Source organism: Oxyura jamaicensis, chromosome 1 (genome assembly GCF_011077185.1).
Source record: "Oxyura jamaicensis isolate SHBP4307 breed ruddy duck chromosome 1, BPBGC_Ojam_1.0, whole genome shotgun sequence".
Lineage (NCBI taxonomy): Eukaryota > Metazoa > Chordata > Aves > Anseriformes > Anatidae > Oxyura > Oxyura jamaicensis.
This window is the reverse complement of record NC_048893.1, coordinates 88077876-88148386: the sequence shown is the minus strand read 5'-3', so window position 1 is coordinate 88148386 and position 70511 is coordinate 88077876. Positions and strand designations below refer to the sequence as shown.

The 70511-nt window shown below is 40.4% G+C and overlaps 5 protein-coding genes across 10 annotated transcripts in view; 1 reads left to right on the top strand and 4 right to left on the bottom strand.

Moving 5' to 3' along the window:
* TMEM45A (transmembrane protein 45A) overlaps positions 1-7039 on the bottom strand; it is a 23913-nt gene extending 16874 nt beyond the window's left edge. For 2 of the 4 annotated variants that reach the window (XM_035314972.1, XM_035314975.1), the window contains exon 1: positions 2301-2434. The gene's annotated coding sequence lies outside the window, so the exon portion shown is untranslated. Of the gene's footprint in view, positions 1-2300; positions 2435-2546; positions 3106-6966 lie in introns of those variants that run through there. The other 2 variants (XM_035314974.1, XM_035314973.1) reach the window with 2 other exon arrangements.
* An 8031-nt stretch (positions 7040-15070) lies between these two features.
* Positions 15071-25868, bottom strand: LNP1 (leukemia NUP98 fusion partner 1). The gene is made up of 3 exons (XM_035315430.1): positions 25562-25868; positions 18841-19086; positions 15071-16747 (listed from the first exon to the last, which is right to left on the bottom strand). The coding sequence occupies exons 1-3, from the start codon at positions 25709-25711 to the stop codon at positions 16544-16546; spliced, it is 600 nt and encodes a 199-aa protein (XP_035171321.1). The 5' UTR covers positions 25712-25868; the 3' UTR covers positions 15071-16543.
* A 1606-nt stretch (positions 25869-27474) lies between these two features.
* TOMM70 (translocase of outer mitochondrial membrane 70) lies at positions 27475-55128 on the top strand. Its single transcript, XM_035332207.1, has 13 exons — positions 27475-27566; positions 28994-29525; positions 38627-38800; positions 40093-40219; positions 42857-42966; positions 44778-44926; positions 45869-46076; positions 46668-46802; positions 47955-48062; positions 48743-48859; positions 50300-50397; positions 50737-50859; positions 51334-55128. The coding sequence occupies exons 1-13, from the start codon at positions 27475-27477 to the stop codon at positions 51485-51487; spliced, it is 2127 nt and encodes a 708-aa protein (XP_035188098.1). The 3' UTR covers positions 51488-55128.
* Positions 55129-57025: 1897 nt separating this feature from the next.
* NIT2 (nitrilase family member 2) lies at positions 57026-66625 on the bottom strand. Of its 2 annotated transcripts, none has more exons than XM_035314970.1 (10): positions 66524-66625; positions 64888-65006; positions 63461-63581; positions 63251-63339; positions 61567-61660; positions 60540-60614; positions 59991-60069; positions 59259-59357; positions 58204-58259; positions 57026-57832 (listed from the first exon to the last, which is right to left on the bottom strand). In XM_035314970.1, the coding sequence occupies exons 1-10, from the start codon at positions 66549-66551 to the stop codon at positions 57744-57746; spliced, it is 849 nt and encodes a 282-aa protein (XP_035170861.1). In that variant the 5' UTR covers positions 66552-66625; the 3' UTR covers positions 57026-57743. The 2 variants fall into 2 exon arrangements, with proteins under 2 accessions (XP_035170861.1, XP_035170860.1); XM_035314969.1 differs by lacking the exon at positions 66524-66625 and adding an exon at positions 65106-65233.
* Positions 66626-68980: 2355 nt separating this feature from the next.
* Positions 68981-70511, bottom strand: part of TBC1D23 (TBC1 domain family member 23) — a 33350-nt gene continuing 31819 nt past the window's right edge. For both annotated transcript variants that reach the window (XM_035314960.1, XM_035314961.1), the window contains one exon: positions 68981-70511. This exon is cut by the window's right edge and continues 219 nt beyond it. The gene's annotated coding sequence lies outside the window, so the exon portion shown is untranslated.

Below are 70511 nucleotides of genomic sequence, written 5' to 3'. Positions count from 1 at the left end.
TGTCAATGCACAGTTCCTCCCAGCACAGCAGACTCGAGCCACCACCAAGGAGAATTACTCCCTGGGTACCCTTCATAAAACAGTTTTGCAGGATACAGTCTCTCCTTGCAGTTCCAGGTGTGTTTATCTACATGCTCTCTGCTTCCTGCTAGACATGCTAGAAAAATATCAGGACATGTGCTATCCTGTCTGTCTGTGGAGTACAGTCAGTGAGCATGAACCCCCAGGGTTTTAGATGGAAAAGACAAATAAAGTGAATCCAAGCACATGTTTAAATCTCATGGATTCGGGTGCTGTAACCAGTGATATTTGAGTGCTGGGGCTTGCCAGTGTTGTGTTCTGATAAGAAGGGAAAAAAAAAAAAAAAAAAAAAAAAGAAGAAGAAGATAAAAAGCTCTCTTGTAGGTATTTTCCATAAAGAGCTGAAGGTGGGATTTGGACCTAGAGCTTTGCCTTGACAGACGTGCCTTTGCACCTGGAAGTTTTCTCTGCAAGCCATGTCTGTCAAGACCGGGGTGCTTGATGTACTGCTCATCACAATGGCAACTAAATGTACCGTCTCTACTAGTTGAAATAGGCTTTCAACAGCAGAAAGATGTAAGGGAAAGAGAAACACTAATGAATAAATGAGAGTGCTGGCAAGGCAGTCAGTAACATTGATAATAGCTATGAGAAATAGCTGTCCAAGTTAGCCCAGCTAGAAAAATCAACATGCCTCAGAGAAACAGGTGAAGTTCCTCTTTATGGGATCACCTTGCACTTTCTGGATGGGAATCAGCCTGGGCCAATGCAACAGCACCAGAAAACGGAGTGTCCTCCATAACGCAAGGCTGCAGCAGCTGCAGCCCTTGCTGCCCCGCAGCCGACAGCGGTAATGGCATGAGTGGGGATAGTGCTGTGGAGCAGGAGCTTTGTGATTCAATCAGACCAGCAGCTCTTCTAAAACCACTGGCATTACAGATGCTACACTCTGTATCTTAGAAATGGCTCCAGTGCAAGGTCACGCGGAGAAAGGGTTTTAGGAATTTTGCTCAGATAGTATTAAAATACTACAGCAGACCCTGGCTTAGTCATAATTTGATGAAAAGGGACTTCGGGCTCCTTTTTAAGATCTGGAGCAAAAAGTGGTGTGAGCACTCGAGTTCTGGCTCACACCACAGAGTAAGTGCCACAGGAGCGCCACTGTATCATGACACTCACTTTAAAAACTCATTTTTTTTCAAAAATGAGGTTTAATTACATATAATCCCTGGTTTTAGGAACTTGCCTGTCTCATCCTGAGGAAGAGAAATCAAAATGACCACTACTGCCCACCCCAAGTGAGTGTGAGTGTGTTTGATCACATCCAAGAAGCGGAGCAAGAGCCAATTGACAGGAGCTGTGACACTGAGAAGACTTGATTCATTTCTGTCTTAAGCCTGAAAAACAAAAGACCTGTTTTTGTGCTGCCAGTCTGGCCATTTGCAGCACTGGGTAAGTTGATATTTACAGGCAGATTCAGTGTGCAAGAATAAACAGAGAGCAGTTTGCCTAGACACAGGCATAATTATTCAAGCCGCTCCTCGAGATTCATTTGACTTTTCTGCTCGAGCGGTTATTCCTACCCACACTCTCCACAACTGAGAGAAATCTGTTTGTGTTACCCAGCTCCATTTGCAAAGAGAAAAATACAGGAAAAGTCTAAATAAGTGGTAAAAAGAAAAAGCTTCTGAGTGAACTTTGGAAAGGTAACAGCAGAATTAATGATGCATTTTCATACCGAGTATATACTGAGTACGTTCCTTTTACAAATGACAAAGTATTTACGGTGACTCATGGAACATTGCATGCTGTAATTTACAGAGGTCTACAAAAAGCACTATAAAGTAAGGCAAACAAATTCATAAACACAGGAGAAATCACAAGTCCTAAGCATGTAAGTGCACAGTAATCCTCAAATCATTCATTTTAAAAAGGAAAAAAGCATAAATACTTTGTTTTTAAGTACCTCCACGTTTCAGTACCTAAGATCTCAAAGTTCAGAAAGCAGTTTCTCAGAAAGACAATGAAAAATGCTTGATCCCATGTCAAACATTAAGTGCTATTAGGAGAGCAGAAGATGATTTATAGCTGGAAAACTGAAGCACAACGGAACATATGCAGAGGCTGTAAAAGTTTTTCCAAGCATTACTCTGGTTTGAAACAGAATAGAGAGATGGCGATAACCTGATTTTAGAGCTTCTCTCATTCCCCAAGTAGCCACGACTGCATTTAACTTCTGTTGATTTTCCCTGGAAATGCAACTTTGGATGCACACCTACCTCTGTCTGAAACATCCAAAGAGGAGGGGGGGGAAGAGCCGTGAGAGACACTCCAGCGCCTGCCTCGCACCGCCAACACATAACCCCACACTGCACAGAGATCCGCGACCACTGCTGCCCCCTCCCCGTGCTGGGGCTGCGGGGCGACCCGGAGAGTCCCGGCTTCGTTCCCAAATCCTCCCCGGGCCCCAGAAGCCCCCTCCCTCCAAGCCCCAGCCCCCTGCCCGGAGTCCCACCGCCCCTTACCTGAGCTGCCCCGCTGCCGCCCCCGGCCCGGGCCGGCCCCGAGGCCCCGGGACCCTGGCCCAGAGACCCCCGGTGGCCCCGCGGGGGCCGGCCGGGCTCCTCCCGGTAGGGCCGGGCCGGGCCGGGGCCCTCCTCTCACCGCTGCGTGCAACAGAGGCTACCCCCCTGCTTTTAATTTTTTTTTTTATTTTTAAATTTCTTTTTCCCCGAAGATCATGGTTTTTCTCCAGGAAAATGAGTACCCGGCGCTGCAGTTCCTGTAATTACCCAGGAATGCATGGCAGAGCCCGGAATCCAAAAGAAGAAGGTCCAAAAATAAAATTGAAAGGGTGAAGCCACCCTTTTTATGTGCAAACGTCTTGCCGGAGTAAACGGTGTCATTAACATTGCTGGCTCAGTCGCAGCACGATGAAAAGCATCTTACACTGCACCGCATCTGTTGCATTACCCGGCAGAGAACACAAACTCACTCCTCAAATCTTACAAACCCTTCTTCAAGGTGTTTGCCTACAAGCTGCAACGAACAGGTCTTACAGCTCTGTTTAAACTACACTGGCAGCTTCTCTGACCCCTTCCACCCATGCTGGCACTGAGCTCTCAGTTTGCCCATTACCAATCTCCTCTGCAGCACCTGGAAGAACCAAGCTGAGGTGCCCACGTCCCTGCCAGCTAGCCACCACTGGGACTAAATCCTGAGAAACACCCAAGTCCCCTAAGATCTCTGCCTTGCAGGACCTGAAAGCTTTTTGCTTGAAGAAATTAGTGGATGAAATTAACTCTGTGTAAAGATTAAAACAGGTTAAGAGTGCATTCCTGTTCAATGCTTTTCATCTTGGGTTATCTTCTCAACCAGCTCTGCCCATGTCCATCTCTTTAATATCTATTTGCACTTTTACTCTCAGATAAATAGTACTACACCAAATACCCTTCAGCATCTGGCAAGCAGATGCCTTTGCAGGTTGGGTGATGTCATGGGTATAGAGGAAAAAAAAAATATTTTCTAGAAGGACCACCTCTCTACCCAAAAAGTGCTTCAAAATCCGGCTTCTGTGGCAGCTGCTCCACTTTCTTGGTCTGAGCAACTTTATTTTTTTTAGACAGCAGAATGCATCTCAGATAATGGCATTAATTTCTATCTAATGGGTATCCTGTTGCAAAAGAGTTTTCAGTTAGACTAAGCTAAATCAGCAAATGAAACAAATAATTGTAATTACCTCATCTCTTTATCAGTGGTTTGATGTGTTTGCCTTGGCAGTGGAGCAAAAATCACTTCCTGGGATTCCTCACTTCCATCTGTACTTAAAATGACATAAAAGTGATTCTAAGTAATGATTAGTGTCTCCAATGTCAAAATCTCCAATTAGTATACTGGAAACCCTGCATTTTCAGGAAACCCTGATTCTGTGCATCTGCAAGGACAACTGCAATGTGCATTAAGGTAATCACAGAGCAGTAAGTAAGTAGAATATTCCATAGTACCACTAAGGACTACAGCAAAAACAAAGTATCTTTTGCAATTTTTTTTAGCAAATACCAACCAACAAGAGTCCAAAAGGTTAGGAAATTGATTTGCCATACCTCTTCCAAACATATGATGTGTGCCTGGCACAAAGGCAGGCAATTGCACCCTGCTCTACCTGGAAAAATAGAGTATCTGCCTGTCTCTGAAAGGGCTATGTGTGTGTCCCGAACTCTAGCTGGTAAAATGAGACAAGTGGCAACATTTGCCATGATTATTCTGAGAACCAACACAAACAAGGGCAAATTTCCCAAAGAAAATTTAAATATGTAACAATGAAGTAAAATAAGTGAAAAAGACTACTTCAGATTATAGTCTGTTTTCCTGCCTGTTCAGGATTGCTTTCTACAATGCAATTGTATAAAACAATCAAAATTATTAACAGTTTCATTTTACTAGCCTGTAACTAATAGCCTATTGGGTCAATTCCACCTTTCTTCTTTCTCAACATGTCCATAGGCAAAAGGACAACCTTCGCACGCTTAACAATGTAATGAAAGTTAGGCCTCTGCTAGGAGCGATTCTGGATCATCACTCAATACATGAATTTGAAGGTTTTGATGTGAGCATTGCTTTTTCTCTATGGAAAAACAAAACAACAACAACAACAACAAAAACATACACACACAACCCAAAAAAAAAAAAAAAAAAAAAAAAAAAAACTACGCAGACATGCCATGTATCTATCCTTTCCAACACTGTAAAACTTATTAACTCAGTAAGAACAAGCTATCCAATAACTACAAACAAAAACTATGGCTTCTAAAATAGAAAAGCCAGATTTTTTGACCAATACAACCCAGATGCATCCTGTATGTCTGCCCATCTGACAAACTCATTATTTCCACATGCTCTTGTGTTCTTCTGCTTTTCCCTGGAAAATTCCTTCATAATTGTGATTCCCTCCTTTCTTGCTAGAGTCATAGGAAACAGCATCCACAAAAATCATTACTTTAAATAAATACCTATTGGGCTTGAGTCCCTAAGATGCTTGGCAATGTAGGCTTTTTGTGGCCATTTGGTTGATTGGTTGCTGCTGATATTGAGCACCCCACTTGAAGAAAGTTACAAACATTTCTTCAAGGCTAAGCCTAATTGTTGTGGGAAGAATTTGCAATTAGTGCTTGAACCACTTTCCAAGGGGGTTACCTCAATGAAACATTACAAGGTCAAATGTCTGTGGCTCTGAGCCCTACATTGCATTTGATGCAGTGCCCAGTTCTTGCTCAAAGCACAGCACCTTCAGCAAGTGGTGGAAGCCGGCCTCACTGCTCTGGCCGCCGCAGGCCGTGTCTTTGGCTTTTTCTTTGGCCTTTGCTCTTTTACTGGCCAGTTGCCTTCATGCCAGACTGCCTCTGGGGGAGGCAGCCTTGCCCTGGCATGGCTACAGAGCACAATCGTGGCCCTGCGTGTCCTGTGTGGCCCGTGCACCTCCTAGGCCTGCTCCAGTCTTACCAAGCACACTCATGAGGCTTTTCTGTGTAAAGACCACCCTGCAAGCTTCAAGTCCAAGATTTGCTCTTTGTAGGAATCTCTGTAACAGCATATCTAATTTATAGCTGTGAAAACATGGCACACAAGTGGAGCTGACACAGATAGAATAATCAGTCTCAAGACAGAGTGCCCAGAAAGTTAAATGAGTAATTCTGACCTTGAAAAGTTTGTGCAACAGTTGAATAAAGAGCAAATACATACATTGGCTATTCCTTAGGAAAAGCAAACATTGACATTCTGTTCTCATTACAACTTGTAGCAAGCAAAATAAATGAAAACTGAATTCCAATGCAAAGACCATTTCATAACAGCCCGATTTTTGGAGGCCCATTAGGGATATTTATCCTATACGGATTTAGAAGATACAGGTTTAAAGGTGTGAAGGTTAAAAAGGCTTCTACGCGTAATTCTGCCATCAGTAAAATACGCAGTTACATTATACACAGCATTTTTTAAAACATTGATTTTAATAGTTATTAATTACACGGATGCTGTTGCTTGAAGTGCTTTTTTAAAAACATGTTGCCTGTAAGACTTTTCTAAGAAACATCAGAGAAGAGAACTTTTTCCAAATTTGTATGCTCTCTGGGCATTAACCAGCAATTTGCCAAGCTCACTCCTAGCATATATAAATGTATGCTCCCTTATGGAAGTCTCATGCAGAAGAACATGCAAAAATTATTGCTGAGGAAAAAAAAAAAAAAAAAAAAAAAAAAAAAGAGGAAATTTTATCATATCCCTACGTGCATTAACAGAAGAGCTGTAATTACTGCAGGTGCAATACCTGAAACAATCTATAATTCATAGGTGACTGGCAATGTTTCAGACTGATTATAGACCTTTGAACTAATCTAGCAATTTGGCATGTGGAAGCTGGGGCAATAAAGCCAGAAATACCAAGCATGTTAACAGAAATAATGTTTTCTCCATTTCCATATATTGAAGATTCAGAACAGAGAAATCCGGGAAAAGTAGAAGCACAAAAAATAAAATAAGTCACAGGATACTGATAATATAGGTGCTTGAAATGAATATTTGCCTTGACGCTTTGAGCTATGCAAGTGAGAAAGAGCTCAAACATGTATACCCACTATGATCCCTATCTGCATTTTGCAGACAAAAAATCTTTGCTTTTTCTCTTGTCACATATCTACTGAAGGAGAGAAAAGATGATTTCTAAGTCTGCCAATGCCAACAGAGAATTTTGAAAATCAGCTCTAAGAAGTATATTTCTGATAGGAAATGTAACTGAGCTACAATCCTAGTAAGCACAGAATTTGTGCAGGGAACTATCATGGCAATTCCAGTGTCAAAGCTGCAAACATTTTTACTACCCTTCAGCTTGCAAAGCAAGTTAATTAGAAAGTAAGAGATTACACATACTGGTGAAAAATGACGTGCACTAACCTTGCATTTTTTGGTGGAGGATTGTCAGCAAAAGATTAGTAAAACATCCATGACTGTGTAACACCTAGATACTGTCAGATAGAGGAGATCTCATCTCTTGTACTCACGCGGGGTCAAATACCAGGCAAAGCCAAAGTTTATCAGTTGTTGCAGAAGTTGGGATGTGGAAATACAAGGCAGAGGATGGTGGGAAAACACAAGACAGCCTGTTCAGCTAAGTAAAGAAACTACAACTATAGAGAATTAGAAACTCCCTGCCTCTGTCAGGTTTCTTTGCCATTTCTGAATGAGCTACTTGCATGTCTGCATTTGGCTGATTGTTTCTGATTTTGGGGCACCTGGTCAGAGACATCTAGGTTACAAAGGTATAGAAGTGACAAGTCTTCAGAACAGCAAATGAAGACTACTGAAACAGTTATTTAGAATGCAAAGTATTCTGAAAAACTGACAGAGCCAACAACTTATTCAGAAAGATATAGAGAACCATAGTAAAAGGTTCTTGGTTTCCCAGAAACCTTTAATGCATATTGTGATGATAATCATGCTTACAAAGTACTGTGATGCTGAAGTAAAGCCATCTCAGAAAACCTAATGAAGAAGCTGGTGGTTCTGAATGCTGCACATTCTTCGGGTTGTATGGTGGTAAATCGGGCTTGTAGTATCACATGGAAATGCAGTCAAGGAAATGCAGAGACCAGCTCCATTCCCAGACACTGTCCTTCGTTTACACTAAATGAGGCGCTAGTCCTGTGGGAAAAATGGTATGCAGTCAAATGATTAAATCATGTCACATAATACACATTGCATGTGAGAAGAAGGGAGGGGGTTGGACTAAACTTTCAGAGACAGCTGTAATCTGGATTTTTCCAGTTTTTGAGAGTTTGACTTTGTGAACTTAATGGTTTTCCTTTGACATTTTTATGATGCAATTCCATCTTCCTCATTGTTTTGCTAATTTCTGTTCTCTCTGTCTCTCTGACTCATTTGCTCTATTTTGCACGTACGTTGGGTGAGTCAGGATGGAGGGCTAGCCAGGAGAGGATATCTGGGTGAACAACCCTCTGGATGGAGACACTAGGCAGAGACAAGGTGAGAAAACTGGCCAATTGTACAGTGATATGAAAAGCACCAGCTGTATCTCAGGCTAAGGAGAGAGAGGGGAAAATGATTTTACAGGGGAAGGGGGAAAAGTGAGAGGAGTATGGTAGCAGGAGGTTTGTGTGGAGGGAGGACAGTCTGGGAGGTCAGAAAGCCTCTACCACCTCCTATGACCCAGTCCCCTGGCTTGCTGGCAGGGCTACAGGCAGCTGTCCCCTTGCTGCTGTTAGAAAGCAGCACAGAGCTGCTGAGGCACCTGGCTGCATCCCACATGGCACCCAACAGAACAGCTCTGGTGCCAGAAAGCTGCCCATGCACAAGCTTCATCTCAAGCACACAAAGGAGCAAAAGCTCTCATGATGAAGGAACCCATCCATGTATCACAAAAGTCTCTGTGTCAAGGTGTGTTTTTCCCTGAAGACAAGTCTTTTCCCTCAGTGACTGTCCTCCCCAACAAGCTCCTTGCTCTTCCTTACACCTGGAAATGGGACCCTTCAGTCTCCTGCCTGGATGCCACACATCAAAGCTTTGCCCTCCCAAAACATCATTTTTTAGCTGAGATCCTTGTCGATTAACCCAAAACTCTTCTCAAATACCAGATCCCTCCCAGAGACAGCTCTGGGCTCTCTCCACCACACACCTCCCCAGGGATGTCCTAATCACATGGCCCTGTTTAAAACACCAGCCCCAGCTCCTCGCTGCTGGCCCCAGCGGCCCGGCTTTCCCACGAGCTAAGAAGTGGCTGTGGCTTCCCTTTGCTGTAGTCCACATGTACTGTTAGCACTTGTGAGGGTGCAGGCCCACCTCTATAGGCCTGGCTCCCACCCACCATGCTCCCCGCCAGGTTTCCACAGCATCAAAACATCCGTCTGTCTGTGTGTTAGTGTATATTGGCACAGATGCATTATAAGCACAGGCATGCTTGAATCTGCATTTGAACTCCCAGAGCAATGTCAGATCACCTGACTACAGCAGCTAAACATATTTTCAGGAAAAGAGGGCGGTAGGGAATCAGGGCAGTGACAGCAAGAAGGCTGTTTGGAGTGAGGAACTTGAGGGAGTGTAGTGAAACTTGGGGAGAGCTTGAAGGAGAAAAATTTGTGGTGAGGCAGGGGCATTGGAGAACAGAAACCTACCCTACAGCACATTTTTCAAGAGACATGAAGGGGTACAAATCTCCACTGGTCAGTATGTGTCTTTATATACATATATAGAGAGGATATATGTATGCCACACACACATGTATATATAGACAGCATGTGTCAGAATATATGTACATACATGCACACACATATTTATACAGGCACATGAAAATGAAATCACCAAGTAATTTGGAAAGCTGGTGATTGGTGTAAATGAAAAATGATGATTTCTGATAATGGTTCTCCTGCTGAAGTTCCCAGACAGAATATCCTCTTCCAATTGAAAAAGAAATACAAATGTATCTTCCATCAGCTTTTTTTTTTTTTTTTTTGGCATTCCTGTGACTTACTTCTTTCTATTTTTTAAGAGATTAAATTGTTTTACCTCCTTTTTCTGAGCAAATATATTTCTTTATCTGACAAAAAATAGGTACCAATCCTACCAACATGTAAGTTTATGCTGCATTTTTCAGCCATGAGTAATCTCTCTGTGATTAGGCATATTCATATGTATACGGCAAATCAAGTTCAGTATGGCTTTATGTACCCAGATTTCTCTGGAACAGAGAGAATAGTAAGAGACTGAGGATTGTAACTCACATTATCTGTACAAACCAACTGAGCAGCTTATGACTCCCTCTGTTCCCCAGTTGCTGATTTCTGTCTATGTGCTGTATGTACCCTCAGAGCAAGGCTCACCAACAGGAACGTGTCCCTGCACTTCATCTGTTGCAGGGCACAGCCCAGCAAAGTGTTGTGGACTGAACTGGACCAGCTGAAATGCAGGCAATGTGCTATTCTTTGCTATAGACCATTGCAGAGCAGAAGTTACGTTTGATGAATGGATTTGGAATGTATTTCAAAAATCTCTTATTTTCAGCTATGTTGTATATGAAAAGTGTTGTAATGTTTATTTTTTTCCTGGGTGGAGGAATGGAGATTTCTTACTAGTTCAGGCTATGTAAATCTGAGTTTGAAAAGTCAATCTGCACGTCTGACTAATAAAGAAGTCGTGAAAGTATTCACGGAAACCTGCACAGATGTGCTAAATATTACTTACATGTTCTGGAAGGAAAACGCTCCTTAAAAAAAAATGTTAGGAGCAAAGGTTTCAATTAGTCTTTTTAAGTTTACATTTGCAGAATAGAATGTGCTGTTCATAAGAAAAACAAAACAAAACAAAACAAAACAAAAAACATACCAACAAACTACTGTTTTTTGTCAGCGAGAGTCTTCTGGCATCACACACAATTATTCTGTTAGAATAAAGGCCTACCTGGCAGTGCCCTAAGGAAAGAGCTTTCCAATAATGAGGATTAGGGAAGACCTTCCCCAAAACTTTCGTGTATTTAACAATGAAAATATGGGCAGCAAGACCTGCTGGGAGCAGCAGGTGACATGGACATATTAGCCTAGAGGAGCAGCTCACCAGGTTTAAGCAAGTACCTGAGCAGGGTTTCAGAGAAGTGAGGGGCAGACAACCCATCTTGGTTTATTGGTGTGGGATGGGAGTTGCTGAAGCCCAGGGCTGCCACACAGGTGGAGAGCAGCTCAGCTGAGTGTACAGGAGAATCAGCTCTCTGGGCAAGAGACGGGAGCTATCCCTATTATTGATTGCCTGTTGACCCCAAGGAAAGAAGGAGCCACAGGGATTTCTGTCCCTCTGCAGGGGCTGCTGATCATCCCTTCCCTCTGGCCTGGATTTCTGGTGGGCATGTTGGTGGGGGCACCCAGGGTGATACCAACAGCTCCCTGAAAGGTGAAGGTAATGAACATGGGCTGTATCCTGGAAAAGGAGGGCAGATTAAGAGGACAGTTTGGGAAATGCCTACAGAGAGGAGCTGCCAACTAGTGACTGAGATTCACATGGTCTCAGGAACCAGACCAAGATCTTCTTCTGACCATGGGGTAGGTACTGCAATTCCTAATACCAAACTGAACTCTGCCATGGGTTTCACTATGTATGGATTTTCTTCAGGTGAACAGAAGTCATATGTCAACAATAAGGGGCAAAATTTGACCATACAGTCCTGTTTTGACCATACGGTCCTGTGTTCTTGGTTATGTGGTTGTTTTTTCTTTCCTTGTTGTTTTTTGTGTTTTTGTTTGTTTGTTTGTTTGTTTGTGGGGTTTTTGTTGTTTGTTTGTTTTTGTTTGTTTGTTTTCTTTTCTTGTTGTCTCCCGCTGGGGCACTGTAATTTATTTTAACCTCAAACTCATGCTTGGTGTGAACTACAGCACATCTCACATCTTCTCAATTGGTATTGATGGGCTCCCTCTACTGGAAAATGGCTATGCATGTTATCCAGACATTTAATGATGGTAAGTGAAATAATTTTTAAATACTGCTTTCTTATTTATTTTTTTTTTAGCAAATAGGTAATTTTATTTATAATTTTACATAGAATTGTAAATATATTTTAACCACTTCCCTAAACCCTGACATGTTTCTTTAAGATGCACAGGCAGGAAGTATTAGGAGTTGTTTTTTATCTTCAAAGTTGGTCTCTGAAGTGTGTAAAAAGCCACAACACTTAGGGTAACCATGTAATGGATTACTTCAACAAGTAAAATTTTTATTTTTTGTTATGTTCTTGGAATCAAACCTTGAATTCTTCCCCTCTGTAGTCCTGAATGAGCTTCTCTTAGCTCTTCCATCATGGATGACAGGAGTCTATGACTGACTCTACACAAGCACCTGGACATGACGTGTTGGAAGGGTTGGTTTCCTTAGCAGCCCCTTTCTTTAACACTGTTAAAAGCAAATGGAAAAGAGTGAAAGCAAACAGGATTTTGAAGTGGCAATGTTATTTCCCTGGAATTTTGTATATACTTCCTTAAGAAATTAAGATTCTCAAAACATTTACTGAATCAATGATACTAAGGAAACAAGGATAATATTATTAGATTAAATCCTGTTATGATAAGAATATATTCAGCACGATGCAGATACTGCCCCCCCCCCCCTCCCCCTCCCCAACACAAGTGGTACACAGCTCTTTCTCTTTTAGCTCATTTGGTACCAGATCAGCTAATATTGAGATTAAGGTTCTGTGTTTCAAAGTATAACTATCAAGGGCAGCAATTATACCACATAATTTATCTCTATGGAAAGGAGTGAGCCAAATTGACTGAACACTCTTTCATTGATTAGCCAGGAATTAGAAGAACTCTGATCCTTTTCTGCAGTTCCCACTCTCTAAACCATAGACATGCAAACACCCAGATGCTCACAGCTCCTTTGGACTACTGGTGTCACTCTTTTCTGCTAATCCAGCCATAAATTCATTTCAAAAGAATGAAATATTGTCTGGAGCAGCTCCAATGTGGCCCATAACCTTTACCTTTGGTCTTTCCACCAGTGCAAACTTCCCTAAAAAATATTAATGATTGTACTTCTGTACTTCTGATCCTTCTGCCTTCCATATAGCTTTTGATAATGTGGGATTACTGCAGCAGCTCCAGCAAACACAAACCTCTTTCAGTCACCAGGATTCAAGGTTTAGCCAGGGTGTGGAGAATTTCATATATAAAATCCTTCTTCTATTTTCTACATGGGAAGTTACAGGAAAAAAAAAAAAAAAAAAAAAAAAAAAAAGGCCCTGGGATTTTGTCACAATGCCTCTTTGTTGAAATCTGTGCCTGCAGTGAAGTTCTGTGCTGCTGTCAGTCCTCAGGTCATCATGGCAAATAACACATGGATCCACATCTCCCTCCTTTAAGTGAAGAGAAATTTTCATCAGTCTTAAATGACCTCAAATCAGAATTACTTTTGGTTAGGTAATCAAATTGTCAGGAGCAACCTTAGTGCAAATGGAAAATCTCTCATCTCCAGCTGTGGGTAGGCTGAACTTGGCACAACAGAGAAGAAGCCCATGAATTGTTTCTTTTTGTTTTGTTTTGTTTTTGTTTTGTTTTGTTTTGTTTTTCACCTCAGATTCTGGGCTAACTTCTAATTGCCATTGCTATTGCACAGGTGAAAAAAGCCCAAGGTTAGTTTGTTGTCTACATACCCCCAAGGAGGTTTAATTCTCAATGCAAAGGAGTGCCCTAATTTTTCCTCTCTCCCAGGTATGAATTAGAGCTAGTTGTAGGTAGGCTAACCTAAAATCACTAGCTGCCCTTTGACAGCCAAAACTCTCAGTGTTAAGGAAAAAAAAAAAAAAAAAGGAAGATTTTGGTGAGCAGACCCAAGCACACCTAGCTTGTGAGACACTTTTAACAGGTATTTTGTGCTTATAGGAAGAGCAGATTATCAGCTTAGATCCATTGCACAAAGGTCCAGGAAGAACTGTTTTCCAAAGTGCCTAAACCTTACCAATCACCCCATAAAATGGGAGATAGTTGAAGGGAAGCCCTGGGCAGTGGTGTCCGTGAATCTCACTCAAGCTTTGGAGAAAAAAAATAACTCCTTTTTGATACTTTTGGAATCAGGAATACGACTAATTCACTAAGGCTGTAGATTCTGCATCAGGACTCTATGGGCTCTCTGATGAAAATATATTTATGACTGTTTTACAAATTTGGGTATGTTTTCTTTATACAGCAAAACTATTCAGAGCAGAAATTGCATGAGCTAAAGCATTGTAACAAGCATGTAAGACAGACAATAAGCATCAAATGTGACATAATGCAAGTCTTTGATGCTCCCTGTATGCCTTCTTTTGGCTATTTTCTGTCTGGTCTCAGAGACATGACACAGCTGGGAGAAGTTACCTTTATCTGAAGTACAGTAGAGACAGGACTAGGATTCAGGGGGATCCTACTAATAAGAGGAATGTCATCTGTCCATCTAAAAAAACAGAGTAAATGAAAAATAACCCCCTACAAACAATGCTTTCTGTTATGAGAAAATATATTCTAACAATTGTTTACACATAATTATCTAAAGCTCTGGCACAGCAACTGCAGGCAGGGCCTTGTCTATGAAGTCAGTCTGATTTCAGTATTCACTTCTCTCTAATCTGAAGGAGTAGGCTTTGGCTGCAATATCCTTCTGGACATAGTTCAAGACCTGCTTTTTTTCAATGATGGCTGTAAAAATTCAAGGTCCCATGATTATGACTCATTTCTTTGTGAATAGTTTTGTTCAGCAAGTTTGATTATATCTGTGTGTAATTTTAATTATTTACGTGTGCATTTACGAATGCATTCAGAGCTGGGGATTTTGCTTTGAAAATTCCCACCTAGAAGATCAAGTAACCACGCTGGAATTTCTCTTCTTACCTCTCTTAGAAAATACTGTGGTATAACTGGATCTTGCTCTAGAGATGCTTGTACATACCCAAGGCCTGAGTTCCCACAGGAGTACTCACTAGTTAGCCTGAAGTGGTGGGAAGGATCCACAAAGGCATGCACGTGTTTTATCAGAGAGTGGTCTCCTGCCCCTGAGTCACAGCAAGTTTAAAATGTGCTTCATGGGCCTCTGGACCATGTCAGCTTTTGACAGCCAGCCCACAAAGGAAGTGAGCAGTCTACTTCTGCTGCCTGCTAGTTCCCCTCTGTTTTAAAACTATTTCAGGTTTTCAGTGTTAACTGACCATTTTGGAGAAGACATTTTTAGGTCCTTTTTCTCTGCTGCCTGCTAACTGATCTCCTTCGCATCCAAGGTTAGTGTTTTATTCCACCTTGCAGACATCTCACTCTTGGAAAGAGCAGAAAAACCATGTGAGAATGGAAACCCTCCAGAGTCTTTCTGAATACTTGTACATCCCGATTCCACTTTCTGTTCAAATAGAAATATCATCCATGCCATCCCAGTCAGAGTCCTCTCTGGATGATTACTTTCCTTCCCAAATGGAAGTTTTGTCTGATGGGGGAACTTTGTCAAAATCCAATCTAGACTGGGAAGGAGGGGAACTATGCACAGTAACAACATATTTCAGTCAGATTTATTAGTTTATAATAAATGTAGCCAGGTAAGAAACAGTTTACAAGCATCAGAAAGAGTTCAGTCACTTTCTTATATGTCCCCAAAGCCCCAATTTAAACAAAAACAACCCCCAAATGAAGATAAGTGCTACAACATTTTGAGGTTGCCCTAAGCTTTTAAAAGGTTGAACATTCAAAATTAAGACTCTAAAGTAAAATAAAAAGAACATTGTTAATTACAATAAAATCACAAGTAGAACACCCATCAGACTTTCACTCTTGCTCACAAATTCATCAGTCTTCACTCTTTATCATCAAACTGGGCCTCCATACTGGGCCTGGGGAAATTATTCACAAATTATTCCCAAAGAGGGCAGGGTTTATCTCTGCAGGGAAGACTCATATGTTGAAAGACTGTGTGTGTGTTTGTGTTTATGAGCATGTGAAGGTGGTTTTCCTCTGCATAGAAATAAATCTTGCTTACAGTTGGTGAGTTTTAAAAATTGTAAGCCAGAGGGAAAGCAGTTTTTCCAAGCCCTGATTACCACAGGCAGAGGTGATTCCCATTTCTTTGGTTTGGCCCTCGTTCTTGAACAGAGAAAAATTGGAAGGGGTTTAAATCCCTCACCCTGAATCTGTGGCAAGTATCAGCAACACCTTGAGGAGATTATATAGAAGTGCAAGAGGCTGAACATCTTTTTACTGGAGGGCTTCAAGCAAGGGTCATATTTTGATGAGGCAAAACTAGAGATGTAACAAAAGAGCTTGATAGCTTTGAGTCAGGGCTACAAAATTGTAAATGGAGAGGGGAAAGGATACAAAAAAGGCAAATGATGAAGTTAAGGTTGGCAGAAAGAACTAGTTTTGTGACTGAGGAATTGGGACTGTGAACATGGTAGAGGGGATTGGGGTGTCAGAGAAACAAGAGTTGTATTGCACAGTGACAGTGAGAGAAAGCAGAGAAAAGTGAGGCATTGGGAAGGTTTGGAAGAGAGTGTGAGGGCTTCTCTTCTACTACTTCCAAAAATTTGCATTTAGGAGATTGTCAAAGAAAAAAGATACCTGTTTCCAGGCCAAATCTAAGTGAATGTCAAGACCAAGAAGTAGGTGGCAGTTTATGTGTATGTTTTCTTCCCCAAACCTACTAATAAGCCCTTTTTCATTTGGAAAAGAAACATAAGGCTTAGAAACACTTTACACAGCTCTGTAATATGGTGTGCTTCACTACTCCAGATGCACACCCCTTCTGACAGGGGTTACATTCCTAGTGGAAAAAGTAAAGACAGGGAGGTAGCAATGTGGTATCGGTAATGGTAGTAATGCAGTTGAATTTTAGTTTTATTTTACAGGTCGGGGTTTACTCTAGCTAAGAGGCATCTTCTAGTCACACACACAAACAAAACAATAACAACAACAACAAAAAAGAATACTCCCTCTGCTCATCAGGGATTGTGTTAAAATTAATTCTAGCTGCCTGTGCATAAATATCCTTTCTCAATGTTTGCTTGTGATGCAAACTGTTCATTGTGCTTTGCAGGAACATCTTCTGAACATTCATCTTCTTTCTGTTCTCTCCCTGGCTCTGATTTCTCTCCCATTCTCTTGTGAGACTTGCTCTTTCTCAAATGCAATCTCTCTCTTTCTCTTCTCTCCTTCATGCCTTCAGGTTGCTACAAGGCAGGAGAAAAATGGCAGGGAATTAAAAGTGACTCCTGCACAATCAAAAAAAAACCTTGTAGTAATTATATTTCAATAATAATACATAATAAAGTATTCCATTCACCTACCTCAGTCAGATGAGCTTTAACATGATGGACTCAAATTCAAGTGAAAACCCTACTATCAGCAAGGAGCAACATGCTTTTGATGATACTGTATGAGTGGTAAAAGGATAGCTTGCCTGGTGGGCTTGCAGGGTAGAGGAGACAAGAGGGAAAAAGGGAAGGGCTCTGAGATTTCAGCGCAAACTCCATGTTTCTATTCTTTCATATGATCCGTCTTTATGTGTCTGAAAGTTGTTCAGTGCTGGCTGCAAAAGCCTTACTGAAAAGTGTTGAACAATCTTCAAAGCCACATTTATTTATTTATTTAGAGAAAACTAATAGGCAAGGAAGGAGATGAAGTGGAACTATCTTTCCCCCACTTTTTTTTTCCTTTTAGCTTGTATAGTCTTGTAAAGGATGGTTTGAATTATACCCATAAGGCTCCAAAAAAAAAAAACAACAAAACAAAAACAAAAACAAAAACAAAAAAACATGGAACGCCATGTTTAAGACCACTCCCAAATTCCCTTTAAGATCTCTAACACCTATCAGTCAGTTCTTCAAGTTTCTGAAGTCCTTTACATCCCATGGGCTTCAGTGGTAGCTGAAGAAATGATCAAAATTTGGTCTAATTGAAAGGTAGATCAAAATATAGCCCAGTGCACCTCATTGTGGATTAGAGAAGGGTACCAGAATTCACTTTTTTAAATTGGACCAAATTCATATTTAGTGCATTATATTCACAAGACCTATTGCACAATTATTACCACTCACAAGCTTTCTAGTGGTAGGCACTTTTGAGAAATGATAAATAAACCATAAACCTCTGGTGAGGGCTGGCAAATTAGGCAATGTGAAATTCCAAATGAAATAAATTCTGAGTGGTTCCTAAAAGGGAAAATGAAGACTACAGAATGCACTTAAAATCTTAAAAATTGCATAACAGAATTGTCATCAGCATGATTCTTCATATTCTTAGAGGACTGGGCACGCAAGGACTGTAATTGTGAGACTGATCATGTAATGATGCTACTTATAGAAAAGAGATTTTTTCTCTCTTTTATTGCTGCTGCATGGAAGACATGCAAAAAGAGCTGTGAATTACTTCTCCATATGAAATTGTGAGTGCCAACAAATTGAAAAAAAGGATACTTCTCTTTGTTGTTGTTTGTTGCTAAAGAGAAGTGTTATTCAAGCACAGCTTTTCAACAGGGTGACGGAATTTGACAGTGTTCTTCTGATACTTAAAAGGGAGTTAGTGCTCAATACCCTTCCTTCCATTGTATGATACACCAGGCAGTATGTATCATAATAATAAATGTGTTAAATTGTCATAGATGGAAGTTCATTAATGGTTACTTCTTCAACACAAACCACATAGAAAATGCTCATGCCTCAGGACAGAATGGCAGGGAGAAGAGAAGGGTGAAATAGGAAGAGAATCCATGCTGGTGGCATGCCCTTGCATTGGAAAGACAGCAATTCTGCTGTTAGAGGTGTGCAGTGACACTGAAGAAAGCAGAAGGGTAGAGTCCCAGGGAGGAAAGAGAAACCCCTCAAACACTGTCATGTCTGGCAGTCTTACAGATAACACTGCATATGGTCAAACCAGGCCACCAGCAGAGAGAAAGAGATCTGGCTATCAGAAAAAGTGAAGCAAACCTGTTTTTATATTGTCACATTTTGTTGGCACAGCTGTAGAAACCTCTGAAAATGTTACCACAGAGAGCACAGTGTCTCATTTTGGACATACATGCTTTGAAATAAGTCTAGATGACAACACTACATCCAAAATGCTTATACTAATGACATTACCACTTTAACCTTGCTTCAACTTCAGTAAGGACCACATCATTTAAGGTATTCTAATTCAAATTTATTTCTGCTTCTCCCCCAGAAAAGCCACAAGAATTATATTAAGGATATAGCTGGTCTGCTTTTTGTTTTTATTTTTGTTTTTGTTTTCTGAAGTCATCTCAAAGCTGTTTGTCTTTACCTACCAAAGAAACTGAACGTTTGCTTTTGAAATGCAATTGCTTCTCAAAGGACTCCGCAAATTCCTGGATGGAGTTTGATCTTTTCTCTGTGCATGAACTCTCTGCTGAAGGTGTCCTGCTTGCCTTCTTGTGGCAGTGGCATTTGCAATCCTGGTCTTCTTCAAATTCTTTGGAGCCCTTGAGATGGCCTGAGGATGAGCCTTTGGTAGAGGCATGAAGTCGTGTTGTATGGAGGGAGGAAAGCCTGGCCTGCAAAACAAGAGGTCTTGCTGAGTATTGCATATAAAAGCAGAACACACAGGGCAGATTATCTCTGCTATAGAGTGGCAACGTTGCTGAAGGAAGGACCTTTCCCAGACTCTTCTGTTTTTCTTTATACATGCAGGAGATTCACACTGCCAACAGGTTGCTTCCCAGAGGCAGCAGCAGAATTTGTTTTTGTTACCATATTTGAGTATCTAAGCCTTGGTATCCGAATAAGCATTTCAAATGCAAAGTGTGCTGGGTCCTCTTAGTGCCCACTGACACCAAAAGGAACAGAGACACTTCAGAACCTTGAAAACCCATGCCTCCCCTCTGAGGACAGGTTCTAGGCAGGGCTGTCAAACAGCAAAGACACGGCCTTTTGTGGCTGGATGAGACAGACGCTGGGTTTGACCCACAGGTGCACCAGGACTTAATTTGATGTTTGAGGTCATGTGAGTGTGAAAGAGGTCATTCCTAGCCCAATCTTGTCATATTTGCAGCATGGCCTACATGCAAACAAGATGCTCTAGTGTTCAGCTCTGAATTTTCTGCTGGGTTCTTGAGCACATTCATCCTGATCTGATGAGGGAGAATTTTAGGGCACCAAGGAACACATTCCTGCTAGTGAAACAGTGGGAAACAGGCTTCCCCAATGACATTTGTAGGGCTAAAGTGGGGAGGGAGCGGAGAATTTTTTAGTTTCTGTGTGGTTCAATTTTCACAGGCCTGGCTTATAGATAATAACAATTGTTCTGTATGAGCTGTGTTTAAGCGAATGTGTGTAAAGGAGATTAAAATGATGTAGAATGGCTGCAGCTACATGTTCAGACCCAAAATCTCCTAATTCTCCAAAATGACTTTTGCTAGTAGAGACTGAGTGGGTTCTGTGTCCTGCATGTATGAATCTCCTTACCATAACAGGGTTTTTGAAATGTACTAATACTAATATTAAGGGTATTGTTACTGCAAATCTCCCATTTCTTTGTTTTCTCTCTTTTCATTTCTTCTTTCCCTCCCTCTATCTCCCCTCCAGTGGAAAGCTCAACCAACTTGGTATAGTGGCCGCATTAATCTACCACCCTTGGATTTCAAGGGACCTGAAACCTCTCCTGCAAACATCTGCATTTACTCTAGCTCAGATGATATAAATGTATCAGCACAGTGGGGACCTGGGTAGCCTTCCTCTGAACAGTGAGGCTCTGAACCCATATAGTTGTGACTACATTGCATTAGACAGGTTTGATGAGAGGTGCTAAATCACTAGTAAATCTACACCTGATGCGTTATGCATCTTCCAGCAAAATACTACAGTTTCATATAGGTAGATTTGCCTCCCTCATTACAAGTTCCCACATGCGGCTGTTGACAGTAACTGAGAATATGTTTTGAGGGGACTGTATATCTTGCTGTTTACTAATTTATACTTCCTATTTTCACAGATGTCTGAAACTTTTTTTTTTTTTTTTTTTTACACAAGTCTTATACCTGCCAGAAGCACCGAACACCAAAGGGTTTTCAGATCATATGGTACTAGTTCAACTTCATATCCCGACATAAGCTTCCTTTAGTAACTAGTATTATGGACAGCCTCTGAGAGTAGTGGTAATGATCTCTGCTATACTATTTTTACTTCGAGGCATACTGTTTCAAACTAATCAATACGGCTGTATTTTCTGTAAGGTCATATTGTATTGTTATTTGAAAAAGCACCAAAGCAATCTCATTGTGCTCGAGGGACAGGAGCGCACATGCCATGTCAAGCTGAGCAAGCTAACGTCTTCTGTGTCATTTTAGTGGCATCAACATGTTTTGTTTCCTGGAAATATATATTGTTTCACAGTAAGAATTGCTGGTATTTGTTCTTAGAGGTTTTGGGAAAAACAGACAAACACCCACACATGAAAACAAAAAAACATGAGGACAGCTTAAACAGAGGATGGTATTCTACCAGTCCTGTTTTGCAATATCTGTAAATGTTTTATATTACTATGATGTTGCTTTTTAATTTTATTTCACAGATAGAATTATAGTTAAGCCCTTAACAAAAAGACTGCAGTTCACATACTGACACAGATACAATGATCCAGAAAAAGGACAGGCCTTCCTCTGAAATGTCTCACTGAACTTAGGGTAAAGCTGCACATACGTATCGTGTAATCGTATCACAGCGATTGCGCCTCCTCTCCCAGTGCACATGCACATTATCACATTGCTGTCTTATGAACACAACCCTGTAAAGCCTTAGCACAACTGCTCAAACACGAATATTTCATGGCTTATTATTAGTCCGGTACAGTAGTCTTCTTTTATTTAACATAAACTCTGTAGAGAACTGAAGGAGTAAGAAAATGAAGCTCAGCAATGAAGAGGATCTGACAATGAGTTTAGGTACCTATATGGCTTTATTTCTGTTTCTTAGAATTAATACTTGCATTTATTACATACAGTTGGTGCCAAATGGATTACTTAGTACCGTTGTAAATAAGAACAGGCCTAAGACTGCTTTAATTTGTGCTTCCCCTCCTGGAGTCTCAGCACAGATTCCCTCTAAATCAGTCCACCCACTGCTGCTGTCTTCCCTTGCCAAAGGACTCTGAGCTCAGCTCCGGTGTCTGCTCCCATCCTTGCCCTGGCAGCTGCCTGGTGCCTACATCTGGTGCCTCTTTAGCAAGTTCCCCTTGTTCTCTGGCTTCAAGGATCTGCCCTTGAGTAGTTCTTAAACTAGTGGAGAAGTGGGAAGGACGTTGTGAAATAAGAGAAAAGGCACGGGAAGGAAGAATAATAAATGAAGAATGATGAATGCACTCCCGTATCAAAATAGGGAATTTGTGCTAATATCAAAGGAGCCAGGAGCACCAAGAATGTTCTCAATGTTTGTTTCTCACTCCCATTAGTACTCCCTTCTTCTGTGTGAGCCTTTGTGTAATGCCAGTCCTGCTTAGTGTCTTTATTTACACAATTGGCAGCAGATTGTTTGCTAATTACCCATACAAAAAAAATACACAAAAGCAAACTAACGAAAATACCTCAAGAAGTTGATGCCAATATTATTTGCCTATCCTCTTTCTCAGTTGCTGTCGGAGACAAGAAAATTGTTTCCATCTTTTGGGCTTGATCTAAGGGCTCACACAGCTGTCAGTAAGAAAATGAATCTTCAGTACTGCATTCATCTTTTGCTCAAGTTTACACAGTGACCCCAGTACTTTAGGAATACTGTGGAACATCTGACATTCAGATTCTGTCCTAGAGCTTTCTTTCCTTCCAAGAAGCTTATAGTCAAGCATATATTCCTTAAATTTGTTTTGGCCTAGGCTTCAAATGATCTCTGGTAGACGTTCAATCTGATTTTGGTTTAGATTAAATGTCAGTACCTTCAACGGTAGTCAAATGTTCTGCTCTCACCCTTATCTATTATCTGTTTCTTATCTAATTTTCTGCTATGAGCAGTAATTTCTACCTCAAAGAGAATACATATATACAATTCTAAAACTCTTATTGGTGCTCCTCTGCCACCTTTGTTTGCAACACAGTGAAATGTCTGGGAAGCAAGAAACTGGCATGAGCTGAACTGATGGAGGACATCTAGAATGTGCCACAAAAAGCCATAGGCTTGAAAAAGGGAATCAGTTACTGTATCTAAAGTCTGCAGAGAGCAGCAAGTTAACCAAAGGAGTTGGAAACAGAGGACTTGGTTCTCCCCACACAGTTTTCGCATTCACTGTCAGCCCACAGCAACAAATGCAACTCTGATGCTTTTCAGGAGAGTGGAGTGGAGGTGCATGTTTTAACTGAGAAGTCTGGAGTCATCATTTTAGTCTGTCTTGGCAGCCAGGATCTGTGAGGCCAGTTATATGCTCTGCTACTGAGCCCCAGTGAAGGATGAATATGGTTTTATTTTCCCCTCTGTAAAATAGGAATGATCACAGCAAAATCATTTTGTGAAGCACATCTTAGTAATGTTTGTGAGGTACACTAAGATACTAGGAAGAAAATTTTGAAAAGTATTGTCAGTTTTTGTGAAGCAAATTACAATTACAGAAGGAGTTCTACAAAGCTTTGTCCGTGTTTTGAGAGGCTCCACAATGACAGGATGCTGCAGGATTTTATCATCATGTTTGAGGTGAGAGCAGTGGCTTGAATGTGCTTCTACAGCACAGAAAAAAAAAAAAAAAAAAAATACAAAGAAGACCAACATACCAACATGGAGCTCAAAGTGTGTGCTCTGTAATTACAGAATTATGCCAAAACACCCATTCTGTCATATTGCTAGCATTTTGCTGTGTAATACCGAAGTGCTCCTGATGCCAGACAAAGTATGCTGGCATTGCTGTTTTGGCAGCACAGGTGTATATGCACAAAATAACTTTTGTGAACGACTGTGTCAGTCTGAACCTGCTGACTTCATTTTAACCAGGACAGACATGGTAAACGGTTACCCTCCATTTATGATGTTGACACAGAAGAAAGGGTACATTGCGATCCCCTGAGAAGGTATAAACTTACAGAAGAGACACAGTCTGATCTCAGCTATTATTCCCCCAATTAATAGCATTGTTCTGATGAAATGAAGATGTTATTTAACTAACACTGGTAAGTGTTTTGATTGTCACAGTAGTAATCATTTGTAATAATTGTCTAAAAAACACATCCAGGTGCAATAGCAAGTTGCTGCTCTGAGCAAGGAGCTGCTCTTTGTGAAAGCATTTCTAAGGAATTATTAGTGTCCCTGTTCAAATAATTTCTTGGTTTAAAACAACATGTTTTAGTGGTCTTCACTACCAACTAGTCAGAGATATCTATTTTAAAATTTTATTACCAAACTTTATCTTGAAACTGTAGGATCTCCAAACTGATCTTCCCTTTTCCTTCCTTCAGTCAATTTCTGGCACTGAGAAATAAAGTAGTTGAGATTTGTATCTCTTGTATAATATTACTGAGCCAAGAAAAAATTATGTGGAGCATCAATGTAAAGGCCAGACACAATTAAGTGTACTGGGTAACTTTAACTCATTGAACAGTAATGTCCAAAAGCCAGAGACTTCTCTGTCTCAGCTAACTTATTCCAAGTTCTAGGTGCTGATTCAGGGATGCAACTCTAGTTAGCAAGGTATTCAAATAGCTTTTGAACAAACTGAATGTAAGAACATGCTTCAAATTAAATGTATGTGTACACATGCAAATAGACACACGTATACATGTGTGTATTCAGCAACTTGCTGAATGGAAAGTGATATAAAGTACGTTCTTATGCTTCAGTCTGTATTAGGCTTAAAGAAATCATGTAGGTGTAGTTCTCTGCGTAATTCTCTGCAGGACAAAATTGAAATATAGTAAAGTTAATAAATAAATAAACATCAATAAATGTTCTGTTCAAAACTAATAGATGAAGGTTACCTCTCCAACTGATCAAGAATTCAGTGTTCGGAGGTAGGTTTGTTTTATTTTGCCTTTCTTAACCATAATTTCTGAAAAAGAAAACTCACACAGCTTAGAACAGCTCCAGTGGAAGAGAATTTCCAAGATGAAATATAGCACGACAGAAAAAGTTTGGAAGAAGTAGCTGTTTCTCCACAATATAATAGCATTGTCTCTGTTGCAGATGATGATCCAAGGATATAAAGGAAAAATCATTTGTAAGGAAACATATCTATGTTAAACCAACTGCTGCAGCTGGAAGAAAATAGACATGTTTGGGGTACTTTATCCTTTTTTTTAAAGACTGCAATAAAAGCAAGTTTTCAAGAAGAGAGCAGAATGGAACAGCTGCTTTCAGTTTAAATTCATTTGGACAATAAGTTAAACAGTTGTCAGCTGTCTTAAAAAATGCTTCTGCATGTGCATCCTCTCCCTTTCCCCGGTGTCCTGTTGGTTTGAGAGAAAAGAACTTTCTTCTCCCTTAAAATCTTACTTCATAATACAATAAGCTTTGTTATGCGTTGCCTCTTCATTTTCAGGGTCAGAGGTTTTAAACAAGGAGGGACTATATCAACTAGCTTAAATCAGAAGTTACGTCTGCAAGCAGCTAAATCCTAGGGGGTAAAACATACAGCTTCCTGGAGAAGGGCTTATGTAGTTTTACATGTGAAAACAGACTCACTGAAGACAACGCTTGTGTGTGTCAGCTTTCCAAAATGTTTTGATTTCTGTCAGGTTAAGCTTAGCAGACAGAACAGTGTAATATGCAGTTAGGACTCTAGCAGTTACTGCAGCCTTTTCCTTCCATTTTTGGTCCCATCTTTCCTTATCTTGAAGTTCACTAGTTTTCTTGTATTTCAAAGGCATCTGAGGCCTCTGATGGGGGAGACGAGTTCAAAAAGCAAGTAACTGCTACCAGTAGGAACTGAACTTAGATGGCAAGTTAAATGAGGCATTCTCATCCTCACAGATCTTTAGGGTTATCCCCTGGGATGATGGCACTTAAAATTTATAAATAAACCACACACACACATACACAGGGAATATTGCACACAGCTCTTACCGGAAGGGAGGCTCTCCTTTCACTGAAGTGTCGTGTTTGACGTTTCTTGTGGCCTCTACCCTCTTTCTCATTCTCATCAATCAAGTTGTGGCCCCAGAAACTGCTCATCCATTTTGCAAAGAAAATATCATCATCCTCTTCATATTCCATGTACAGAGACTCCAAATCTGCGTCTGTTTCCCAACCAGACAAGAAAAAGCAATCTCAAATGCCAGCACTAAGCCAAAAGCCTCACACTGTTCTGTTAACTAGAGGAAGATGGGATGCAGTTTCAACCGCTCTTCTGCACTCCATCCCCCAAAGCCCATCCCACTGCAGCCCTAGGCACTGTCTAAACATCAAGTCTATCCTTTCTCATCTATTTTCAACTTTTAATCTTTCCATTACAGAAATGTCCAATACGACACTGCCGCAGGGGGCCGATGGGAAGGGAAATGTGTACTCTACTCCATATGCATTGCTGTTGAGTGCACCAACTGTCAATACCAATGGAGAATTGCCCACGGTAATGTGCCTGGGAGGTGTGTACTCTAACCCAAAGCAGGCTTGTAATTTTGAGAAGCAAAATTGACATATTGACAGTGGTCAGAAACTGGCACATCTGCTTGCAGAGGTTTAACTGACTGTAGGAGGCAGGACAAATCACATTCTCTTTCCATGCTGCCCTCCCTCCTGATCTCTGTTGTCTCTACTCTTCCTTCTCATATTCAGGAAATGTGTTCACCAGGGAGAAGGCCCTCCTGAGAAAATTGCTTTTTTTTTTTTTTTTTTTTGGGGGCGGGGGGTTATGGCATGATGCATAAACTTGCATCATCTGCTTTTCACTAAAGTAATTTCATCTGCTGTATCAGGGTTATGGTAGGCCCAGCTTCATTTCAACGCACACAGAACAGAAATGAGTCTGATCCGGATCCTCCTAACCAGGCCCTGGGTATAGGCTGTATCGGCCGTGTCTAAACTGTAAAACAGATCAGGGCTGGTGACTGTTTTCTGGCCCTGAAACCAAGTGGCTAGACTGGCCACATCCCTTCTATATAGTGTTTGTGCTGTAGGTCTCCTTGAGGATATATGTATTTCACCGTGGCTATAATACCATGTTATATTTTAGTGGCATTAAAAGATATATATTAAAACCTTTGATATAATATGAGAACTCTGTTGTGGCACAGAAAACTGTTTGTATGGCATGAAACTGGAAGATGTTACATGCCTTATGGCATAGAGGAAGAACATGGAGGAGTGCTTTGAAGATGTAGAGCCTGTTGGGATAGCACTGGAAGACTGCACAGGAGGAAGAGACCCAAATCTAATTTAATACTGGAAACAGACCTTGGTGTGTGCTGGGTGGCTAGGTCTTCTCCTAATGGCTAGGCTTTGTCTTGGAGATGCTAGTTGGCATTGACCAGAAGTATGCCAAAACACTTCCTACCATTTTAGCATTATGGACAATCAGGGGTCCAGCATTAAAACTTGCCCCTTGTGCCTAATCCAATTAGTAATACATGGAAGAAGTAACAAAACCCCAGTTTCATTCATGTGGGTGTAGGTGTGAGGCTTAAATTCTCCCAGTACTATATTCTGATGGAGGACTCAGTTCTGATACAGGTGATGGAACTGATCGGTCATGTCTACCTATCTGAATTTTACTATGTCTGGGACACACGAGACTGTGAGTAGCACAAGAACCTGGAGCACATGCTTGTACAAACAGCATATCCTCAGAAATTGTACTTGGAATTTGTACTCAGAAATTGTACTTGGAAATTGTACTCAGAAATTGAGCTTGGAGACGCAATGAAATCTGCAGCAGGGTGTGGTCATGGTAGAGGCACAGATGGACAGGAGTGACAGGAATACCTGCAAACAGCACAGTAAAAGTACACTTGAAACAATAAAGAGGATGTGTGGATGTGATGGATGTGTTGGCTGATTCTCCAGATGGGGAATACTCCAGGCCATATTTTGAGAGCCTGAATTTGTCTGAAGGCCTTAATACTAGCAATCTGTAAGGCAGGGTATATCTGAAGGCCTACATTTCATCATACGTGTCACATGGGTACAATTTAGGCCATCCCAGTAGGAAACTATTGGCCTGTAGATTTATCACTTGTATTGCATGGCTTAAGATTCTTCTCTTCTGCCATGTGAACTGGCATTCAGAACAGGAGCCAGCAGTGTGCCCAGGTGACCAAGAAGGCCAACGGTATCCTGGCTTGTATCAGGAATAGTGTAGCCAGCAGGACCAGGGAGGTGATCATCCCCTTGTATTCTGCTCTGGTGAGGCTGCACCTCGAGTACTGTGCTCAGTTTTGGGCCTCCCACTATACTGAGGCCCTGAACTGTGTCCAGAGAAGGGCTACGAAGCTGGTGAAGGGCCTGGAGCACAAGTCCTGTGAGGAGCAGTTGAGGGAACTGGGGTTGTTTAGTCTGGAGAAGAGGAGGCTCAGGGGAGACCTCATTGCTCTCCACAGGTACCTGAAAGGAAGGTGTGGGGAGCTGGGGGTTGGCCTCTTCTCATAGATAACTAGTGATAGGACTAGAGGGAATGGCTTCAAGTTGTGCCAAGGGAGCTTTAGGTTGGAAATTAGAAGACATTTCTTCTCAGAAAGAGTGGTCAGGCATTGGAACAGGTTGCCCAGGGAGGTGGTAGAGTCACCATCCCTGGGGGTGTTTAAGGGAAGGTTGGATGTGGTGCTCAGGGACATGGTTTAGTGGGTGACATTGGTGGTAGGGGCATGGTTGGACCAAATGATCTTGGAGGTCTTTTCCAACTTTAATGATTCTAGGATTCTGTGAACTGGGAAGTACTTTGGCCATATTGAGACACGTGACAAGGAAAAGTGGGAGAGTCCCCCAGTTTTGCCAAAATATGCTTACTCATCTTACTCATATAGTGATAATCCACACATGAATGGAGATATGGCTCAAGCTGTTTATTACCAGGCACCAATGCATATTGACTCAAGAGTCCAGCAGGACCAAAGCTCATGAAGGGGCAGTATGGCAGGTTAAGTTGGGCAAATTATCAAGACTCCGTAAGAGAGGGAAAGAGCAGGAAATGAAAGAAGTTGCACCTGCTGCAGTTGCACTAGGAAAACCTGTAGCAGTTAGGAGGTCAGGATGCCAAGGTGCAAGTGTTATCAGCACTCAAGGCAACACCAAATTCTCGCTGGCAAACATTGACTGGGCTTCTTAAGTGTTTGCTTTGCAATGTTACTGTTGTTTTTGTTTTCAGCACGTTTTCCCCCCTCTTCATAGCAGTACGTATCTGCACTTAAATTCAATTTTCCTTCCTGCCTAATAGGAAATTTTTAAGTATGAAGTGACTAGTGTAACCTGAGAAGAAAATAGGGCCAAAGACGGCTGCTCTTTATTGACTGAGTGCTGTGGAGATAAGTGGAGATAGAAATGTGGTTTCTCCCTTCCTGACAGGGCTGTTAAGCTGGCATGGCCATGTGTGGGCACACCACACAGATACAGTTCCAGTACTGTACATTTAACGCTTTTCACGACAGACTCTCTCCACAACGCAAGGAAAACAAAACCAAGGCCCCTAACGAGGGGACCGGGCTCCTCCGCTCCGGCAGGCGGCGGTGCGGCGGGAAGCGGCGCGGAAGTGCTGGGTGCCCCTCGCTCTCCCGGCCTGCTCCGGGTGTCCGCTGACCCCGGCCCTCCCCGCCGGCCGTGCGAGCGCGTCATGGCCGCCTCGAAGCCCGTGGAGGCGGCGGGCGGTGGCGGCGGCGGCGGCTCGGGGCTGTCCCGCTGGCAGCTGGCGCTGGTGCTGGGGGCGCCCATCCTGCTGGGGGCTGGCGCGCTGTACCTGTGGGGGAGGCGGGCGGCCCGCCGCGGCGGCAAGGGGGCGAGCGAGAGGAAGACCCCCGAGGGGCGGGCGAGCCCCGGGCCCGGAGCCTGCGGAGGAGGAGGAGGAGGCGGGCAGCCCGATGGGCCCGGCCACCAGGAGACGGTGAGAGAGGGACCGGGGGAATGGGGTGGGGGGTAACAGCAGGGCCCGGGATCCAACAGCCGCTGCTCGAGCTCGGTTTGCAGCTTGGAGAGGGGGTGACGGGCCCCCGTAATCGCTTCCCTTCTCCTCGGTTTTCTGCCAGCAGTAGTAGTTTGCTCAGGCTTGGAGAAGTGGCCGAAAGCATCCTGCTGTGAGGTGTGCTTCGACCAGGTGAGTCTGAAACTGACCATCGGACGTCACTGTTCAGCGATGCTGCTGAGAAATGTCATTCTCTGGAAAGAAGACACAGTCCAAATCCTATAAAAATAAAACGTGTTCCATGAAAACGCAAAACCTGTATTGTTAAAGCAGCTGAAACTTCATAGTAGAGTTTGCCTAAATAGGGACGCTCACCAGCCTTGCATTTATCCTGCTATAAATGACCTTCCTGGGAACTTTCAGGTGAAACTGTCTCTACAGAACTTGAAGGGTAAGATGGAAAACCAAATGAGATCCACGATTCCCTTGTATGAATCTTGTATGGAGTCTTCTGTGGAAAAGTATGTCAAACGTGCACTTTCTGCACACCTGCAGCGACTGTCATGTTGTGTTGCTGAGGTGAGCTTACCATTGACAGGCACCCGTAAAGGGTTAAACTTGGCAAACTGGTTGGATGAGGAGCGTAATCAGTGTTATTTTAATTGTGATGAAGTATGTGTTTTTTTTTTTCTGATGTTTATAGTGGTATACTGAAGCTAGTCTTAAACTTGGCTTACTGGAACCAGCTGTAAGCCACGCTGGCTTTGATGACAAAATCCTGTTGAGGTATTCCTGCATTTTCTTCTCCCATTCTTTTATGCTGCTTAGACTGCCTCGAATTGTCTGCCAGACAACAGTTTAAACTTCTTGTCTGAAGTAGTCAGGATTAAAAAAATAACTGTTTGGGAGATATGGGGATGGTAGGTTTTAGCCTTGATCACTTCAGTGATGAAGATTAATGTTATGCAAGTGAGTGTGCAGGCGGTGGTAGGAACAGGCATGGGAGTGGTGAGGAATGTGGCAACTTCATAGCTACTGAATCACAGATACCCTTAGGCATTGCTAGAACTGCAGTGAGCTGCAAAACCTATGCTGGACCTGGAGGCAGTGTTATGTTGTTAGTTCATGGACAGCAGTTCTCGGCAAGCAGCACAGAGAACTTTGTTTGCTGTGGTAGCTTTGCCTGGTGGCGGAAAACAACATCTGTCGCCTTTATGGTGTTGCACTTGCTACACGTGAGCTCTGGGTTGCCGGCTACTCATGCCCTTTATCTAGCTGCAGTGACTTTGCTGTTGCTAGCTCTGGATTTCTTGGATGTATTTCTGGATTGCAGTATTTGCCGTTTGCCATATGGGCATTCTGTAGCTGAACTTGAAGCAAGAGGTAGCTTTTATACAGCAGTTGATTTAAAGCATTTTGTGTCTAGCACTTTCAGATCACTCCCCAAGATAAATTACTCGTGGACTGTGCATTTAAGAGTAAGTATATGGTTGAATGGTATGATCCAGAGTTCCTTGAAAAGCGTTGTTGCATACTGTAAAGAAATGATGGAAATTACTTGGCAAAGCAGTAGAAGATGGGATCAGATTTGCCAGATTACATGAGACAATAGAGTAGCTGGTCTAAATATGGTTCCTACAGAAGAATTAACATGGTTGCGGCATCCCTTTATGTGTGTGGGAAGGATTGACTTCCTGTTTCTCATATCCAAAGACAAGATGTTGTGTAGAATTCATGTTTCCATGCATTTTTTTCAGTTAATGATATTATTGATACGACCCTTGACTCAAAACACAACCTTTGCAGATGCCTTTCTTGTTGACTACCTTTACTGTAGTGCTCTGCCTTTCTACTATGGTGAGGTGAATTTTTTAAACTCAATCAAATTTCAAATGCAAATCTGGGTGGTGATTAAGAGCCAGTAATTCATTTCACAGCTTAAACACAAGTGGGAAGTCTTCTAGAAAACACAATAATGGTCAATAATGGATGGGCTACCAGTAGCTGTGCGTATGTGTTGGGTAACTAGTCTTTTACTTATATTTTTAACATAGGATCTAAACATTATTTCCAAGTTTTCTGTGCATTTCATTAAATCAGCTCTTGCACACATTTGAGATGCTCTGTTCACTGTTTCTGAAGACATGACCTGGATTAATTTTTTTTTTTCTTTAAAATATCCAGGATCTAAAATCTTCTTTGTTATTTATTCAGACTTCTTACTATTTTGCATTCAGTTCAAGCTTTTCTTTTAGCTGCTGCAGAGGCCTCACATTTTTCCCAATGCTGTATCTGCACTAGAGGAGTCTCCTCTCATAAATGTACTGGCCGACTGCAACTGATGTCATGTTGGCAGAAGCCCTTAGCACAGGTGTTAGGTCAGGAAAAGCCGAAGTACTCCTGAGATTGCTTCTTTTGTAATCGTAGCTCATTAACAATATAGTGAACTGGTATTCTTGCACCAATTACGATTAAAAATGTATCTATGAATGTCCTGATAAAGGTCGGGAAGTCATATTGTGTCTGTTCATTACAGAAGTTGTCATCATTTCTCATTGTTTGGGTGGAATGTGTTCTAGCCACTCAGTGACAGCAATTGTTTTTTGTATGCTCTCTAGTTTGTGGTGAATATTGGTATAACTTAACATGTTGGAAAATTAAACTGCTTTGAATTTATTACATTAGTTTGTACCCAGTTGATTCGATTGTGTTTTTTACTTTTTCCATGGTAATTTAGCAAGTTTATGCCATCATTGTGTGAGAGGAGCAAACAGTGGTTAGTCAGTGAGGTAATGCATTGGATGCTTCTGCTTTTTTTTTTTTCTCCTTAAGATCATTCCCTTAAGCGAGTCTGTCCTAGTCCAAATCTCACCCTTTAACTGTTGCATCAAGTTTCTGGGCTAACCCTGTGGCTTTGGCATTCCAGGAGGCATTGAGCCGACTGTTTAGTTGATTCTCTGGCACTGCAGACAAAGCAGGTTTGGTCTACAGCAGGGCTTTGTTGTTGTGCGTTTTCTTGGCCAACATTTTCCTCTGAGCTGGGTGTACTTACTTGAGCGTAGTGGTGAGTGAGCATGGCCAAACTCACTGGCTTGTGCGATGTCACGTTTTCAGGATCAACAGCCAACTGGTGTGGCTTCTTTCCAGGATCTATTTTAATAGCATTTGCTGACTGTTACCTATCTCAGTACTGAAGCATTAAATCACTGTGTGAAAGAATCAGAATTCTTTGTCTGTATGTGTTCGTGTTGGTACTTATTCTGAATTAATCTAAGCAAAATATGTAAAATGTTATTTCTGTTGTATCGTGCATCTGTTGCATAATAGATCTCATCAACCTACTGGAAGCTCCATGTTTCATGTCAGCTGTAGTAGACAGGCGTGGAAAACTCTTAAATATGTGTATGAAAGTGGTAGAACAATTGCTAGACTCTTGGCAGCGTGTGCAGCTCGCTTATTCATGGTAGGCGTGGATGACGCTCGTTTCAAAGGAAGGTGACTGCTGAAGAACCTTGACAAATTGTACTGTAAACTTGGGCTTAATTATTTATAATACATCCTTGCTTGCGCTCTGAATTTCTATCTAAAGCTTGTGGAAATAGTTCTTCTCATATTGGTTTTGGTGCTAAGGAGTACCTTAAAACCATGTATACTCAGTTAATGCTTTTCGATGTAGGTCTGAGATAAGACTTGAGGTGAATGTTAGTCAAAAAAAAAAAGGGTTATTCACTACTAGTGAAAATAACACTTTTTTGGTGCCTGATCTTATCAAGAGGGCCTCTTGGTCCTTTCATTTGGAGAGGAAGAAAGTGGTCTAGACTTCTATGGTGTCTTAGGAAGCTAGTGAATTAATATTGTCTGAAGTGATAGTCCCTCTCCGTGTCATCTGTCAGACAAAGGCTTGTGCAAATCCTTTTCAGTCAAAAGAAAAAGCTGGAACTCGCTGCTCGTGTTTCTGTAGTGAATCGCTGCCATTGTTGACTGGCAGCAAATTTCTAGTTCTGCTTTAAAAAACAATGTCCCTTAAATACACAATTCTAAACTTCTGCTCTGACCACATTGGCATTGCTGGAGGTTACTGCTCTTTATTCTTGCAGCTGCCAGCCTGTTCCTGTGAAGTGGCGGCTGTTTGCATGCAGTTTCCGAACATTTTGTGTGGAGAGCACATTTGCAGCGGTTAAAGTAATAGCTAACAAATTTTTGCCTGTGCTATCTGGTGTTTAGAAAGTTAGGAATCTGCTCATTTAGTTGCCTAGATAATTGAGTGCTTCTCAAATATACAAGTGTTCTTTGGCTTAAAGTCTAGGTTTTAAGACTTCCTAGTGAACAGCTGCTAAAAGCAGTCCTAAATACTGAGATACTATTTTTTCAGGTAACTTCTGAGTTGCTAACAAATTTTGAAATGTTGTCAAGATTAGAAAAAAGCATGTATCTTTACTGAAAGGAATCTATTGAGTATTTTGTAGTATAACCATTATAAAGGTATAAATGGTGAGTGTCAGGGTAGAGTAAACCATGATGCATGTCAAAAAATCATCCTGCTTTTGGCTGTGATAGAAAATATTTATTATAGTTTTGGTTTGGCTGTGTCAAACATCTGTTTGACAACTGGGTCTAAATATTAAAAAAATAAAAAGAAAAAATTGTACTGTAGAGAAGTGTTAGCAAAAGTTGCTGAAATTGCTGCCTTTGTTTGGGCATCTGTAAAATACGCAAGACTCTTGTGATGATAGATATGTTTTTTTAACACTTGCTGGTTTACTCTGACTAGCCAGTCAGAACAAAGCCTGACTGTTCATGTTTTACGTAATAAAAACAGTTCCATCTGTAGGAAATGAGCTCTCAACATGAGCACGGTTTTAAGGAAAAGTTAAAATTAAAAAAAAAAAAAAATCCCCCTGTGGGCATTAAAGATGGAATAAAGGGGTGTTGTGTTTCTTTCTTTCTTTCTTTCTTTCTTTCTTTTTTTTTTTTTTTTCCCCTCTGCAAATATGTAATCAGAAATGGCTGCCATGATATCCCACACTCCTTTATTGAAGAAAACCTGGAAAACAGACTTCTTTAATAGAAGGCTCTTTCTGCTCTGCTGGCTTCAGGCAGGGGTGCTGTCCTCTGGCTTTGCAGTGTAAATACACAACAAGTTTCTGCATTCCCAGTATGTGCAGGGCAAGTGTCAGAATCTCTTCACTTATACACTATTTGTGCTGTGAAAGTGTATCTTCTGTCTTTCCATGGGATGTCTGCCATAGAGTGTCACTGTTGTCATGGGCAGGAACGAAATAAAATTCCCTTCTTGTTAAGTTGGGATTAGAAGCAAATCTTTCTTGTGAGGAACTAAAGCTGCTCTCTGGAGGATAAAGGCTGTTGTAGATTGTACTTAAATGTGGACAAGTAAACTAGTCTTTAGAACTGTACTGGAATGCCATCATACAGCAGAATAACTCTGGTGTAGTTCTTCTGAAACACTCATCAGAATGAATCCAAAGCAAAGAAAGACAGAGAATTTCAAGATGCCCTTCCTTTCATGCTTACGTATTCAGAAAAACCTGTGGCATGTTTCAGTGCTTTATTTATTTATGCTGCCTTGGCAGTCAATTGATTATGAACTTCCATTCATTTTATTGAGCTGGTTTGCTTGCTGCGCTGAGCCCTCAGTTTGTCATCTGGTGAAAGGAAGTTCTTGGTCTGCATGGCCCTTCATTTTAGGGACAAAAAATGTGCAGTGTGTCACACAGAATGGTACTGCAGTAACTGCAATTGTCATGGATCAGTTGAGTAGAAGCAGTGAAACTGGAAGATAGAAGAACTGTTGCCTTCAAAAAAAAGTCTGAAAATATTTTCAGTCTATTGGAAAATAACATCTAGAACTGTTACTTGTGCAAGAAAACTGAGGGAGGTGTTTTTTTCTGTTTACTTCTGGGTGAGGTACATGAACTTTGCTTGAATGATCACTTTCTTACTTATGCAAGCCTTCAATGTAGTAATTGAGAAGGACTGAAAGGCTGAGGAGCAGCAGCTTTAAAAAGTTGGAAAAAGTTCTTCAGTGTTAAATCTGAGGCTTGACAAAGTTTCAGAAACTGATCTTTTGTTAGTAACTATCATTTTCTTATTTGTGCATATAGTGTGATAATTTTTAATGTCAAAAAAACCGACAACACCCAAAGCAAACGAAGAGAAGTGTGGGATTTAGGTTTTTAGTGTTTTTTGGATTTCATCAGGTTATACTGCAGTTAACTGAATATGTAATGGACAAATTATTAAGCTTCTTTGAACAAAGTTATTGGTAATAAGAAAACTTTAAGTTTCACAAAACTGAAATAAAGGATTCCCCCACTTCCCCCCTCCCCGGGACATATCTGGGCAAGATTTTGTTCCATGTTCAGTTGTATACCAAACCTATAAATTATTCCACTATTTTCTGCTATTCTTTCTATTGTGAAAGAGTGTTATAATCAGTGAGAAAATAAATTTCATTAGCATTGTTATTTAAAAAAAGAGTTGACTTTAAAACTTGGCATTGTGGTTTATAAGCAACTTGGAGATGCAGATACACCATTTTGTTATTTTTAATGCACATTTCATAGCCTGCGTGGATTTGTTTTTCATGGGTATGTGATGCTAAGCAACATTTTTCATATAAGCCCTTCTTATCAAAGTGGGTTTATTTATGATGCAGAACTGTATCGGCCTTTGCATTTAACACAACAGCCATTCAGAAAAGGTATATTGCATGCATGTAGAGGACTGTAGCAGAGTAGTGTGACAAAGATTGCAGAGATAAAACCATTCAAGAGTTAGGAGTCTTGTTTAAGGCAGCATAAGGAAAAAAAGAGTTGATTTTCTTCTCGCATTGGCATTGCTTCTGACTGGGAACACAGGTCTGAATGTTACAGCATGGTCCACGTACCTTGCATGTTTTTCTTTTTGGTACCAAGTGACTTGGAACAGCACTGAACTTTGTAGGTTATTTCACAAAGATGTTTCTGTCGTGGTTTGATGTAGAAACGCAGAAGGAAAAATACAAGCTGACTTTCATGCATTTAAGTTTGCCTGTTACGTGTATTAGTTAAAAGAGGAGCAAGTGGTTTAGAGGGAGCCAAGTTTATAACATACTTGAAGTATATGGGAAGTAAAACCTTCCCTTCAGATTTGGGTTGAGTTTTGAAGTAACAATTTATAAAATACACAGTTACTTGGCTCTCCCTAAACGTTTTTGCTCACTAGTTCTGGTCTGTATCCATGCAGTTAAATACCATATACAAAAAGGGGTGAAGCTGATCTTTTTATCAATTTGAACTTAAATCATTAAAACAAAAATCTTGAGAGCAATGCAGATTATTTTGTTCTGTGAACAATGGAGGTGATGTAGATGGCTTTCCTATAAGGCCGGTGACTGGTGAGATCTGACCGAAGAGCTTTTCTGGCAGTAGGGATATTTAAGAAATACTCTCCCTTATATGGTTTCACTGGTAAGCCTCTCTTCAGGAGAATGCCTGTAGGGTAATTGTATTCCATTTGAACATCTATTTTTATGTAGGAACCTAAGTCTGGCACCCATTGTCTGATTCTCTCATGCCTTGATTGGAAACCAAGCCTTAGAAGAGGGGCCTGTAGAGCAACTCCTAGTCCCCCTTCAGATTTTGTGTTTTAAAAATGAGTTAGATACTAAAAACAATCAGACTGGCATGTAACAAGCAGGCATCAAGGAAAGCAGGTTGCTGAAAAGACGATTTGAAGTTTGTCCTAAAGTTGTTTGCGTACAGCTTGTGATGCTGGCAGTGAATGAGAAATGAGAGGAGACAGCATCATAGTCAAAGAAGAGGCAGAAGTGTTGTCAAAAAAGAGCATTTACGATTGCAAGCAAATCACAGAATCATTTAGGTTGGAAGAGACCTCCAAGATCACCTAGTCCAACCTCTGACCTAACAATCCTGGCTTATCTTTTTTTTTTTTGTGTGTGTGATTCAACAAGTGAGATGTAGTGAATTCTGCAGCTATGGCTTAAGGCATTACTACTATCAGTTTTACACTTTCCTTCCTCAGAGAGGTCAGTAGAACAGCACGTGTGTTCGTACCTTTGTTCATTTCAGTCTGGTAGTTTAGCCTGAGTGGCCCTCAAAATTACGATCACTGAAGCTAGACTGTGAAAGGAAGAGAACTCAAGAAGATGGGTGATAGGATCTTTTGCAGCTCCATGCGTCTTGAATGTGAGTCATAGCCCTTTGATTAAAGAGAGGCTTTTTACATCTGATTCCTCATAAACCACATTAAATAACTGGTCTGTAAATCTAGGAGTTACATGCACATGTAACAATTATGATTTCTTCGCAAATGAAGATGTTAAACGAGCAGCACAGAACTTAAAGATTCATTTAGCAAGGTCACAGGCCAGTTAGCGGTTTTCCTTCCTCTGCTAAGAATGATAGACCGTGATGGTGTAGTGCTTTCTGTCAGTGGATGGATGAGCAGGTTGTGTGAAGTTGTAAGGGAGGTGGCTGTGAATTTAGTTAATTAGCCTAGTGCACAGAAGGCAATGCAGCTTGGTTTTTCCCTATAGATTTTATTCATCTTGCTCAGTAGGTCCGTCCGCAAAGTGTTTCTCTTATTTAGTTCATATTCTCCTGAGTCAGCTCTTTACTTACAGGCTGTATGTGTCTCAGTAGGAAACTTTTCCTATTTGAATTGCTTTGAAGGCTTTGTTTACTTTGTGCATTTAGTCTTTGGAGAAATTACTATTTCAATATCAGTGAGAAATCTCATTGGTTCTTCTGATCACCTTTCATCTTAGATTAAAACTTGTCTAGCTTTCCAAAGAGAAATTACTGCATTGCTTAATAGCATTACAGTGAATCTTTTCAAAAGCTTGTTTGCTCTGTCATACACTTGGTGTATATATATATATGTATATATATATATATATATATATTTCCCTCAGAAAATGGAAGGAGGGAGATTCTCAGAAGTCCAGTCTACAGCTTCCCACTCAGCTCCTTTTTATGTCTTTGAAGATGAGCCCTTAAGTGCATTGCTTGTGAGCAGTGAAGCTTTTCTCATTTGAACTGATCTATCACTTTCTTTTTCAGAGCCCTCTTGATAGAGCTCAAGCAGCCAAGAACAAAGGAAACAAATATTTTAAAGCAGGAAAATATGAGCAAGCTATTCAGTGCTATACTGAGGCTATCAGCCTGTGCCCTCCTGAGAAAAACCTTGATCTGTCTACCTTCTATCAAAACAGAGCTGCTGCCTATGAACAACTGGTAAGATGTAATTATAAGTTTATTCTAAAAAATCAAATTGTAAATTATGTATATTGTCATTTTTGTCCACTGAAAGATCCCAGGTGGTGATACGGGCTGCCTTCACAAGATACTACAGCTTGCAGCTATTTTTCAGTAGTTCATCACACTTTTCCACGTGTAACTGAAGCTATTTTCTGTTAACTGAGTCCATTTTATCTGTCTTATGTAATTCCTAAGTGCCTCTCTCTTGTAAGATAAGGTTTTAATTTCTTATCCTTCGGAACAACTTTCTTCCTCACATGTTAGTTTAGTTTATCTTTGCGAGAGTGTTGCTTAACTGTTGAGCAAAAAGCCAAATACTTGAAAGGGATGCTGCTTCAAAAATTAAAAAAAAATCACAGAACTCCTACTAAAGCTTAAGGCCTAAGTTTTGCACATGTGGAAGAAACATTTACTCGGTAGCTGTGCATACATGATGTTAGTTTTAGGAATCAGCTTGTGTTCTTTTTGTTGTGGTATCAATAGTGGTAAATTGCTGCAATACTGGCTTCTGTGGTAACGTTGGTGACCTGAATGGAAAAAATGGCTTTGTATAGTCTGAAGTATCAAGTGAGAGACTGATTCAAGAAACTGAGCCCTGAAAAAGGAGGGATAAAACAGTTCTAGTCTAATCAAGTACTGCTTATAACACTAATTCATGCCATAATTAATGAATGCATAAAAAATGTGGTTCCTCTTCTTCTGTTATTAGAAAAGTCTGTTTCGATCACTAATTTTTCAGATAAATAGATTTCAGTTTTTAATAGCCTTGACCAGTTCTATTCCTACATAATCATTTATCATTCCTTTATGGTAACAGTGTAGTGAATTGAAATAGCAATTATAAGAAGAAAAACACCACCAAACTAACAGTTTCAGCACTTTGATAAACTTGTTTGTTGGTTTTCATTATAATTTCGTCTGTCTTCTATTTTTTTGTGTACCAGTCTTTCAGTCCCAACATTACCTCCTGCAAATATCTTTGCATCAACTCATTACCTTCTCCCATATGCTTTGTACAAAAACTGTCTGGTTTCGTTTTTCTGTAGGAATTCCTTTTCTGTTTTGTGGCTCTTCTGGTGCAGGTGGCTTCCAGTGGCGCCTGGCAGTTTCTTACTGAGAAACTTAAAGAAATAGAAGCAAGCAGGTAGAACCAGAGCCCTGGGAACTGCAGCTACTGTTAGGTGGGCATGACCCCGGAGTTGGTAGTGAAAAGCTATTGTCATGCATCTGAGTAGGGCTTCTTTCATCATGTTGCTTTCTACCCACAGCAAAAATGGACAGAAGTGGCACAAGACTGTACAAAGGCTGTTGAGCTTAATCCTAAATATGTAAAAGCTCTCTTCAGACGTGCAAAGGCTCACGAGAAACTAGACAATAAGAAGGAATGTTTAGAAGGTGAGTGTCTCTTGGCACTTTGAAGATGATAAAATTTCTGTATCTTTTTACTTCTTGTAACTACAGTAATACATAATTATTCATTAAATGCCATTCATAGCTACTGAAAAACATTTTCTTCTATGTAAGAAGAAGCCTTTTATGTTTTTCAAGCTGTTAATCAGCTTAGATCTGAAGTAGTTGTTGAGAAATTCTTCTTACTGTAGCCACTTAGCATTTTCTCTTTCCAGGAAGCTCCTTACATGTTAAAGCAGAATTCATTTAACCTGCTGAGTAAATAACCCAGACAGCAATTATTCTAGTTCCATACAGTACTAAACTTTCTTCTCTATTTGTTTTAGAGAAAAAGTAATCTTCCAAAAACTAAGGTGTTTTTATAGGTGGAAATGTATGGTCAGGAGCAAAACTGTTATGGTCATTTAATGCATTTGACAGGTGTTAAAGGGAAGGCAGTTCCAGTAGCATTTCTTTCTGATGAATAACAGTTATGAATATTGGAACAGATTAAAATAAAAATCCTTTTTTATGTTAACACTATATATTTGGCAGAACCTACTGTGTCAAATCCCTGTAAATACTATTCTGCTGATGCAAGATTAAAAGGCAAATGAATTTTCAGCAGTGCTAATGCTCATTATCAAATAAGGACAGAAAATAAGGTAGTGTTCTGATGACTGGCAAATCTCACCATTAAACATCAAATTAGTTTAATTAGGTGTAAAAATAGCTAAAAATTAGATCTGCTGAAGTAGAAAATAAATCTAATTTTATTTATCTTCTTGCAAGATGCCTTCCTGTCCCATTGGACCATCATAACTAGAAAAGTATGGCTTAGGTCATTCAATCTAGTCCTTTGCAATCACTTGTGTACTATAGAAAAATCCATGGAATATTTACTGGATCTGCCAAGTGCTTGCTGCAGAACAGTTGCACTTCCAGAGTCCTGTAATAATATCTAAACCTTATGAAGTTGAAATAAATGGACAGGGGATAAAAAAGCCCCAGGAGGAATCTGATAGCATGCCAGTTTTTAAATGTAACTCCCTTGTGATGTTAGGTGGTAATGCTCATAGCAATTGTTTTCAACTTGTACTTGATTTTAGTTTTAATGTGTTTCATATCTGAAAGTATGTGTTTTTTTCTTTTTCCTGGATTGCATCAGTTTTCTAATAAAATACTGTGTTTATCTGCCGACCATGTGTAGGCAATAAAATCCTTGGAAGTAGGGTATGTCCATGTAATGGAGGAAAGGCGAAAACAAAACAAAAATTAATCACCACCATCAGTAAAAACTCCCTCCATTGATCCATGGCAGTGTAATATGGGAAGATGTTCCTGCGTTACCCCAGTCTGGGCACTAGTTTACAGCTGCCTGCAGTGAGTAAAGCGTCTCTGCTAGGCACTTACAGGGGTAGAATATGGTACTGCTGCCATTTACTCTTTCATGCTTTTTCTGGCTGTATTGTGTTTTCCAGCAACTCTTATTTTTCTTGACCATGCCAGAGTTGTAGGGAATTGCTATGTGTAGCGATGTAGGATTACAGAAACTAGAGTAGAAATCCAGGGTATTGGACAGTGTTTGAATTTCAGGTCCAAACTCTGCTCATCTGCACTTTAATAACCTTACACAATGACTTAGTGGGAATGATATTCGAAGCCTTTTCCCAGATTTTGATGCTTCTTCATTAAGGGGACTGGAATTTAAATAAAACATGAATAGGAAGAATCAATGGTAATTTTGCATTAATTATGTGATAATTAATTGCATGAATTCCCCATCCCTGTAAGTGTTCAAGGCCAGGCTGGATGGGGCTTTGGGCAATTTGGTCTAGTGGGAAGTGCCCCAGCCCATGGTAGGGGGGTTGGAATTAGATGATCTTTAAGGTCCTTTCCAACCCAAACCATTCTATGATTCCATGAATGATAGGCTCTAGCGCAATAAAGATAACGTACAATAAGAATGAATTTCACACTGTGAAACATTATTCAGGCAGCAGTGGATTAAGACTTTCAGATGCTCTGTGTGTTAATGGAAGAAATATGATATGGATTAGCACTTTAAATTGGCTTGCAAGGTATTTCTTTTGAAGTTGCTTTCCAAAGGTGCAGAGGTCGTTAGAAAAAGTAGGGGATCTAATAAAAGGAAGAGTTCTTAAAAACTGAGAAAGGACTGAACTATGATTGAACAGAACGTGAGTTTTAAAAGTAGAAAATTGTGACCAATCCCAAGGGATAAACTGTGTTAGGACTTTTAATGTGCACATAATATAAACTTAATTACTATCCATTTAATTACTATCAAAGTTTCAAAATGTTGAAAGTCCCTGCTGGAGGTATGAATATTTACTATTCATCTAAGCACGTTTGTCTTTAGATGAAGACATGAAGATAAAAAATGAAGGTTAATTTCCTTCATTCACTGTCATGAAGTCCTTTTACCACAAGGAGATCATTTTGAATACCAATTTATGTCTTGGAAAACATGGTAAACACAGCAAACAGGAAATTGAAGCTTTTGTCAATTACAGGCTGTGTGTTAGTTTGACAATAACTCATTGCTATTGTGGCACGCTTTTATGTATTCCAGTGATTATCAGAATTTGTCTTTAATCTGTTTTTTTTAATGGTGTTTCCTAGATGTCACTGCAGTCTGCATTTTAGAAGCCTTCCAGAACCAGCAAAGTATGTTATTAGCTGATAAAGTTCTCAAACTCCTTGGAAAAGAAAAGGCCAAAGAGAAGTACAAGGTAGGGCTTGTGATACTGCTTAGAAATTCTGATTTCACCTGACTGTTTAAATGTTGATTGTTGGTGTTCTGGCAACTGTTGTAAGTCAGTCGCTGTCTTCATCTGCTGAAGTGTAAAAATTGTCATGAATATTTTTGATTATTATTATTATTACAGAACTAGTGTTTTACTTTTGTTGTTTTCCTCTGGGACCTGGCCAAACTTTTTGAAACCTCTGTAGGGAAGGAAAAACCTATTTCTAACCGATCAGATTGTTTTCCTTTAATAATTAAATTTATGATGACATTTAGGAGACCCTAAGTTGATGTGCTGCCTTAATTGGGGCTTATCTAGACTAGAAACATAATGGAAGCAGCAATGTGTTGGAGCAGTAGTAGTCAAACGTTCATTTGTATATCAGGTGGAGTTCTGTGTGTTCAGATAGGAAGGTTTATAAATGAAAATGATTTTAAAAGATTGTTATATAATGACTAGCTTAAAGTGAGAAGGATGATAGGGTTTTCACCCCTAGTTTATTCTTGGCTTTATAAATAGAAATTTCATGCAGGAAAGAACAGGTTGACAGCGGAATTCATGGGTTTTAAAAAGTAGCAAAATAATAATGTTTTTTTAAAAACAAACAAACAAACAAACAAAAAATGAACAAGCAAACAAACAAAACAACATCAACAACAACAAAACAAAACAAATACTTAAAAAATGATGCAGGGCGAAGTTTTTTCTTTTTATTTGTGGTCAAGCTTCCTGATTCTATCTTGAGAAATATGCCTTTATCTCCTAACTGCTACACGCTATTTGTGACGGTCATTGTGCGTTTCTGTTCCATTTCTGTAATTACGTGCTCATACTTGTATTTTTCTATTTGGGCACTCAGATTTCTTTATATAATTGTTGGGAAACTGCCAGCAGCGGGAGTATGGAAGTAGAGATAGTCAAAAACAGACATTTAAAGTTACTATAGGTTTACAAAAGGTTGGGACAGGTAATAAAACATGCTTGCTTGTTATTTGTGGCTGTGGTTTAAGTACTAAAATATACAGTGGTTTTGAGATGCTGAATTTCTTTCCTGTAAAAACTTACATAATTGTGTGGAATCGAGGTAACAAAAAATGAATCATGCTTTTAGTATGGTAATGGTAGCACCATAAAATAGGTGTGCTTCATACAGGCAGTATTATGATAGAACTTAATATAGAAATGGAGAAGAGTGTATTCAGATTTCTTTTGCAGGAAAGATTAAATTGTAATTCTCCTGTGCAAGAAACTTTTTATGGTTGTACAAAGGATTTTGCACCTGATAGTTGTTACTTCTCACGCTTTGATGAAAATGTTTAGTGTCTGGGCCAAGTCCAAGAGTTAGGATATTGTCTCACTAGTCTTCATTGCAATGATAGCAGCTTCTCTTGGACAAATTGGAGAAAAGGGCAAATTGCCATTCAGGATCTATTTGAATTCAGGCTCATGTTTAAACCACCAGCTTTCATTTTTCACACGATTTATGTGCGCACACACTGCAATGTGTTACGATATCGTAAGAATCCTCATTTCTGGCCATGCATGCAGAAAGATGCCATGTCCTTTCTTCATTCTTAAATATATTCACTTGATTTCTTCTTGTGATGCATGTTGAATTTTGACCTGAAGCTTAAATAGTCCCTAAATGTCAAAAATACCAGACTATCATATGAGATAGTGGAAAGTCATAAATCGGTTCTTTCTGAATATTTTTTTTAGAATCGTGTTTATCCATTTCCACATTTACCATCTGATTTTACTATCTAATGACTTGAAATTACTTTTCTCTTTTTCAGAATCGTGAGCCTCTGATGCCCTCACCACAGTTCATTAAATCCTACTTCAGTTCTTTCACAGATGATATCATCTCCCAACCTTTGCTTAAGGGTGAGAAGTCGGATGAAGATAAGGATAAGGAAGGAGAGGCTTCCGAAGTAAAAGAAAAGTGAGTATACAGTATGTTTAGGGATTATTTGGTGTTGGAATTAAGTTTTTAGTGGTTTTGACATTCTGTTCAGTGTAAGTTGCTGTTTTACAGTACTTGCCATGGGATATCATGTGGTAATAATGTAAATGTATGATTTATATTATTTTTCATAATAAATAATTTTAATAACCAATAAATAAAATTAATAATAAAGAAAAATATGTATTATATTATTACAGAATAAATAATATCAGTATTACAAAGGAGACTTTTATTAAGGTTGACTGACTAGTTCCAATCTGTAGGTGGCTTTGATCCACTAAGCAAAGTGAATAAAGTACAAGATTGGATAATAGGCCGAATATTTGCTACAGCACTATAGTACATCTTATGGGAGGACTGGAAAGTGCTGAATGATGCTTCTGGCAAAAGGAATGCTTTATGTTGAAGAAGAGCTTCCAAGGAAGAAAGCAAGTTAGTCTTCACCAAATCCAAGACATTTAGCTGAGAACAAGGCAGTACTAACAGTATTTTTTGTTACGAAATCCTTTTTTCCATATACGAACTGCACACTGCTCAGTGCGATATTTAATTTTTCTGAGCTGGAATACCATCACAGCACTTTTGTTTTAAGGCAGAGATTATCGCTGTCCTTAATGTGAAAAACATTCAAGGGACACTGAAATCATTGAAAACATTCAAATCATTCAAATGTAGCTAAGTTCGAGGTAAAAAAAAAAAAAAAAACGCACATTATTTCTTTCCAATGTTATTTGGGCATGTATTTCTAAATTGTTTTCAGTCTGTGATGGTTCTGTCGAGGAATATTTGTAACTTTAATTGCAGTGCTAGTGTTGTAGCTCAGTATAGCAAAAAGCTAGTGTTTGTTAAGTTTTAAAGAAAAGTCTGAATTGCAAATGCAGTGCTCAGTGAATACAACTGTTCTTACATCATTTACAGCTCTGGCTATTTGAGAGCAAAACAATATATGGAAGAGGAGAACTATGACAAAATTATCAGTGAGAGCACAAAAGAAATTGAAGCAAAGGGAAAATACATGGCAGAAGCTTTGCTTCTGCGAGCTACGTTCTACTTACTTATTGGCAATGCAAATGCTGCCAAACCAGACCTAGATCAGGTCATCAGCATGGAAGATGCAAATGTGAAGGTAAGATTCTGTCTCAGCTGGACTGTAGTGTGGGTTGAGAAAACGTGTAAGTTAGATGATAAACTTGAAGTATAGTTCAGAGATATTTTTTTTCCAATTTTTGAGGTATTGTAATGGAAACAGTCTATTTTCTTTTACTGTTTTGTAAAATAATTATTTTAAGGGATTGTGTTTATCTGAAGCATCTTTGCTAAGTCATAAAAATTAACAAACAAAGGAAGCTGAATCAATTAGAGGCTTATGGAATCTTAAAAATCAGTTCATAAATAAGCAGATAAACATTAACTGCACTTGCATATTTAATGGTTGCTAAAATGCTTGTGTATTTGTATGTGCAGGGAAACTGTCTTGTAAAGAATTTGGTTGGGGGGAGGTGAAGATCCACATAGATGAAAGCATAATTTCAAACATTTGAAATTAGCCAATGGGGTTGACTGATTTAGATTTAATGTGAAATTTATTCATGCTTAGAATAACATCTGTCAGTAGGAAAAAGTAGTCAAATGGAAAATTTAGTGTAATTATAACAAAGTCCTAAATTGGGAGACGTGTTGAAATGGCTAATACTTTTTTGAACTTGTCTTTTTATAGCTCCGAGCTAATGCTCTGATCAAACGAGGAAGTATGTATATGCAGCAGCAGCAACCTGCACTGTCCACTCAAGACTTTAACATGGCTGCTGATATCGATCCTCAAAATGCAGATGTTTACCACCATCGAGGACAAGTAAGAAACATTAGAGATTTAGTCCCAATACAAGAAAGTTTCAGTGTATGCTAAAAGAAAAGTAAATGAGCAGTACATCATTGGACACAGTTTATATTTGTGGCAAAAACAGAGGAAGTCCTCCTTTGGAGCTGTTGAGGAATAAATACACAGTGAAATTTTCACGTTCAGGTTAGGCAGAAGCAGCAAATTTCTGTAGCTATCGGATACAATGCAGAGTGACAAAGTTTCAGCCCTCTGTCAACAGGAACTCTGATTTAAAAGTATTAAGGCTTATATACATTTACAGAGCAGTATCTACATAGGAGGAAACTGTGTGACGGAAAATAGAACCATGTGTTCCTGCCAACTCACAATCTGCGTCCCTGCAGCCTAAACAGGCATCTGTTCAGCTCATCCCTCTCCCACTTGTGATGCTGTTGTGTCCTTCAGTAATTCATAGGCCTGAAGAGGCCTGCTTCCACTCAGCTGTAATATGAAAGATGCTGCAAGGAAAAGGAGCCATATGGAGATATGCTAAGTTGTTTTTTGTAGGGAAGACTTCCACAGATCAAGTGCCTCTCTCCATGAATTTGGTAGATCTCTTTAGTGCTAAGAAAAAAGAACAGTGTTATTTATTAATTGAAGGGGATGAAAGTTTTCTGCAGACTGAAAATTAGTATTTTAAAGTAACTTCACAGGAAAGTAAGAAGATGACAAAGTAAGTTCCATTCTTGTGGAAGAATTAGACTGTCCTTAAAAAAAGGAAAAAAAAAAAAAAAAAAAAAAAAGCTGAAATGCCAGTTGGGAAAGCCAAAACATTTCAACATCCAAATAGTCCATAGGCATTAACTACTTGAGAAAATACGGCATAGTTTTGGAGACTAGACATTAAGCTAAAGCAATAATGGAAACTCAATTTCTATAAAATGCAAACATTCTCAATCCCCACATATGGACACTGCCTTTTTATGTATGAAGCTGAAGTTTTATTGGTGGAGCTGTTGTCTTATGGCAGTGATTTTCTTTTTTAGTCGTGGATTTTGTAAGTTTCTAGATACTTATAAAACTGAATTGTGGACAATATGAGTAACTGATGCTAACTGAATTACCACTTAAGTGTATGAAGCACAGATTAAATGCAGAAATAGGATTTTCTTTCATTCTGGTTAGCTGAAAATCCTACTTGACCAAATTGAGGAGGCTGTGGAAGACTTTGATGAATGTATCCGATTGCGACCCGATTCTGCCTTGGCTCAAGCACAGAAATGTTTTGCACTGGTAGGTAACTTGCCGGCTTTGTCTGGGTGTTCTTTCTTTTTAGAGAGTGGTTGAAAACATACTTTGTTTCTCTGTTTTCTTCCCATTCCATGGGAACAAACACCTCAATTTCTTCTAATAATAAGATAGAGAAATAATGCAACAAGAGATTCTTCATTTGGAGTACGGGTTTACTATTATTTTGCAGTGCTCATTATTTAAAAGTAGGTCATATTTCCTGTTTTGTGGTAGAGGAACACAAATTTTCACTCTAATTATATGACACAAAGCTTTATTTAAATCAATTTCAATGTTGTGTAAAACATCCATCTTCAGGAAATTGAAAACAAATTATTTCAAGCTACTACAGTGGCTCAGCACGCAGGAACCTCTTGTGGAAAGCTTTGCATGGTGTGAGCAAGGAACAGTTCTAAGCCTGGGATTTCTAGGCTTTTGAAATGGAGGGAGGCTTTTGGCAACTCTCAGACATTGTGGCTTCCCTCTCTCTCACCCTTATTTCTCTACTAGTCCACTCTACCAAGTACTTAAACATACAGTTGGTTCCTAAAAACAGGTTGTGTAGGGGTGTCACCTTCTGGAACTTGTAATTATTATGACACATGTTGGGGAAGTGGGTAGGTCTGATGAGCCATATTTTCCTTTTCTTGTTTAATTTGCCTTTTTGTTTTTTTCTTGAATAGTATCGCCAAGCCTATACAGGAAATAATCCTTTGCCTGTGCAAGTAGCCATGAAAGGCTTTGAAGATGTCATTAAGAAGTTTCCAAAGTGTGCTGAAGGCTATGCTCTCTATGCTCAGGTACTTGCACTTTACTTTTCCTTAAAAAATGTTGCATTCTTCTGTGCCTTTTATTTTGGATAACATGTATTTCTTCAAATAAAATTTTTGAAAAAAGGTTTTGAGATAACGCACGCTCTTTTGCTGGAGTGGGAAGGTAGGTGATGAGAGTCAGGGGTGGTTATTAGGACAGAAAGGTCTGGAGTACACTTCTATTGTATTTGTACATGCGTGTGATAGCTTGTTGGATTAACAGCGGGGAGTGTATATGCAATTTGGGAGTCAAATCTGTGGAACTAAAGTAATGGTTTTGTTCTGACAAATGACATGTTCTGGTCAAGTTTAGTACAGATGTTTAAAATACACATGTAACAGAGAATGCCATTTCTTCTTTACGAAAGTGTGTTGCTGGCTCCAGTAGAATCATAGAATCATTTAGGTTGGAGAAGACTTCTAAGATCATCCAGTCCACTGCCAAGCCTCATCCAGTGAGCTTACCACCTTATAGAAAGAGAGCAGGTTCATCAAGCAGGACCTGCCTTTGATAAACCTATGCTGACTGGGCCTGATCGCCTGGTTGCCCTGTAGGTGCTGAGATAATCTGCTCCATGAGCTTCCCTGGCACCGAGGTCAGACTGACAGGCCTGTAGTTTCCTGGATCCTCCTTCTCACCCTTCCTGTAGAAGAGCATCACATTTGGTAGCCGCCAGTTGACTTGGACCTCCCCTGATAGGCAGGACTGCTGATGAATGATGGAAAGTGTCTTGGCGAACGCTTCTTCCAGCTCCCTTAGTGCCCTTGGATAGATCCCATCAGGCCCCCATAGACATACATCTGAAGTGTTTTAGCAGGTTGTTAACCATTTTCTTGTGGATTATGAGGGCTTCATTCTGATCCCTGTCCCTATCTACCAGCTCAGGGGGATGGGTACCCAGAGAACAGCTGATCTTGCTGCTAAAGACTGAGGCAAAGAAGGCATTAAGTATCTCAGTCTTTTCCTCATCTCTTGTCACTGTATTTCTCCCCACATCCAACAAAGGATGGACATACTCCATCACTACAATCAGGTGTTCTGTTTCAAAGTAGGGAAGCAATATGGAATATTTTCTTTTGATTCCTTTTGATCAGGACAAAAAAACTGAAGCAGAAACATTAAAAAAAAAGGAAGTTGAGACTTGCACTTGTATGTGGTTACTTGGAGTATTCTTAACTTGTTGTTTGTGGATCTGCCATTACAGATGGTACTGTGATCAGTAATTTTTGCACCTAAAACCTAGCGGCTTTCTTCTAAAAAGCCTTGATTTTGAAACTTAATTGTGGTAACTGGTGTGCCTGGCCTGCTCTCTGGTGAGAGAGCTATATCTGATCTTACATCATCAATATCATTTCAATTAGAGTCAGCCTAGCACAGGGTGCATGTCCTGGTTGCATATTGATACACAGGTTTCTCTTTTGGTGCAGGCACTAACTGATCAACAGCAGTTTGGCAAGGCTGATGAAATGTATGATAAATGCATTGATCTCGAGCCAGACAATGCCACAACATATGTTCATAAAGGGTATGTATTGAGTTCTGGTGAACGAATCCAAACGGAAGGTAGGTGCTTAGAAGTTTAGCCAGGAGAAGTAAATTTGCAAAAGCAGCTTAGTGCTGCTAAATATATTTCTACAATTTCTCTTGATGTCTAAATGGTAAATAAGAGTGTAGTCTCAGTAAATTTTCATTAGTGTTTAATTCCTAATTGATTACTTGCTTGAAGTGTATCTGCCTCTTACTGTAGCCTCGTCTTAATGTCTACCATGCCCCACCTTTAAACCATTTGGGATCTTTTTTTTGCTTACTCGATCTGGGTTTTGAGGAGTATGCTGATGTTCTAAATTTTCTCTTTCCTTTGCAGTTTACTTCAGCTTCAGTGGAAGCAAGATTTAGACAAAGGTTTAGAACTCATAAGCAAGGCCATTGAAATTGATAACAAATGTGATTTTGCATATGAAACCATGGGAACGATTGAAGTGCAAAGGTAATTGAAGTGCAGTGTTAAGAATTCTAAGTTACTTTTGAAATTACAGCAATCCTTTAGATGTCCCCATGGATCTTAAACCTTTCCTAAGATCTTCTCCCCCGTGCAGTGGGAGGCCAGCTCTTAACTGTTGTCCTGACTGCTGTTCTGTAACTCTTAGGGAAGGGAAAGCCTTCCTTTTATCTATGGCATAATTCTGCTTTATGATTCAGCCACCTTCATACTTACTGGACAACATGCAGATGAGTGTATGTGTGTTTAAATATATCCCTTCTGGATTTAAAATAACGTAATTGAGCCTTATTAGGCTTCTTGTATATCTAGTGTAGTCCTTAAACATATCTTAATGGACTATTTGTACTGAGAGTCCTGACCTGTACACCCAAACCTACTGTTTGGGTTTAAAAAAGGTTCTGCAGAGATGCAACGAGTGCTTTGCTGGTATTAATTGGGCGATGTTTTGGTTTATTTCAGGGGTAATCTAGATAAAGCCATTGAAATGTTCAACAAAGCTATCAACCTGGCCAAATCCGAAATGGAGATGGCCCACCTCTACTCACTCTGTGATGCTGCCTATGCCCAGACAGAAGTTGCAAAGAAGTATGGATTGAAACCACCGACACTGTAAAAACAAAACAAAACAAAAACATAAAACAAGAGGAGGAAATGACCTTCTAAAGTGAAGTTGCCCACTTCAGCCCTAAAGACGCTGTTGCAAACCATGTTGAATGGTGGAACTTAGTTTTTCCCGTTCGTGGTGTTGTCATTTGCTACATCCGTTAAATGTTTAGGTGTTGTGGGAGTGGTTGTTCAAGGAAGTATGCAATGTTGCATCTTGTTCCTTCTGCAGCAAAAACCTTAAAATGTGTTAAGGGAAATAAAGTTGCAGGGGAACAACTGGAAGATAATTTGGCCATGCAAATAAAAACTTTACATTGCTTCATTTTGGGTGATTACGTTGTGGGCAATTTTTGCTTTACCAAACAATATTACAGCATGTTTTTTGTTTTTCTTTTTCCCCTGTTGATTTTAAAGGTAATACTAGTCAGTGCTGTAAAATAGGTTTCTCTTTTATATGCAATTAATCCTTGAGGGTTGATTTTAATTTTGCAAAAGGAAAAAAATAATTTACAAACTGTTTAATAATAGGGATTTTTTTTAAAGCCAGTAGCTGTGAAGAGAATCCTGTAAATATATGCAAGCATGCACAATCTTCCCTTAAAGCCCTTCCCACCCTCTGCACAACTACTTAGAAATGGTCCTGTGGCAGCTATTAGGGAATTAATTTGATAGTCCTTATCCTCACCCCAGAAAAAGCCATAGTGTACTGTGTAGGAGAGCTAGTACAAAGGTTGTTGGGGGAGAGAGGTTAGGTTAACACTGCTTCGGTGTGCATTTTACTGGAAGAAAGACCATGTTCCCATGCAGCAGTCCTTACTTGAATGTCACGGGAAATGGTTCTGGGAGGTTCTGAGAGACTTTCAAGAACAGAAAGCACTGCTGGGAGTAGAGCTGCCAAGGTAAGGTCATGCTTGCGTATAATCTTTGTAATCTCTCTCTGTTGCTGAAATGTAACAGTTAATAGACTGTCTAAATTCTCTTCATTCTCTAGAGCCTTCTGTGTTTTGTTCTAGTCCTTGTAATAGCCCTCTGCAGGATTAAGTAAGATAAAGAACAAAGCATAGTCTAAAACTTCAAATAATGGATTAGAATCTTTATTGGTTACCTTGTTCTTCAGGCAGTGGATTGTCCAAGATTACAGATAGTGTAGGAAGGAAGCAACTGGTTTGCAAATAGCACATTGGCAAGTTATTAAATACTGGTATAAACAGTATTCCTTGAACTAGGAACCTCACAGAGGGCTTCTCTTCTGCTTTGGGTTGATCTTTCTGGTACTGAAGCCAGTCCTTTGTGCCTCTCCTTGGACTGATGTGGCTGGATAAACTTCACACAAATTCTTAACTGATGTTGCTTAATTCACCATACACGGATCTGGACTTCTTCCCATCTTAAAACCATAGATTTCCATGTGCTGAATTTTCTGATGTTTTTCACCTCCTAAGGAAATGAACCAAACTGTGATCAAACTGTCTTGTTTTCTACTTGTGACGCCACATAGCAGCAGCTCCTATTTTCAGCTTGACCATCGTTTCTCCCAGCAAATAAATTGAGAATGAAAATGGTAAGCAGTAGACATGGAGATTTAATCCTTTTATTTTAGCTAGCTTAGTAGGGAGATCTGAAATCGTAGTGTTGGTATAGAGTTGAAGGCACTGGAAGGTACTTGCAGCTGCTAATAAGGGTATTGCACGTAACAAGTGTCAAATGTCTTCTGGAACTTCCAATTTCTGCATCAGTTACCCGAGAACAAAAATATGCCAGGCTGACTGATGTGTCCTGTTTTCCTGAGGAGTTTTTATTCGCATGGCCTTATCTACATTGGCATTTTCTCCTCTTCACCCTACCTTACCCCATTCCTGCCCCCACCAAATCAATTAAGGGAAAAAAAGCATGTGCTGTCAAATACTAGCATTCCAAATCATCACAGACTCTTGCCTGTTCTTGAACTAGTTTGAAACTGCACTGAAAGGATGCATTGTCTGTAATTTTTTGTAAATGATGTATCACCTGTAAACTGAAAAAAAAATAAATATTACCTTCAAGTATTTCTCTCTGACATGTATAAGAACAGGTTTTGATAAAAGTGTTCTCTATACTTATTTGTGATTGCTCTGAATCTAGGAAAGAATTAATAATAACTGACTCCCTGTCATCTCTCACTCGAACCTTTAAGAAAAGAGGAGACATGGAAGGAACGAGCCTTATCTCTGATTGCTTCCATCAGCTGCAGAGGTATGATCTTGAGAGCTGAAGATTACAGGGGAAAGGAAAGCTGGGAATCCGAGGAGCTGGCATCCTGTTCATGTGCATCCTTGGTTGGATTCTGCTCAGGCTTCCTTTTAGTGAAAGGGAATTTAGTTTTTTTAATGGCTGATACAGATGAGGTTTTGCTTTATACCAGGTGTGCATGTGAACCTTGAGAAAAGATTTTTTTTAACTATGTGTTGAGAGCTGAAGTTGAAACAATTATTGCTGCTATTAAAAAAAAAAAAAAGGTGAAATCATGTAGGAAGTGTAGTACTGAAGACTTGGATAAACTTGTGTCCTAGGGACTGTGGGAAGCTGTTTCTATGCATAGTTGTCATGCATCTTAATTCTGATCATGTAAGATTCCTGCTGTTCACCTTCAGATATAGATAAGTTTGCCAAAATGGAGATTAGCAGTTGTGCCTTGTTTACCAGGATCTATGTGTAGATTGAAAGTGAAGAAAGGAACTAGCATACACTAAGGATCTGTACCCTGATTTGTTCTGGAACTGAGAGTGAGCCAGCTTAAATACTATTTTGAGCAGGCTTCCCCGCTGCAGTGGTAATAACTCTCCCGCTGAATTTAGTTAAAACAGGCATTACTATGTTTTCTACCATGTCTTTAAAATCCATTGAAATCCTTGCAGGCTGAACTTCTGTAGCCATTACAGGGCTGCTGCTGGTTGCTTTTATATACTTAAAATATTGGTACATATGTATAATGTGGATACTTAAAGTGCCTGTCTTCTGCCCCCATAGGATTGAGTACTGACTGCTTTAACTACTACCTAGCTGAGAACTGATTGTGTCTTTTTTGTTTGCAACTCCCCCCATATTCACAGTCCACTGGTATCACTTCTGAGGGAATCTTACTGGAGACTCCTAAAATGTCCTCCTAAGAAAAGGTGCTCAGAGCTGGTATTGACAGACTGAATGAGGCTGAACCCATGTCACCTCTGAAGCTTAGCTCACCAAAGTAGCCCACTACAGATTCTCACCCATTCTCCATTTGGAAGGCCAGGGGAGGACAGTACATGCTATGGATTCTGTCTCATTGTGGCAGGTTACATCTTACACTTCCAAAATTAAGTGGGTAGCCCTTGAGAATCCTGCATTTCTTTAATCCTCCAAAGATAAGTGTCTAGTTCCTGTTCTGCCGCATATTAAAATAGTATAGAGGTTGGGGGTGGTAGGGAAGACAGATTGCAGTAGTTTAGAAAAAATATGGATACATAATAGTTGCTGTGGTTTAGAAGTTAGATTGCTGTGATGGCCATCATTCATGCTGGTTGTTGTGTATGTGGCAGGTACTGATTTAATGCAGGAGACCTAACTCAAATAGTAAAGTGTTACTTTTTTTTATATTTATTTTTCAACAAATAAATCGTCATTTCACCTTGCGCTCTGTGGCGTGTTTTTTAAGAGTTCCAGTACTGTATGTATACCAAAATGCTGTGAAAGCAGACACAAAAACGCCTGCTGGAATAGATAATGCCATTAAGTGGAATGATGGAACCTCAATTCTAGGGGAAAGACTTCTCCGAGTTTGGCTTAATTTAACCAGTAATTTCCCATAGGTGGCTGGGGCCTCTATAAACCACACACAGCTGGTTCATCCCAGAGAACTCAGAGGAAATAAAAAGAGCAAGAGGATAGCTGTGGGAAGAAGGGGACGACTGAAGATGAAGAAACAGGTAGAGTGGTTTTGGGTGAAACTGGCTAGATGGAGCAAGACAAAAGCCTCTCTCTCATGCCCTGATTTTCTGTATTCTGAAGTCTCCTTTTGCCTCTGGTGCCTTTTTGCTGCTGGAAAACCAAAAGCAAAGAGGTACATGCTTCTTTTTGACTCCCAAGAAGGGGAAAATTATCTTTTTACATTAGAAAGGTGTAGTGGGTTTATGTGACAAGGTTTTGGTAGCAGGGGGCCATAGGGGTGGCTTCTGTGAGAAGGATCTAGAAGCTGCCCCATGTTTGGTAAGGGCCCCACTGCTGACCAGAACTGAGCCAATAAGTGATGTTGTTTGCGCCTCTGTGAGAGCAGATTTAAGACAGGGAAAAAAAAACGCTGCGCCACACAGCAGCTGGGAGAGTGAGAGGAGTGAGGAACAGCCTTGCAGGCGCCAAGGTCAGTGAAGAAGGAGGGGGAGAGGTGCTCCAGGCGCCGGAGCAGAAGTCCCCTGCGGCCTGTGGTGAGGACCATGGTGAAGCAGGATGTCCCCCTGCAGCCCATGGAGTACCACGGTGGAGCAGGGTTCCACGCTGCAGCCCGTGGAGGAGACCACGGTGGAGCAGGTGGCCCTGCACCGACGGAGACTGCGGCCTGTGGAAGACCCCTGCCGGAGCAGATTCCGGGCCGGACCTGCAGCCCGTGGAGAGGAGACCACGCAGGAGCAGGTGACCTGGCAGGAGCTGCTGCCCGTGGGGGACCCAGGTTGGAGCAGTTTGCTCCCGAGGGATGGACCCCGTGGTACGGACCCATATCTGGAGCAGTTCTTGAAGAGCTGCTGCCTGTGGGAAGCCCACGCTGGATCAGTTCAGCAAGGACTGCATCCCGTGGGTGGGACCCCACAGCACAGGGGACGAGAGTGACCAAGAAGGAGCGGCAGAGAAGAATTTCTATAGACTGACCATAGCCCCCATGTCCCCGTTCCCCTGCGCCGCTCGGGGGGAGGAGGTGGAAGAGGGTGGATGGGGGGGAAGGTGCTTTTGGTTTCTTTCCTTTGTTTCTCACTTCTCTAGCTCGTTTGTAATAGGCAATAAATCTTACTATCTCCCTATGCTGAGTCTGTTTTGCCCATCACAATAATTACTGCACGATCTCCTCGTCCTTATCTCAACCCTTGAGCCCCTTTCATCGTATTTTCTCCCTGTTCCTCTTTGAGGAGGGGGAGTGAGAGAGCGGTTGTGGTGGAGCTCGGTCACCCACCCGAGTGAAACCATCACAAAAGGGAAGCACCAAGGTGCTGGCCTTCTAAGAAAAAAGGTCAATCTTACGAAGTTTTAGACTTTAAAGTTTAATCAGTTTGCTGATGAATTCAGCAAGAGCAATGGAGTAGTAAGGCACATTTCCCATGCAGACAGTGAGAGTTGGCCTTTGGTAGCAATAATGCATGTAGACAGCAGGTGCTGGTTTTGCTGAACGTCTGTGAGACTGTGGGCAGAAAGACTTACTTAGTGCAACAAGTTTTCTAATCTTTTTGACTGACTCCCCTCAACCTTTTCAGTTAGAAGACAGCCAGACTGTGAAACTAAAGCTGACTCAGGCATTATATTAAGGAAGCAGTAAATAGAGCACAAGTGTGGTGACATGTAAACTGCTTTAATAAAACAGTAATCCACATTGCTTCAGCAATAAACAGCAGTTGTAATAAGAATTTAATATATATCTTCCCGACAGGATGCATGCACCAAGACATGTTACAGTTCCTTGTATAGTACTAGTTCTGTTTGGCTGCTTCTTGCATTGTCCTTAAGTAGTACAGAGCAGAATTTGGCCCATTTTGTTTAATATATTAAATTTTAAGCTTGCCTGGTTTGAAACAGAGAAAGAACTAAGAAACAGAGTTGTTTAGGCACATACAATTAAGACAGACCAACACCAAAGAGTCATACTTCTAGATTATCTGGTAATTCAGTGAGAAGTGTATAATACCAAAATTGACTTGAGATGATTTCCAGAGGAAACCCGGTTCCCACCTCTACATCTTATATATAAGCCCCAGAAAGTTAAAAGCAAAACAAGAAAGTAACTAAAGCATTATGACAAGTAAAGATCAATGTTAACTGCTACTGAGTTGAGGTGATTTCACCTCCAGCTTCATCCTAGCTGTTAAATACTGTAAAAAGTATGAGGAGATACAGAAGTTGTATTTGAATCACTTATAGAATTATACCAACAAGTTGTTTTGTTTTTAATTAACTATGACATTTAGCAGTAGCCTGTCAAGCAACCAGTAAGGGAATCCTGTGAAAGCAGCAGTCATTGTGCCACTTGAATTTTTCCCATTCACCTGGTGTCACTTTTTCATCTCTATGCCATAGAGATCACAGCGCTTCTGGCTTAAAATAGGGATTTGTTGACGGATTTCTGCAAGTTTCTTCAGATCTGGAGGGGGAAGAAAGAGCTATTAAAACAGCAGTTTTAACAGCAGGACTTGCCTGAGACAAGGTAGGAAAAGAGCAGCTTTCATGGAGAATAAGTCTGTAGGGCACAGCAACTGAGCAGCCAGAAAAGGAAGCCTCAGCTTTGCTCTCTCCTAAGGTAGGTAGCGGCTTCCTCATAAGTAAAGAAACTGGAATATTCTAGTCCTGGTAGTGCTTGTTTTTGCTTCAATCTAGCAAAGGTTGAGAAGGGACAGGAACACTGCATCATCTCTAACTGCATGAACAAGGCCATGACCATTAAAAAAAGAAATCACCTCTCCAGTCTTATGCTCTGTCCAAGAAAGAAAGCAGGAAAAAAACCCAGATGCTTACCTATATCTGTGTATATAATGGTTTCCTCAGCCCCAGCTTTGGCTATGACTTCACCCCTGCAAAATGAAGAACATTTGTTCACAGCATTAACACAGAGGTCTAAGGCATCAGTCCAGTTGCTGCTGTTTGTATCAGAGAGAGTTTCTACCCTTGATGCCTACAGCTGTAGGCACAGGGCTAGCCTAAAAATAGCATCATCATTCTTAACTCTTGCATGATAGAAATAGCTTCCAGGTTTTATATGTGGCACATGTTTTATATGTGACATATACATACTTAACATAAATTGCTAAAGATCAAGAATATTCCTAAGAGCAACTATGAGAACCAGCACACATGAACGTGTACTACACCTCAAAGGGAAAGAAGTAACTTCAGTGGGGACACCCATATATAGTTGGTTGTTTAGACTAACACTTTCTCCTCTCAGATCCAACCAGCTTTTAATAGGCATATACTTACACTCTGCATGAGCTACTGGACATGATTATCATGTCTCCCACTAGGTGCTCTGCCACTGCTTTCAACATAAAACGTTAAGAGCACATGACAGAAAGCTTTATTTACTTTGCAATTGTCTAGAAGAGTAGTATCGGTGGAACGATTTATCTGGAAGAAAAATAACTGCCAAAAGACCTGGTGGTTTCCCAGTCACCCAGATGCACGGAGGGGAAGTAATTGCTGCTAAGGTCAGAAAGTCTCACCTACTTGAAGGTATCCTTCTCAGTTTTTCTTACCTCAAAGTGTTTTTTGAGGAAATTAGTTTTGTATAAGCTGTTTAAAATGGTTCAGTTCTGCTCAAAGAGTTGCCACAGTGCATAATATATAATGCAAGTTGAAAAGGTCAGCAGCTTAACTAGTGCTTAATACTACTACTGAAGTAGCTTTTGTGCTTCCAACAAGAATGTTAAACCACACTGTTAAACCATTTTAAAACTAGCTGGATGGAAAATAAGAAAAAAAGGATAATTTGTTGTAAGAATAGGTGAAAATGTGGGGCCGAAGTGAGACCGTCAAGTAAAACATTCAACCAAGGTGTTTTTTTCTGAACTCACCATGGATTTACTACGGTGCTGTGTCCCCAGGCAACATAGGATGCTTTTTCATCTCTAGCAGGAGATACAGTAGCTACGTAGACTTGATTATCGACAGCTCTGTATTCACAGAAAGATAGAGCAAGAAAATGAGTAGGTCTTCTTTTTAATACAAACAATTAACTAAGCAGAAGAGACTGAATTCACTCTGAACAAAACAAACAATATGGGCTCCTAAAGACTTTTCAAAATTGTAAATGACCCAAAAGTTACAGAAAACAAGCCTGGAAAGAAAAGCCTCTACCCAACTGCCCCAGAGTTAGTAGACAGAATGAATTACACGTTCATTCAGTGTGCAGTAAAGTTGAGTGAAGCTGACCAAACGAATAAGTAATACTGCATAATCAGGAGTCAAAGGATCTATTTCTGTTTGTGATAAAGGCAGTTCTGACATGGTTATTGCTATCTACTGGCTGTTCTGTGCAGAAGTTTGTGAATGGTGCTCAGAGCCACAGGGAAAAGGGCCATGTAAGAGCGTAACTGCACAGGGGCTGGCAGGAGCGAAGGATGAGCAGCTCCTGCTTTTCTCCTTGACAGCAAATCATTTTGGTGTCCCATGCAAGACCCAAAGAATGGCACAGTTCTGACAGCAGAGCAGTCCTGCAGCAGAACTTCTGCTATATGGTGTGATGTAGAATACAAGAACAAATTGGCTCCACATACTAAAATCCCCCTCAGTTACTTTGTTCTTACCGTCCCCTTTGTAGCAACTCCCAATGAGCTGGTCCTGTTGTCAGATTAAAAGCCCCTGGATATATCAGCAGCTGGCAGCCTTTGTTAAAAGAAAATTACAAACAAACTATCATTAAGGGGAAGATGATTTACCCTAGAGTGACTCTACTTTGAAGGTCATGGTAAGCTTTTATTTTTTTCCTGACTTCTGCCCTTAATAGGAGGACAAAGAGTCCATTCATGTGTGGCACAGATGATTATGCCGGCAAAGCCCTATGCTACAACACCAAGTATGGGGCCATAATACATTTCCATTATGTATTATATCATTATTATATTATTATGTCAGCGGATGTGTAGCAGGGAATTATTGTTACTTTACAAATGAGTATCTGCTCTGTTCATGAATAATGGAGTCTGGGCTACAAGGTGTGTTTTGCGTTAACAGGCAAAGAGAAGAGTGCCTGATGACACTTAGAGAGTGCCCAGTACCAACACCCTTAAACAGCCCCATGAAGTTCAGGCCTTAGGGCTAAACATGCTGTGCTTCATTAGGTGACTCAGCCTTACCCTTCTGTCCATAGATTTGAGCCAGCTCAGCAAATCTGATGTCATAGCAGATGCCCAGGCCCACTTTACAGTATGCTGTTCTCAAAACACAAGAGACAACAGTCGTATTGCTGTCATGAGTACACAAAAGCAATCACAAGACATCCTGCCAGCTGTTAGTTTACATGTCTCAGAGTAACCAGGGGAACGATATTTAAATGTGTCTCTGCAGCAAACACTCTGTTGGAGCGGGAGAATTCATTCTTCATGATGAGAGGATTACTGTGAGAAGTAGTCTCATCTACACTTTAAAAACAGCCATTTCCACAACATCACGCTATATCAGGTTTTTGTGTCACGCATTCATCTCTGATATAAATGCAGATTTTTCAGTGATAAAGTTACTCACTGCTCTGTGGACTAAAGAAATTACAGTTGCATACTTTCTTGCAGCATGCACCTTGTAAGGAGGAGAAAGTCACCACGGGAACTGAGACTCTTAGGAGAGCTCAGTTAACAGGTCATACTCATTTTTGAAGATGGGGTGGGGGTAGCTGTCTTTTTTCTATCTTTTTTTTTAATCTGTTGTGGTTGATCCAAGAGTACTAGAATGGAATTTACAGTTGTCTCCATTATTATACCATCCTCACATGAAACAACTGCCAGCGTAGCCATTTGCTACATGTATTGTTTTCCAAGCTATGTTTTATAAGCACTGTTTCAAAAACTGTGGTTAAAAATACAGTAACTTCTCTTTTACAATTCAGTAGGACCACTATTTGTTAAGGGAAGTGCCATGATGTATGCTTTATCCCTTTCTGCTCCTCTGTCCTTTTTCAATCACGCTGCCTTTTACAAAAGTTTCAGAAGTGACCCCCACACTTTGAAGACACTTAAAACACATTTGCCATCATTGTCAAGTACCTAATTTAAACCCAACAGTCTAAAAATCCATTGCTGGGGAGAAAACGGTAGGGAAGAGAGCTCCAGAACAACTGCAGTGTTCTTGGGGCAGTGTTCCTAAAGAGAAGGCTTGTCTTATACTCACGGGTATCAAACATGGAGAAACTATTCCCTGGACTCAGTGTTTCAGACTCTTTGAACTGTATCTTTCCAGGAATATTGATGTCAAACAAATGAATCTGTAATTATAGGAGTATTAATAAGACGAATTATTAATAACTTCTCTGCTTGGTGCTTGAGACTTTTCCTACTAGTCACGATAATCTGGACTACTCTTTTGTCAGGATCCCAAATAAACATTGTCTTTAGAAGATCTCTTTGTCTTAAGCAATTTAAAGCAGTTCTGTTCTTTAGAGAAATTTGCACGTCTACAGCTATTTGGAGAAAAAATAAAGAAGATAAATACCAGGCATTTTAAACACATATAAGCCTTGACCTAAATGATGCACATACCAAGTGTTTACATTGCTTACCAAATAGGATGTCCAATCCTTGTCCCATGCAGTAATAGAGAGTAAAAACAGCTAAAAATAGAACAATTAATTTGCACTATGGCTCTACATCTTCTTCAAGACAAGGTCCTTGTAAAATAACTATCTTGATTTAATGAGTAAATTTGCTAAAGAAAGGGTACAAATATAACGTACTCTATGTATTTAACATCACAGATTTGTCACAATTGGAAGCGCAATATGGTAAAGCAAGTGGTATTTTCCTCTCCAAGATTTGAGTTCCATTCCTGCAAAATTTCTCCAGGAAATACTTTTCAACAAGTCACGAAGTTCACATGACTTGTAGATGCTTCTTAGCCCCTGTAGACAGTGTTTCTCCCATCCCCTGTAATGCAGATATCTGTTCCTGACTGGAGCTTTGTAAAAATACAGCTGTTTCTGTATTACTGTTAGTTCATATATATGCAGTACGAGCCTGCACTTGTTCTGCAAACAACTACAGGGCTTATGGGCTGGTGTGGTATGACTGATAGAAGACAATGCAGTATTTCAGAAAGTGATCTAATGGAGTAGCTAAATGCACAATCAGTTGAAAGAAAGAAAAAAAAAATAATAACTGCATCCCCAGATCTCATTTGTTCCAAGTAACCTTGCATTCTCTTGTTTTTCCTTGAAACAAGCAAGCTGTTGTTCACGTACGGAATGAAGCCAGAGTAGCAGGAACTACATAGTTATGAAAACAGGTAGTTTCTCAAGGGACAAGCAGGTCCAGGTGGAAGATGACAGTAAGCACTTCTCTTCCACAAACAGCAGGCACAGCTTAACTGTGGAACTTGGACTTTGATTGTCTGCCCTAATTATACATATAGCACAAAAAGCATGTAAAGAGCAGTCTGTATGATAACTGAGAGGCTAACTCCTTTGGGAACCTGAGGAAAAATCCTGATCCCACTGATGGGGCACCAGAATTCAGACCTAGACCAGGGTACACAGATGAATTGGATCAGCCTTTACCACAATTTTCCCAGGTACTGGGACAAGCCAATTAAGTCTTCTGCACCTCATCATCCTTGTCCACCACATATCGATGACCACCTTTGGAAGTGATAAACACGTCCCAGATTAAAATGAGATGTAATTTTAACGACAGTGCACTGCTTATTATTACTGCAAGATGTTAATAATTCACATCACCTTTAGGTGCAGATTAAATCATTTGTGCCTCCTAAAGACAAAGGGCAATACCATTTTTGGGTAACACTGCTGAATACTAGCTGCATAGGTGAGAAACCTAATAACAATATTGTACCATCTTACCTTCCTGTGCTTTGCCAACATAGCACCATCAGGCCCAAAGACGGTACATGTATTATACAGCTTTCCACCATCCTCTTCTGGAATGGATCCTTTAAAAAGGAGAGAACATAGATTTACCCCCCTGTAGTATATGGAATTTTGATTCAGTTGTACAAATAGACATTGTCCATTTTTTCCCCTCAATGAGAGGGTTCACTAGGAATAAACTACCTCCAACAAGATATATGCTGCACTCCTTGGCAACTTCTGAGAGCTTTTGTGTCGATTCTCCAGGGATCTTCTCTGCATATTCTTTAAAGTATTGGGTTCCATAGGGAGAATTAAAACATTCCTAAAATTAGAAAAAAAAGTTAAAATCTGTAAACACTGCACTTGACCTTTCAAACTTAGAAATTTTTCTTTCATGCTTTTCCCCTAGGTCAGAAATGAAAAAATATTAACACATAAAGGCTAATGTGTCACACAAACTGCCGTATACCTATGCAAAGGTGTAGGCTGTATGCTTGGTACATGTTAACTCTTTATGTTGTGTGACTTAAAAAAATAAGGTGGAGGGAAGAGAATATTTTATCCCGTAGTATAAAATTTACCTTCATAAACTTGCGGAAAGACCTTGCCCTTGCTTGAGAGGGTTTACTCTACAAGCATGAATTATCATTGGCAAGTGGAATATCTCAGCTAAATAGGTCTGGAAAACTCAGTTGTTTGTACACATGACAAAAAGTAGCTGATAATCTCCATCTAGGAGACCTAGACAGAATAATCAAAGGTCATATTTGCAACACAAGAGCTGTGTTAGCACAGAGAAGGGAAGGTTGCTTAATACTTCACCTAGGACAGCAGGAGAGAAAACATTCTTTGTGTAAAACATTCAGACCAAAAGTTCACCCAGAAAAGAACTTTGCACTCCCAAGTCAGATGCTGCAAGGCACAGGCACAGGTACCCCCAGGAACAGAGGGAAAAGCTCACAGCTACAGTGGGAAGGTTACCTTGTTGCCAGCATACCAACGTTGAAAAAAAAAAAAAAAAAATCAGCAGGGTACTCCTGGCTGAAGTCTAAAAAGTAAATCAGAAATGATCAGTAATTTTAAGCGGTGATCATGTTCCTGCACAAGAAAACCTTAAAAGGATGTCAGGATGCTTTAATCATAATCCAGCCACAAATGGAAATGTGTGACATCTATTTAGTTTCTCATCGACTGTTTGATCCTGAATAATTATGGCAAAGATGGATGCCTGCTTTCCTATCGACGTTTCCTGCTTTGTATCAACATTCTTTAGCTGAAAATCACCTCTTCCTACATTCTGGCACAGGCGGCTTCTGCCAAGATTCAAACCACAGTCTTACTTTCGTTAATTCAGAACAAACCAGGGCTACTGGAATTGCCTGGGATTTAAACCAGCATGATCTTGAACAGATTCTTGTCCCATCAAAAAAACAAACTTTTTTTCCCTCCTTCTTTTATACATTCTGGTAGATAGAACAAGGCACATCAACACATTGTTTTCCCCTGTTTTGGAGTCTCATACAGCATACAAGCACATCCAGAGATAATGCATGGTTAACACTACAAACTGGTTTCCAAGGGTTTGAGGTTTATGTATTTATTTTAAGTAAAGCGTGATCTTTACTCACAGGTAGAGCCACGACTTTTGCTCCTTTAGCTGATGCTTCTCTTACCAGTCCACAGGCTCGTTGAAGGTTATCTGATTTAACAGCAGATACATTAAGCTGAATAAGTGCCAGGCGGAAGTCTAATGGCAGGAAAGAAAAAAAAAATAGCCAGTGGAATTTCCCCAGGTAGTCAAAACTTGAATTCATTAATGATCATTTAACAAAATAAATCTACTTACATATTAACAACATATACACAAACCACTTCCAACTCATTCTGCAGTCGGTATATGACTCTGGAAAAAGTCTCCTAAAACAGGGAGATCATTCAAACGCAGGCTTGCTACCTGGGAACCATACATGGCCATCTCCTCGTTCAGGTCAAGGACCAGGGAGCTGGCATGCTGGTCACAGGCTAGCTCCTGTTTAGCCTAGGCAGTACCCAGTCCACGTTCTCATGTAGGACACTGTGCAACAGCAAACAGGAAAGGGAGACCACTAGTTATCTAGTCCTGCTTCTTCCTTCCCAGTTTGCTGTGTGCTTTGCGAGTGTATCTTTTCATTGCTCCCATCACCCTGTGAGTGCTGAATGTCCTAAAATGCCACTAGCAAACTAAAAGGCTGTATAATCCCCAAAACACATAAATATGGGAAGTTTGCTTTTATCATTCAAATCAGACCTGGCCTGGGAAATGGATGTGAGGAACCATAAAGATAACATCTTTCCTGATCACTTCTTTACAACTCAGTTTCTAGCCAAGAGACAGCTGCATCTACTGTGCCTAAGCAGGATTTATATTTGCGTGTTCTGAATTACACACGTGGGAGAGATCAAATTGTGAGCATTCATTCCCCTTTGAGCATCTCCTCATACCTCAGGCTGTAGGAGAGCACATCCCAACTGGGCAGAGCTGTCTCCTTTTGAACCCAAACGCTCTGCCTTCTTTCACAGAGGTACCCCAGGGTGAAATCACCTCTTTTTTCAGGGAAGCTCACTATTACCCAGAACCACAGGACTCGGGGAAGCAGTGTGTGACACTGCCACGGTGCTGGGGGAAATGGGGAGCTTGTCCAAGGGCAGGCCGGGCTGGGACACAGAAAGGCAAGTGGCATCTTCCTTCGTGCTTCGGTTCTCACCTCAGCAGGCAAGCAGTTAATTTCTACAAGGTACACAAATGATTAACTTCTCACCCGGCCACTATGCATGTAAGAAACTGTTTTAACGTCTAGCTTATTGGGAAAGCGAGGTCGCAATGAGATTTCCAACAGACGCAAACAGAGTTTGCTTTGTGCGCCTCCCTAACAGGAAGCACTCTCAAACTGTGTCTTTTCCACGGGGTGTTGTAACTCGGAGAACTTAAGCGCAGAGACTCAGCTCCCTGTAAGATCCCTTTTGCACAAAATCTAAAGCACATCTGACAGCGAGCCACAGCTCCTCTCACTGTTTTAATGCGCGGCGGGAGGGAGCCACGAGGCTCCCCACCAGCGAGAGCGCCACAAGGAAGCCGCTGGTCTTCCACCACCCTCCGGCCCGGGCCCGGAGCGGGCTCCCGGGCGCCTGGGCTCTGCTCCGTGCGCCTCAAGCCGCGGCCGCGCTGCGGGGCGGCCCTGACGGGAGCAACGTCCGCGCCCCGCCGCGCCGCGCGCCGCCACTCACGGGCCATGGCTCCGCGCGCCGGCCGCATCCCCGCGCCTCACGCCCCGCTCTGCGCCTGCGCGCCACGGGGCGCTGCTGGGAAATGTAGGCCAGGCCCCCCCAGCGGTGGGCGGGAAGGGCCGAAGGCCTCCTACCCACCTTACAGGCAAGGCCCGTCCCGAGGGGGCCGTGCTGGCTGACAGGGGGGTTGTTGACCTGAAACGCTGGCACGTCCCCGCCTTCTTCAACAAAACTGCATTGCCCCAGGTAGAAAACTCGAAACACCTTGTCAGCCAGCAGAAGTTTTAACTCTCAGGCCTCCACTCGCTACATTGCTTCCTTCCGCGTGTATTTTACAGTCCTGTGCTTTCTAAAAACATGCTTGTGGAAGCACCGGCTCGTTTTCAGAGGCTGGCAACTCGCCAAGTTGAAAACCCGTGACAGTAGAAGGGACAAAGATAAAGCAAAATGGGTAACCCGGTGTGGTCACTGCTTTCACCGGTTGTGCTGAAGCCACTTTCAGGAAACACGCAGAGAGAGAAAGGGTGGGAAGCCCACAACCACCATAAAATGCACACCCCTTATGTGCTGCAGTTAGAAACACAGCTCAGTCTGCCCCTTAAGCAAACACCTCATCCCAAACTGACCGACCCAAAGGATGGCAGAATTACCAGCAGGTTTTTTGTTTTTTGTTTTTGTTTTTTCCCCCCAGAACAGCAAACCTTGCAGGGTTCCAGGTGCAGAGAACAGCTGTTTCCAGGGTTTGGGCAGAGCACAAAGAACAAGAACAACAAAGAACAAGAACAAGCAGTAAAGTGGTAACATCCTTTCAACCAGAAAGGCTCATACTAGTTCCCATGGTAATGAGAGGTACAACATATTTTTCAAATTTCAAAACAGTAGTAATATCTGAAAGCATTAAATACACCTGAAAGAACATGTTGTTAGCACACTATCCTTCCCTAAAAGGGGAAACTTCAGCCACTGAGTAGAGTGCCCCTATATTGAAAAATGTTATTTGACAGCATCAAAAGTTCTGGAACTACAACTGAAATGCTCAGTCAAAGCTACAAACACTGCTAATACTCATGTGTAAGGCCTAACAGGAACTAAACTGAAAGAGCAGCAATTAATCTTTACTTACATATGGAGAGGACAATGTAATTAAAATTATATCTCCACAGTCTGAGAATGTTTCTGGTGGATAATATAAATTCTGCACAAATTTGCACACAGGTCAGAATCTAAAATAACTTGTGAGACAATTAAAAAACAAACAAACAAAAAATCAGTGAGCATAGAAGCACTGACCCTGGCTATGAAAAGCAAAGGTAAGAGTTTCAAATTGTCAAGAAAGCTTACTGTGAGTTTTCCTTTCCTGCAACAGACCTCATTTTTAATCACCAAACAGAGGTTAAATGAAAGTTAAAAATCGAGCAACATAGCAGCTGTCATTTTATCTTTAAACAACACATTCAACAATGTAGTCAGCAGCACATACAAAGTAAGAGCCTGCAAACCTCTGGCAAGTAATTAAAAAAAAATCCCCTAAGATGAGACTAGAAGTTGCACACTGATTATTCTGATTTTTTTTTTTTTCCAAAAGCTGTCACTCTAGTACTATAATTAGAATTTCTGCTTAGCAATTCAGGTTTTTTAACTAGCACCCTAACTACAGATACAAATACACCATGAGACAATAGTAGTCTCTAAGTTGTGGGTAGACACAAAATGCCATTATGATTGTTCAGTTTGGACTGAGCTTTGTAACACAAGAAGATTGTTGGTAACTTGCACGGTTATAACTTGTAACTTAAAAAATACAAATAATTAACCTCTTATTGGCATGGGTAATACATTTCTACACAGATTTTAAAACTGACTTCCTGTAGCTTTAGTTACTGTAGATCTAAAAGGTCTGTATTTGTTGACCTCAGAGAAGCATACACATTACTCATTCTTCATACTTAATACCCAAATACACATAGTTTAACAACTGATTGTACTTTTCATAAGTAACTAGATTCTTCAAGATACCACTTTAGGTACTTCAGCTACACATCTTAATTCTCCCCTTATTTTGTTCGCAACTTTTTTCTCTCACTAGCACTCTCGTGACTTACAAAAATGTGTTGTATCATTTTGCCAACATTTTGTCAGCATAATAGTAAAATATGATGCTGAAATGCTTGGAATTCATGCAGAAACCTTCTCTATAATTTGACCATTTATTAACTCATTTTGACCTTTCTATGAATGCTGACCATGGTTCACCCAAAAGAATCCTATAAAGTGAGCCAAAATTCCAATGTACTTACATTAATGGGTTACTGGCAGCAGCTCCTTATGACCCATCATCAACTTCTTTTACTCCAGATATCAAGTTCACTTCGATGTACAAAATGCCTTTAGGAAAAACTGTTAAATTGATTCACAGAATTCACACTCTATACAATTAAAAATACTTTCTGTCAGGAGTTATGTTCAAATTGTACTGGTTTATTTACAACTGTAGTTTATAAACAGTAACACAAACATCTTTACATGAAAAAAATCTCATTGCTGAAATAGGCACAGAGTCAGAGACTCTTCAGGATAGTTTCAGAAGGGAGTAGGAAGAAAATGTAATACAACAGCTGCTGGGCAAAACTATAAATATGTGAGTGTTGGCCCAGGTGCAATTTCATGCAAATATCTTCAATAGTTCAAGTTCTATTGGTGTTTACTCAGATACTAAGAAAAAAAAAAAAAGGAATTAAGTTCCAGAATTAAGGTGCCCTAGCTTGATTCCTAGTAAAATAACTTAGAATAAGTGGCTTTTATAAAGGTCAGTTTATTTTTTCTCCTGATGATGTACCAATTCACAGGTTCTGACTCCAACACTCAGAAGACTTCACACAACAAATCTAACCCCTAGTGTCTTTATTTCACAATTTTTGGTAATTTTCATATCTGTCTACAAAGATGCTATGCCTTTGCCCCAAGAGCATTCCTGTACTGCGCTTTGTAGCAACAGAAACCCTTCTTATTAATCGTGTTGTATCAAGCAGAAGGATGCAGATACACTATTACACAGTTGCCGTCTCTCAAATGTTTACTAGGTTAGAAGTTATTAAAAGAATATAAACAGATGTTGAACCAACGAAGGCAACAGGTAATGAATACATTTATTGCAAGTATACAGCACTAGAATCTCTTCACTTTATTTGTGGATGTTAATTTTCTTGCCACAACTTCAATCTTCAAACACACCTTCTATCAGCACAAGCTCATTTCTGCATGAACTGAAGGTATTTAAAAATCTAATTTACATGTTAGACATTTTGCTTCAGAGGAGCCAGATAACGTGTTTTCAACTGTCATTCTCTGCCATGAAGCACTTACTCCAATTTCAACATGTACACTCATCCTCACAAGAGAAACAATCTCAACCTATGAAATACAAAATTTAGCATAATTTAAAAGACTCACAACCCTGTAGTAATAGCTTATTGTGTACAGTTCATTTTGGTATTTAAAGATATCCTTATAATCAATTCAAATTATTTAATCTAGTAGTGGACAGGACTTTCTGAAAGTTAACTTTCCAAATTATTAGTAATTTGTCCCATTCACTTAACCGTTTTTAACTGGAAGAAAATTACTAAGATTTCATTTGCTCTGCTTACAAAGCTAAGTTTTTCATAGACCTTGATACTACCCATTAGGCAAGAATCAAATTTATAGACTGTAGGCCACGAAGACATTTGACTTTCAAGTATCAGTCATTTAAAGCTGTTTCTGTTTTCAACTGCTTCGCCATATCAGGCAGTTCATTCCTTTAACATGCTTGTATGAACCTAGCTGCATCCTCTCTTACAAAGATGCAGATCACTTGCATTAAGGGTGCATAAAAAAGAAACAAACTGACCTTTATAATACACGTTTCTTTATAAAAAAAAAAAAGAAAAAAGAAAAAAATAAAAATCCTGTTAAGAAATTGGTAATAATTTACCCTATCTTAAGCCTG

What these genes read in the sequence shown, in the direction of transcription:
- LNP1 (XM_035315430.1), bottom strand. Translation starts at nt 25,711, where the DNA reads ATGGAATATGAAGAGGATGATGATATTTTCTTTGCAAAATGGATGAGC. An exon ending in AAAGGAGAGCCTCCCTTCCG is followed by an intron (nt 19,087 to 25,561) that starts GTAAGAGCTGTG and finishes CTTGTTTTGCAG; the next exon opens with GCCAGGCTTTCCTCCCTCCA. An exon ending in GCAAACGTTCAGTTTCTTTG is followed by an intron (nt 16,748 to 18,840) that starts GTAGGTAAAGAC and finishes CCTGCCTTGTAG; the next exon opens with CAACCTGAAGGCATGAAGGA.
- TOMM70 (XM_035332207.1), top strand. Translation starts at nt 27,475, where the DNA reads ATGGATGTGTTGGCTGATTCTCCAGATGGGGAATACTCCAGGCCATAT. An exon ending in GCTATGCTCTCTATGCTCAG is followed by an intron (nt 48,860 to 50,299) that starts GTACTTGCACTT and finishes CTTTTGGTGCAG; the next exon opens with GCACTAACTGATCAACAGCA. An exon ending in GGAACGATTGAAGTGCAAAG is followed by an intron (nt 50,860 to 51,333) that starts GTAATTGAAGTG and finishes GGTTTATTTCAG; the next exon opens with GGGTAATCTAGATAAAGCCA.
- NIT2 (XM_035314969.1), bottom strand. Translation starts at nt 65,142, where the DNA reads ATGAGTTGGAAGTGGTTTGTGTATATGTTGTTAATAT. An exon ending in TGTGTATATGTTGTTAATAT is followed by an intron (nt 65,007 to 65,105) that starts GTAAGTAGATTT and finishes TCCTGCCATTAG; the next exon opens with ACTTCCGCCTGGCACTTATT. An exon ending in TTTCTCCATGTTTGATACCC is followed by an intron (nt 60,615 to 61,566) that starts GTGAGTATAAGA and finishes TTTTGAGAACAG; the next exon opens with CATACTGTAAAGTGGGCCTG.